The sequence below is a fragment of the Stegostoma tigrinum genome, chromosome 21 (assembly GCF_030684315.1).
Source record: "Stegostoma tigrinum isolate sSteTig4 chromosome 21, sSteTig4.hap1, whole genome shotgun sequence".
Classification (NCBI taxonomy): Eukaryota; Metazoa; Chordata; class Chondrichthyes; order Orectolobiformes; family Stegostomatidae; genus Stegostoma; species Stegostoma tigrinum.
The window spans coordinates 14,565,038-14,637,126 of record NC_081374.1 but is presented as its reverse complement, the minus strand read 5'-3'; the positions used below and the strand labels follow the sequence as shown (position 1 = coordinate 14,637,126).

The window sequence follows — 72,089 nt, the reverse complement described above, 5'->3', positions numbered from 1 at the left end:
TTACAGGTATTATGTCCATGTATAAAAAAGATTAGAAGAATACCTTGTACCATTTCTGTGTTTCTATCCAACATCTTATCAACATAGCACTAATTCTTTTCTTCCCAATGTTACCATCATTTGACTACTTATTAAAGAAGCTCACCAGTACTTTGTAAAGGGCAACTGGGGAAGGGCAATAAATGTTGGTCCAACCAGCAACTCCCACATCCCACGAGTGAATAAAGAAACCTGGGGCGGTGCAGTGGTCAGCACTGCAGCATCTCAGCACTAGGGACCCGGGTTCAATTCAATAGGGGGATGATTCTGGGTGGGATGCTCTGAGGACAGACTGTGTGGACTTGTTGGGCCAAATGGCCTGTTTCCACGCCAGGGGTTCTAAAAACTAAAAATAAGCTCAGTAGTTATATACCAGTCATTTTAAGTCCAGTGGTTAGAAAACCTCTGGAAGCAATTATTTGGGAAAAGAATTAGTAGTCACTTGGAAAAAGGTGAATTGTTCAGGAAGAGCTATCTAAAGGAGAAATCACTTGCTTGAGTTTTTTCGATGAGGTAAGAGAACGGATTGATAAGTATATTACTGTTGATGTAGTGTACATTGACTTTTAAAAAGTGTCCAACACAATGCCATGCAACAGACTTGTGAGAAAAGTTATAGGTCGTGGAGTAAAGGATATAATAGCAAGGTAAATAAAATTGGCAAGTAATGAGAAGTAGAGAGTAATGGTCACTAGATAGTTTTCAGTCTGGAGCATGGTTTGTAATGGATTTCCCCTACAGTCAGCATTGGGACCTTTGCTTTTCCTAATATTTATGTTAATGATCTAGATTTTGGTGTACACAGGAAATTTTTAAAGTTCATGGATAATGCTTGGAACCATTAACTGAAGAGGATAATGTAGACCTCCAAAATGATATAGACACATGGTCGCAGAAGGCAGATCGTTGGCAGATGAAGCTCAATGTGGAGGTGTGACATGATACATTTTGCAGGGAGAAACTTGGTCGGATAATACAATGTCGGGATCCTTAATGGGGTGCAGGATTAGAGGAATCTGGGAGTTTTTATACAATGATCGTTGCAGGGGGCAGGGCAGGTGGAGAGAGCAGGTTGCAAAATATACATTATCCTGTGTTTTATTAATGGGTGCATAGAGTACAAAGCAAGGACATTTTACAGAAGACCCTTTTCCAACCTCGCATAGAGTATTTTGTACAATTCAAGGAACTAGCAGAAAGATCTGAACATGGAGAAGATGCAAAAGAGATTTACACAAATTTACACAGGAATGAGAAACTTCTATTATGAAGATAGATTGGAGAAATTGAAATTATTCTCCTTCATTAGAAGAAGACTTAGAGGAGAGATCTGGTAGAATTTTTCAAAACCATGAGATCTCTGGATAGAGTAGATAGGGAGAAGCCACTCATAAGTGGATTATGAATGAGAAGGCACAGATTTAAGGTGATTTGCAAACATAGTAAAGGTGATGTGAGAAAAATCTTTTTCACACAGTGTTTCAAATATGGAGTGCAGTGCCTGGAAGTGTGGTAGAGACACATTCAATTGAGTCATTCAAGAGTATATTGCATGATTATTTGAACAGAAAAAATGTGAAGGGAATGGGGAGAAGACAGGAGAATGGCACTAAGTTATAGTGCACATTGGAGGACTAGTTCAGACGCAATGGGATGAATGGCCTCCTCTGGACCATAACGATTTTGTTATTGAACTGGTGCAGTTCAGTGGGGGTATACTTACAGTGCTCATAGGTAGAAAGTTCCATGCTGACATTTCGGGCCGAGACCCTTCTTCAGAAATGGGGGAGAGGAAGGGGGATCTAAAGAAGGGTCGAGGCCTGAAACATCAGCCTTCCTGCTCCTCTGATGCTGCTTGGCCTGCTGTATTCATCCAGCTCTACACCTGGTTATCTCAGATTCTCCAGCATCTGCAGTTCCTGCTATCTCATACACCAATCAGTTCCATTTATCCAAGATTCATATACATTGAGAGTGATCTCTTCTTCATGAATGCTGAGAAGCCCTCAAATAGACCAGACCACGTTATTTGACCTGTCAATTATTCTTAATTCAGGTAAATCTCAAAACTTTGTGCTGTTGCTTGGCCACCTCCTTAGGGAAGGTGATGAAATTGTTTGCCTTATTGAACAGTGCATTCTGTAACCTGCCTTATGCTGTGCAGTAGCTACAAATTGACTGACATTGCTGGTCTATTCTCTAGCAGCCCTGAATGATCCTCAAGCATCTGGTTTTAGTACCAAAGTTACATTATGATCAACAGGGAGTACTGTGCTGTTGACTCCCAATTATTGGTGCAGCAATTGGCACAGCTTAGTCACGACTGAAGTAGAGATACTGGACTCATCGCCCTCTGTGAGATTATACTAAGATCCAACTGCTTGTAAGACAGCCTTCGCCCTCTTGTGCTTGCAACTGCAGCTCTCTGATATCTTGTTTGCTACTGCTCCACCCCCTCTTCCACCCCCTCCTCCCACGCTTTTTGAAGCCCCAAAGGCAGACCCAGCAACACACCCATTTTACCACATTAAATAGCTGAAGCCCTTGAACAAAGTCATTTTCCAGAACTCGACGACAAAACATAGCCACGGAAGCCTTATAATTTGCCTCCACCCCTCTAGCAACCTGAAAGAAAACTTGCCAGTGAATTACCTGAATACAGTTGACATTGTTGCAGACTGCCTATGGACTAATGGTCGTAAGAATCACTGAGTAGACTGAAAAAAAAACCTAATCCAGTATTTCCCCCAATTTATAGAACATAGAACATAACAGCGCAGTACTTGAGTTTCATCGCATTTTCAGTTTCTCCAGCGCTTTGTTCAGACTGTTGATTGACTTGACCCAAAGGACCAATATGGCAACTCTCAAACTGCCAGGGAAGATTGGGCCAAAGGTACCTGCACCCAAAATCTGACACTACTGTCTCAAAGGTCAAGGCTGAAACTACTTAATTTTGTTTCTCAATTTTATATTAAGAAATTTGAATATTTGATGAAACTAATAAGGTGTTTTAGAAATCATTGACAAGCCAGACATTACATCTTTTATGAAGCATATTTGCATAACTGGTCTAGAAATGGCACTTGAATCTATTTGAGATATTCTTCACTTAGGGGGTTTCCAGGGGTTGGGTTACTAGTTTGCAATTTATTGGTTTCTATTCTATAGATAACGTAAAAAAGGAATTAATATCTACATCGAACATCTGAGCCACTTTTTATGAGAATTAAAGTCACCATTTTTTGAGCTATGATTTAAATGAAATATAGTTTTTTTTAAGAATTGCTATCTTGCATTCTTAAGGGCACAACCTTAATACCTTTTATCTGAACTCCAACAAAAGAATCAATAAAGTTATATTCTTATCGAAGCTGTTTATCCATATTATGGAAAACAAAAGACAGAAGGTGTGATAAAACTATGTGGGTTGGTTTATTTTGAGCTTTGGAAAATTGCCGACCATAGAATCAAGTGGAACAAGGAATGAAGTTCAAACCTGAATTCTGGTTTTTCTTCTTTTATTCTATAGTTGATTGACATTACCCACCTGTTAACTGGAGTGCCATAATTCATTCTGTTTTTAATTTGTAATTGCTAAAATATATAACAGTGATCTGATACCTTAAAGCAATTTTTGCATGTATGATTAATCCTACAAAATGGTTATTTCAATACTTTAAAACGTGTTTTCTAAAAAAAAGTTGCTGTTTGTCCCAAGCCGTATAGTGATGTTTTGTATTTATTTGAATTATACGTGGTGCTTAGCACAAACTTAATCAAATTGCCTTGATGGTAGGAGGTGGTAGAGAGTTGTTTTTCCAACTGTAGGCCTGTGACCAGCGGTGCTCCACAGGGATCGGTGCTGGATCCACTTTTTTTTCTCATTTACATAAACAATTCGATGAGAGTGTAGGAGGCATTTTTGGTAAGTTGTTGGTATAATGGACAGAGAAAAAGATTACAAAGAGGTCTTGAGCAATCGGGTCAATGTGCTGAGGAGGTGGCAGATGGAGTCTAATTTGGATAAATGTGAGGTATTGCATTTTGTTAAAACAAACAAGGGCAGGGATTATACAATTAATCATAGGCCCTAGGTGGTGTCTTAGAAAGGAGAGAACTAGGGGTTCAGATGCATTATTCTTTGAAATTTGTGTCAGAGGTAGACAGGGTGGTTAAGGAGGTATTTAGCACACATGCTCAGACCTTTGAATATAAGAGTTGGGACAGCATGTTGAAGTTGTACAGGACGTTGGTGAGGCCTCTTGGGGAATACTATGTGAAGTTCTGGTTGCCCTGCCAACGGAAGTATATGATCAAATTGGAGAGTGTTCAGAAAAGATTTACCAAGATGTTGCTGGAAATGGAGGGTTTCAGTTATAAAAATAGAATGGACAGACTGGGACTTCTATCATTGGAGCATAGGAAGTTGAGGGGTAACATTATAGAGGTTTATAAAATCATGAGGGGCATAGATAAGGTGAATAACAAGGGTCATTTCCCTCGGGTGGGTGAGTTCAAAACAAGGGAGCATATTTTTAAGGTGAGAGGAGTAAGATTTAAAAAAAGACATGCGGGGAAACTTTTTACACAGAGAATGGCGTGAATTGCCAGAAGGAATTATGGATGCATGTACAGTTACAACATTTAAAAGACATTTGGATAAGCACATGAATAGGAAAGGTTTGGAGGGACATGGGCCAAACGCAGGAAAATGGGACTAGTTTAGTTTGGGAACATTGTTGGCATGGACTAGTTGGACTGAAGTGTCTGTTTCCATGCTGTATGACACCATGACTCCGTAAAATCATCTTCATGTCATTAGCACCCAACGAGCTCAGGATTATAAATACCTTACAGCCTTTTTCTGCCTTCTCAAAATTGAAAGGAACTTTTTCATTGAAGTTTCCCTATGATAAATCATTCAAATCTAAAATCATCATTCCAACTCTCCTTCCTTACTAACTTCTCTGTTACAAGTTCATTTAAAAAGCAAAATATCCAGAAATAATGGACATCACCTGAAATGCATACAATTTGTACAGCAATCAGAGGACCATAAATATTGGATGTTAACTCCAGGTCTATTTGAGGAAACAGTTTTAAAACAATGCCTAAAATTAAAATCTGTGATCACAGTCATATTTTTTGCACAACTTAAATGTATCACATCAGTAATACTCAAGGTTTCATCATAGACACAAGGGACTGATGGCCTCAGTTTGTGCCATAACTGTTCTGTTTCTAATCCCACAAATATAATGTAATTAATTTATGACCATGGCTCATGTATGTGCAAATTAGTATCACTGTTCTCATTCAATTTAAAAGATATTTGCTTCATTCAGAAACTATTTCACTTCGCACACAAGAAAATCACTTGTCTAGAAAAGTTGGTTTAAGTGCAGCAACAATATGAGAAAGTTTAGCAATTCCAAGATTATTATTATCCTTCTATTTTCTAATTAATTTATGAACTCGAATATGCTTTGCACCACATACCACAAACACAGAGCACTTGGGCAATATGTTTTCCAAACCTTTGCATTTCCCAACCCTTAACAGCTGACATAAAATGCACAAGTGATGTTGCTGTCTTTATGGAGGGAATAATTCCTGATTGCCTGAGATTACTGGGTGTTCACTGTATGGTAAAATATGCAACTCCATGGCACTGCACAGCCATAACAATGTTGTTCACCAATTTTATAAAAATGCCCTCAATGTTTTACACATTTTCTGTTGAATCCTTTGCTATTTTTCTCATTCAAATTTGGGACTTTTCTGGTGTTAAGGCTCAACTATCCACCCAATAAACTTGCTGAGTCATTAGGCCAGCCTATTTTCTTTCACTTATACAGCTCATGTACCCAGAATGAAACTTATTAACAGGGAATTGAGGCAGGATCTTCACTGATGCCCGACAGAACTGTACAATGAATAGTGCAACAAACTGAATGGATTTTTTTTAAATCTGAATGTCTCATATATTCTCATGACTGTTTGTAGACCTCAAACATATGCTGGGTTATAATTGTAGTAATTTGCTATGTTTTTCTTAATTTGTTCATTGGCTGTGGGTATCAGAACTCAAGGCAGTATTAATTGCCCAATCTTAATTGCCTTGAGAAGGTGGTGGTGAGCTGCCTTCCTGAACCCCTGAAATCCTTGTCGGGTAGATCCAGCCACAATGCTGTTAGCAAGGAAATTCCAGAATTTCAACTGAGCGACAGTGAAGGAACAGCGATATATTTCCAGGTCAGGAAGGTGAGTGGCTCAGAGGGGAACTTGCAGTGGCAGCGATCCCAAGCATCTGTTGCCCTTGTCCTTCCAAATGTTAGAGACTGTGGGATTAGAAGGTGCTGTTGAAGGAGCCTTGGTGAATTGCTGCAGTGCATCTTGTGGATGGCACACACAGCTGGCACACGCAGCTACATGGGTGAAGAGTGTAAAGGTTGAAAGTGGTGTATGGAGTGTAACTCTGTGGGCTGCTTTGTCCTGGCTAGTGTTGATGTATTGTTGCCCACATTCCCACAATGCATCCTCGCACACAGGCTTAAGAAAACATTTTTTTGACTTGTTCAGCATCAGTTGAAAGGGAGGCATGCAAACTTGCAATTGCAATCTTTTCAGCCCACATTTCATTAAAGATGCCACCTATTAAACTGGCATCAGCATACCAAAAGGCTGAGCAAATCTGCAGCACTGATTCTAGGTAGAGTGATCCAGCTGTTTCAGTCCACACAGTACCATTGGAACATCTAAAACTCTATTTTCCCTGGAGTATTGCCAGAGGAGATGGATAAACACCAGAAATAGATGAAGGAAATTGAGACCAGAAAAAGACAACTCCTACCCTTTTGCCCATTCCTTCTATTTCGGCTGGTGACTGCATTATCCCAACGTCGGCAAAGGTCACTGCATAAGGAAGATATACCCCATCAAGGAAACCCAGTGATACGTGAAATAAACTAGTTTCTTGGAAGCCGATCAGCAACAAAGGATGAACATCGGCACCAGGTTGTTAACAGTGAAAAATGTGCAAGCAATATTCAACTATTTTGCCGTAGGCTTCATATAGATAATGACAGGAGACTTGGCAAGGATTAGACAGTTTGTGATTCACTGCTTCATTGCCAGTGCCTTGGATGCCTTGTTTCAACACGCTTGGCAATCAAGTTAAAATCAATTTCAAAAAAGTAGCAGCAGCAGAAGTAGATCTGCTGAAATATGTTTTATTCTCCTGGCACAAGATACTGTTAACTTCATTGATTGGTCACTCAAGCACCTATTGCAGGCTTCGACAGTCAAGGATGCCACTAAATCAACATCCAAATGGATTGCAAAGACCAATAAATAATTCTGTATGTGATGTACAATTTCGAGGAAGTACTGACTGCACTCCTTTTTCCAGGGAATCATAGCCTAACTCTGCTTATCCAAGTTCAGAAAAGTTAAATAGCATGGTCTGGAATGATACTGATTACCTGCTTCTGGTACAACTTCCTCAGTCAGGAATGTTGAGTGATGCATACTCAAGAGGTTGGGCTCTAATCAAGCAGGAACTTGTTGTGCTCAAACCTTGATTCCAGTGTTTGGATCAGCACAAGGTACGGCACTCTATGTTCCAAGAAATGCTGTCAGAATGGTAGAAGTGAGTGGTGTGCTAGATCCTACACAAAGTAGTTATCAAATAAAGCATAGAAACGAGGCAGGGCACAGGAGGAGAAGACGCTGGTGATATGCCAACACAAAGCTCCGCATCCACCATTAGCAGGTCACCAAGATTTACTGGATCCTAATTAAAGTTTTTTTCATTAAAATTGCATTAGACATTTTAAACACCAAATAATCAATGAAAAGAAGAAATCTTTTGCATTTATACCTTGCATTTCTGACGAGAACATTCCAAACCACTTGTTTTGTTTTTATTTCAGAGAATGTGGGCATCGTTAGCTCAGCCAGTATTTATTACTCAACTGAATTGCCTTAATAGGTGGTAGTGAGCAGCCTTCTTAAACTGCTGCAGTCCACAGGGTGTAGGTAAATACAAGGCTGTGCGGAAAGGAGTTCCAGTATTTTGATCCCAATGGCAGTAAGAGCAGAAATATGGTCCCAAGTCAAGATGGTATGTAGCTTAGAAGGGAACTTGCACAGTGGCGGTGTTTCCATGCACCAGCTGCTTTCTCAATGATGGGCCTCATGGGTTTGGTAGGTGTTGTTGAAGGAACCCATTTAGTTCTTTTGAAATGTTACCACTATTATAGCTTAGGAAGAAGCATCAATGGATTCATACTTCAAGACCTTGGTAAGAGCAAAGAGAAAAATTATCAAATTGTCAGTTTTAATGAATTTAAAATTTGGTCAAGATTCCAATCTCTTGCATCTTTCTAAGAGAATGGTGATTTAAAAATAAGTGGCCTCCCAATGAACACAGAGATGCAGAGAATTTTACCTCCAAGAGGCTCATTAGACTCTGGGATTGTCTTTCCCTGACAGCAGTGGAGGCAGGGCCTTTGAATATTTTTAAGGCTGGGTTACATAGATTCTTGACTGGCAAGTGACTCAATGAATTTAGGGATCATCAGGAGCACAATTAGATCAATACACTTTAATATTCATTGCACAGTATTATTGATGAAGGCTGGGAGTAGCTCACCTTCCTGTTCTGACGGCTTGGGTGGAGCATGCTATTGGGAAATAGAAAAAGGGGAAGGAACAAATACTATACAATACCAGATAGCTTTAAATGATATATTGCACATAATTTTATTTGGCCTTTGAAAAATATTACCGAGTTTTTCTGGTTAAACGAGCTGTGTTGTTTCCCAGTTTAGTGCACAAAAAAAAATCCACAGAAGTAAAAGTATCCGGAACAACCATTTTCACTGTCAATAGGTAAGAAATACTTTCTGACTGCTACTACATCTGGAAAAGGACACATCATCCTAATTGGACAAGACTTTAATATTTAGTTCCGTTTCCTTTTGTTTGCCGTATTGACTACTGGCTCATATTCCATTTTCCACAGTATCCCCCGACCTTAAAATGAAAGATTTAAAAGTCCAACATCCATTAATTTGCACCCCTGCTTTCTTCACACCACCGCCACTCCCCACTATGATCTTCTTAAGTTGTGACACTTGTGCTGTCATTTTTTTCCCAATATATTATTTTGACATTGGTATTAAGTACCTTCTTCACACAGAACACTCAGCTATGAAACATGAACAAGATCTTGGGTTTATTCATCAAAATTTTCAGTAGTCACAGTAGAATGAGACTTGCTGCATAATCTAAAGGCAGTCATAATTAAAAATGTCCACACATGACTTTCAACATTTATTCCAAGGAACTATATTGCTTGATTCCATCTATATAAGTCCAGTTCATATTTTGATATATCTTTGTCTCAGAGGTTTTCAGTTCTCCTTTTGTTCAAAGCTATTCTTCCTTGCTGCTAATGACTAAACTATCTTCCATCGGCTCCCCACTCCATTGCCACAGCAAGCATAATCAAATCAAATAGAATCAAAGATTAATCCAACAGAGATGGAGGTCTTTTTGGTCTATTTGGGTCTTTTGGAAGCGCAAGCTCTTCAAAAATTAAAACAATTCAACTCATCCCACATCCTTTTTCTTGCTCCTTATCTCTGCAATTGGTCCTCTTTAAGTATTCAACTAATACCTTTTTCAAAAATTGGGATGTATCTGTTTCCACCACTCTTCCAGGCAGTCCACTTCAGGAAAATGTTTTCCTTTTGCCAATTACAGGGGGTTCTGCTATAATGTGATAGTTGCATTCCTGCACAACATTGCGTTATAGAAAATCATGCTAGAGAAATAACGGGGCCAATGGGAAAAGCAGGGCTGGGCAGACCACCAAAAATTACCACTCAAAAATCACGCAAAAGCCTAACACAAGGAATAGCACAGTTTGAATAAATGTCTAATTCATATCCAATAATGAAATAAAAGTAGACGTAACACCTTATCTTGAAAAACTGTCAAGATGATTTGGTGGGGGAGAAAGTTTTGAGATTGCTGTGTTGTTAATGCAGGGACCGAGGGTCGTCATCACCATCACCATCGTCATCACCTTCAGGTGCAGTTGTGTTTGCAGGGTTAAGGTGAAAAATAATTTATCCAGAAATGGATGGCTGTGATTTACTGTCTTCGGGCTGTTTCTTGGGGTCTGATTTAAAAAAGACATCTAGTTTTTGCTGCTTTGCCTTTTTTCTTCTTTTCTGAAAAAGATGCTCATAGGGTGCCAAAAAAATCTCATTCCGTGAACTGCTACTCTGCTGCACTCTGAATTGTAATCGTTGTCCTCAAGGAGCGCAACTGCTTCTCAATTTTCCTCCGGATAGAAGACAAAACAGAAGCGGAAAGCTCTCGTGGCGCTGCATCCTGGACTCCATCTCCTTCATCTACAGCTCCCACTCTCCCTCAGTGACAAGTTGTTGTAGATCAGCTGTAGAGAGGTCTTCACGGAGGGTCTCAAGCAGCTCTTCAACATCGTCACTCTCCACTTCTTCAAACCCAACTTGCTTTGCAAGATCAACACAATGTTCTTTAATTTTTGGGAGCTCCTCCAACAGATCAAGGATTTTAACATCTTGAAAAGAATTTGGGAGAAGCTCGACCAAACTGTATGCAAACAGTCCTTACTGACATCACCCCAGGCCTCCACGATAATGTCAGTTGCATTCTTAATGTTAAATCTATTCCAAAATTGAAGAACACTGTCCTTATCACCACCACCACCACCAGCACCCCACCCCGCCCCCATGCGCCTATCCCCTCCCCCTCAACAGTGGCTGCAATCAGCCTCTTACGTGTGTACCTTAAATAATAGCTTTAACAGCTGCTGTTACACCCTGGTCTATGGGTGGAAGGAGAGAGGTTGTGTTTGGGGATAGAATTAGCACTTCGAAGTTTTCAAAAAGCTCACCAATAGTGGGAGGATGTTTTGGTGCATTTCCAAGATGAGGAGAATCTTGAAACTCAATTTTTTTTTCCTGCAATATTTTCTAAAAACATCTTCTAAAACATCAACAGTAAGCCGACCAATGGAATCACGTTACTGCTAACATAAGTTCACGTTTTAGAAATAGCATTTCTCTCTTCGTCAGTTGCACCACAGCAATTTGCATTGGCAGAATATGCATTTAAGCAGAACCCTCTGTACCTGTACTTTTTGTCCTTTAGCTCAATACAAAAATGACTACATCTATATTCCAAGTAAATGCATTTTTGATGGTATTACAGTGTGCCCTGTAATTGTTTCACTGCAGCTCGGATGCAAGGGCAGAAAATGGTGCAAATTATGTATTTGGACAAACCTTCATCCCATATCAGGCTTCACTATTTCCTGGGATGAAGGCCATATTTTATGAAGAAAGTTTGAGAAGGTTGGGCAATAACAAATTAGAACTTAGAAAAATTAATCTTATTGAAACATATAAAATTCTGAGGGAACTAGATCAAGTGAGTACTAAAAATATGTTTCCTCTTGTTTGGACAGGGAGAGATGGCAATACTATGGAAAACAGTTTAATAAATTTTTGAGATGGGAATTTGGATTTTTTTCTCACAGAAGATTGTCACTTTGTGGAATTCAGAAAACAATGGTGGCTGGGTCATTGAATTTATTCAAAACTGAGTTAGATAGCTTTTTGATAGACAAGGAAGTCAAAGATTATGGATAGCCCAAAGGAAAGTGATGTCGAGACCATAATCTGATATATCAAAATGCAGAGCATACACTTGAAGAGCTGAATAGCATTCTCCAGGACTGAAACAAAAATTGATGGAAAAACTCAGCAGGTCTGGCAGCATCAGTGGAGAGAAAGCAGAGCTAACGTCTCTGGTCCACTGACCCTTCTTCAGAACAGATTTTGTGTCCCAATTTTCAAAAAGTGTAATTCAGGTAACCTAGTTATTCATTCAACATTGTGACTAAAAAATTTTTTATTCAGAGTTGAGTTTTTAATTCTGGGCCCATGTTATGGGAAACTATTTGAGAAATGATCACAGTTAGTATATTACTCCTGAGGTATCATGCAAATTCCATGTGCTTAGCTTGACATTTTTGTTAGGCTACAATACACTTTCTTGCTTAGTTGGAAAAGGTATTCTTTTCAAAGATAAATTAACTGTGGGAGTGTAGGAATCCTCTTATTGCCAAAGGCTAATTTTGAATACAGTATTGAAAAGTGAAGTAAAGGTTTATATCTGACTGTTACAATTATCTTTACAAGATTATGTTATTTTGGGACTGTAGCTTTAAATTTAAGGTAAGTGAATAAAATATTAAAAAAAAGATAATCATGTAACCTGTTCCGGTCTACCTTACAGTAAATCTGGTTGGTTTGATTTCTCGTTATCAAAGAAAGGTTTAGATTGTTTCACTGAGAAGAAGGCACAAAGTATTCACACTCGTAAACCAAAAGGCAGTGGTCTGTGTTTGCAGCGAATAGATTCTAAGCCTCCAAAGTACGAGAAAGATGATTGTGGTAATGGGTTGTAAGCATTTGAACTGTAAAGAATCCACTTATTTAAAATTAGAAGGTGTTGAAAGCAAACATAGTAATTTAGCATTTCATCCATATACCATGGGTAATGCGTTTCCCATTGCCATGGAGAAAAGGGCAGATAAAGCACTTTTCACATTACAGGCTTCCTATATATCAATGGAACGTGTACACAAGAATTCTGCATGACCAGAAGAATCATAAAGTCATAGAGTTATCCAACACAGAAACAGACCCTTTAGATTAGATTAGATTAGATTACCTACAGTGTGGAAACAGGCCCTTCAGCCCAACCCTTTTTTTTAAATGCATGAAGTGCTTCAGATAGTGAATTACGTTGGGTGTAAATGATTTTAATTTTGCAACCATGACAGCCAATCTATATTAGCACACCCTACAAACAATAGCAACAGTGTTGCATTTTAGGATCTTAACATATCCTGAGTGCAGACATATGGGTTTGGTTCGGGTGTTCTTTTTAATCCCAGGCTGACTTTACCTGTGTAGAGACAATGAGAGTTATGTCTTTATTGTTTTATATATCTAGCACAATTGTGTATTGGATACAGAAAAGTAGGTCTATTGAGTCTACATACTTCTTTCAAAAAGTAAAACTGTTAAAATTAATTCCTAGCTCTTTCTTCGCTTCCTTGATATATTCCTGCTTTAAGCAGTCATCTCATTCTCTTTCAACACTATTGACTGTATACATAGCGCACTGCAAATCTTAACCAGTCATTGCATAAAAAGGGTTTTTCCATCTCACCTCTGGTTCTTTTGCACATAACTCTTAACCTGGTAATCAAACGTCAGCCCATTGAAAACAATTATTCCTTATATATGCTATCAAAATTCTGTGATTTTAAACACCGCTATCAATTCTCTATATAACCTTCCCTGTTCAAATGAGGACAATTTCAGTTTCCCTAGCCTATCCACAAAACCGAAATTCCTTATCCCGGAATGTAAGTTCATCTCTCCAGAGTTTTCACATTCATCCTAAAATGTGGTGTACGGGATTGTGCATTCTCCCCTTCCCCGACCGTGTCCCAAAACCAGCCCAGCTCATCCCACCTCCCTAAACATTCCTCCCACCTCAAGCACCCACCCCCCCCGGCCATCTACTACCCACTAACCTCACCCCGCCTCCTTGACCTGTCCGTCCTCCCGAGACTGACCTATCCCCTCCCTAACTTTCACCTTTACTGGCTCCTACCCCACCTCTTTGATCTGTCTTTCTCCTCTCCACCTATCTTCTATCTGCCTCCCCCAACTCCCTATTTATTTCAGAATCCCCTTCCCGTCCCCCATTTCTGAAGAAGGGTCTAGGCCCAAAACGTCAGCCTTCCTCCTCCTCTGAAGCTGCCTGGCCTGCTGTTCATCCAGCTCTACACCTTGTTACGTCAGATTTTCCAGCATCTGCGATTCCTACTATCTCTGTCTTATTAACGGCTAGTTTTCCTTTCACCTTCAAAGGTTTGTGCATGCACACATGCAGGTCACTACTTGCTCCCCTTTAAAATTAAGTCATTTAGTTTGTCTTCCTACAAAATGTGTCAGTTCACATTTTCTGCATTAAAATTCATCTGTCCTGCTTCTACCTATTCACCAGCCTGTCCACATAGGCTTTGAAATAAATTACCATCTTCCTCACTGTTTAACATATTGCAATTTTTGCAAATGTGCTCTTTGTATCACATGGGATCAATAACTATATGCTAATAGCTTGATTGCATCGTTAGTGGTTTCAGATGATGCCAGACCACATGGAGCTGGGATCTGAATGTAGTAGATTCTAGAGATGTCTTGGGCAAGATGTAAATAATTAATCAAGATTGCTAGCTTTTGCCCACATGTCTGCATATTCTCTTGTCAAGGACACCCTGCACAACACTCCTAATGCTACAACTACCCTGTACTTCAAAATCCAGATTATTAATATATGTTACAAATAACAGTGCTCCTCATCTGCACCTTTGGGCACACCACAATATACACTCACTCCAGTCTGGAAAACAAACAAAGCCCAGAACTTAATTTTGTATCTCATTGCTGTCCGTTTTATCAAAGGGCTTTCCGTTCTGTTTAACAAATCACTTTTGCAAGTTCAAACTGATTCTGTCAAATTAACCTTATCCACCCTTTTTTTTGTCTCGTCAATTTAAACAGCATCATTAAACATTCTCTAAATTAATCTCTGCTGTCTTTCCCTTATCAGTCCATGCTTGTTCATTTTCTCCCAGGTTATTATTTCTAAAAGTCTCCATCATCAATATTAAATTGATTGACCTGGCTCCTAATTGCCAGACTTGTCCTCTTGTTTCCTTTCTGCAGATAAGCATTCCTATTCTTTTAGTCCTTTGACATCAGCCTAAACCCAAGGAAGATTTAGGTTTGATATCAGCACCTTTGCAATTTTTGCTTCGCTTCCCTTAGCAATGCGAAATGCATCCCATTCAGATAAGCTGATGTAGCCACTTTCAGTACAACTACTCTTTTATCTACCAACCCTTTTATTCACGTCTTTCTCACCTTGGATCCTGACAACCTCTCACTTACTGTAGCTTTTGTAACATCCTCATCTATATTAAACACTGATGCAAAGTATGCATTTAGTACTGCAGCTACACTTTCGATCTCCACCAAAAGATCTCCATTTTAGTCCCTAAAACATTCCATCTGATAATTCTTAAACTGCCAGCGTGCCTGTGGAAGACCTTTCAGTTTGTTTTGATGTTACCACCAATCTATTCTTGTCATACCGCAGTTCTTAATACATAAGTCAAGTGTGGTTAAGAGCCAAAGGGAGGGATCCTTGCAGGTGGGGGACAATATTGAACAATTCTCAGTAAATAGGTCAAATGCAGGTAAGAACCACTTTCTCACTATTTGATGGGCAATAAAATAAACCTATTATTTCTGAACACAGACCAAAGAGAGTCTCTCTTTGATCTCTCAAGGATGTTCTCCTATTTTAGCACTGTATCATTTCTTTAATCAAAACTGTTATTTATCCTCCTTTATCCCACTCCCGTTCTTTCCTGAATACCAAATACCCAAGACGATTAAGCTTCCAATCCTCCCTCTTCAGTCAGGTCTAAGCTATTGTTAATACATTATACTTCCATGTAATTATTCACGGCTGCATCTCACCGACCTTGTTAACCACACTTCATGCAATTTTGCACATGCACTCGAAGCCAAACTTAGACACTGTTTAATCTCAATTTAATATTATTTCATTCTCTGTTACCTATATTTCATCATTCCAAAACTATTATGAGCTTGAAATTTAAATTAGTTTGAATATCCTCTGCTTTTTTAAACCTTACAATTTACTGCGAATGGAACTTTGTAGTTTAAAGAGGAATAAAGGTAAATATCAAAGCTCATGAAAAGATGGGGAATATTGATCAGCATGTGTCTGCACTGAGTTTTGTCTAGCTAAATCCTGAAAATTTGAGCAGCTGGACAATGCACTAATCAGAGACTGGGTTGTCTTAGGCATAAGAGATCCAGCTGTGACAGCATGTCTGCTGACAGAAGAGAAACATAGTCGCAGACAAACTGTTGATATGTGGAAAAGCTCTGAGTTTGTAAATCATTAAATTAAGCATATTAACTGGATAAATGATGAGGCTTGTTTTATTGTAGCCCAACAAAAACAAGAAGATAAGAAGGAAATACATCTAGAAAACCAGCAGAAAGGTCAAGACCCAAGGCCAGGATGTAAATATTACAAAGGGCAATACTTGGAGGATAAAGAAACATGTTCAACATGGGGAAAGCCATGAGCCCCATTATCATGCAAATATTTTGCTAAAAAGAATCAAAGGAAGCCATAAAGATGGCAGCTGGAAAGGTGTCATTTGGTATGTCATATCTCCACTGACTCTCCAAATGAGTAATTTATCTTAGTGCCATTCTCCTAGCATTTCCCCATAGCCCTGCACATTATTTCTAATTATTAATTAAATAATTCTCTATTTCCGTCTTGAATATCTCAATTGAATGTGCCTACACCACACTTTAGGGTAGTACATTTCAGACCCATGCCACTCAAAGTGTGTAATAGGATTTTCTCATGTTGCATTCATTCGCAGATCACTTTACATTTCTGCTGCTCACCCTTTATGAGCAGAAACAGTTTCTCCCTGGCTACTTAGTGGGGATTTCTATTGAAATTGAAAGTTTCAATCAAATTTCCCCTTGGCCTTCTCCTATCCAACGTCTCTACTCTAACTTCACAATAGAAGTTTCTTATCTCTCATCAATCTCTCCAATGTGTTCACATTCTTCTTAAGCATGCCCCCAGATACATACACAATGCTCTAGCTGAGATCTAACTCATGTCTTCTTTAATTCAGATGGTAATTCCGATCAATCATTCATAACTTTAGAATATGTTTGCATTATCTGATCTCAAGATAATAAATGGCTGTTAGAATTATGATGAAAGAAGAAGAGCATTTAATAAATTGTGAAGGGTCAGTGCTGCATCCTACATCATGAATGTCACAAACCTTTGTGAAGTGACCCAAAAATAAAGTCTTCAAAGGTACAGTTAATGTTAGATGATGGAAGGGTGCTCAACCCAAAATGATAAACTAAGGCCCGATGCAAAATCCATTCATCACAACTGAAATCTTGGACTGAGAACCCTACATTATTAGCAGCATTTCGCAGTACATCAAGAAATTGATTGATGAACAGATTCTAAAAATCGCCAGCCTTGGATGTCTGCCTGGTGAATATCACCTTGAAGATAATGAGAATGGAGACCATCGTAGCATCTTCCAAGGACAATGCAACAGTTTGATACTGGCATGTGAAGTTGGACAAAAGCAGCAGTTTTCCGACTACTTTTGATGCCATTTGGGATGTTGGGCATAACGTTTGGCATTTCTACTACTCCAGTGGAGTGATGGAGTGACCCTGCAGTGTGAGGTCAATGAGACAGAAGAAGTAGCAATTCTCATGCAGCAAGGACAAACAGTTGCATTGCATTCAGGGTACTAATACAAACTCGATGATTTTGTCCAAAAAAGGAACATTACTCCATGAATAACAAAGTGTGGAGCTGGATGAACACAGCAGGCCAAGCAGCATCGTAGGAGCACATGAACTGGGCTGGTTTTGGGATGCAGTGGGGGGAGGGGTGATTTTGAAACTTGTGAAATCCACATTGATACCAGCTCATCTCCACCTCCCTAACCTGTTCTTCCTCTCACCTATCCCCTCCCTCCTCCCACCTCAAGCCGCACCCCCATTTCCTACCTACTAACCTCATCCCACTTCCTTGACCTGTCCGTCGTCCCCAGACTGACCTATCACCCCCTAACTCCCCACCTATACTCACCTTTACTGGCTCCGTCCCCGCCTCTTTAACTTGTCTGTCTCCTCTCCACCTATCTTCTCTTCTATCCATCTTCGATCCGCCTCCCCCTCTCTCCCTATTTATTTCAGAACCCTCTCCTCGTTCCCCTTTTCTGATGAAGGGTCTAGGCCCGAAACGTCAGCTTTTGTGCTCCTGAGATGCTGCTTGGCCTGCTGTGTTCATCCAGCTCCTCACTTTGTTATCCGGATTCTCCAGTATCTGCAGTTCCCATCATCTCTGATTACTTCATGAATGATTAGATACCTGACAAACAAACAACAATAGGTTACGCACATACCATTAAAAGATCTGAAATCTTTAATGATTTGCTGTCTCAAAATCAAAAGCCTTAAACCCAGTACGTGGAACACTCCTTATTCCTCATTACCTACTGAAATTAAAAAAAATTTCCAGAAGGTCTTTTGCAAACAGACTTGTCACAGTTACTACACTCTGTAAAGATAAAGTTACGAGACTTTGTTAAAGTTACACAGTCTTACGAGACATTGGGGTGTTCTCTCATCAGAAAGCGATGTCTGTTGGTTGTTTAATCTGAGGGTCACCATTCCTCAGATGAGGGAAGATATTGAGAAGATGAGTCTTTCATGTAATCTCAGATGATGTGGAAATTGAAGCATGCTGTTGGTGTCACCAACCAGCTGTCCAGCCAACTGAACTAACCAGACCCCGCCACCCTGTTGTAATATCCAAAGCACCGCAATTTCATAACACTGCTTTCTAGTTGTCAGTCTGGTGCACTCACTTTATATTGCTCTTCAGTTAGTATACTTTCCAACATTTGGTGCTATCACATGGTGCTGACACTATACATATTTTTTACAGATTAGGAAGATTAATTAAATCAAACACAAATTGACTCATGCAGTAAAGTTAGAGATTGTAGGTGGGGACCATCTGCTTCTTTACATGAGGATACCTTGGTCCAGCCCCCAACCACAAGGTTTAATGAAGATATCAAGTTTGTTCTCAGGCTAGGGATGAGTAATTGAGCTGGAAACTCCAGAGCCCTTCACAATAGTGCAAATTTCTCAGCAGCATTTGGCCAATGTTATCTGGTCCTATAACTGAGGGTTATGATCTATTAAACAAATTTTCACAAAATAAGTTATAATAGTAGCATTTGCCTTCCTGTCTGTTTATCCATACCTACTGCAAATGAACTCTGCTCAGTATTCAAAAATACTCAGCAGTAAAAGATAACAGTTGTTTTTTTTGCTTTTGATATCTTCCCAATAATAGGTTAACCCACACCTCAATTTTCTTTTGTCATTTCTACCGGTTTCCCTTTGCCATTTTAACACTTGCTCCACCCCCGAGGTTCCTTCTTTCAGAAAGAACAACTGATGAATAGTTAAGGATTTGTTCGCCACATCAGGCATTTGAAAATTAGTTCAAAATGTGACAGACCTCTTTCAATGTATGCTGTACCAGCTCAGATAACTTGTCACTGCTGAAATTGACCACAGTTCTGGAATAAAAGTTGCTGCTGGGAAAAGAGATACTGAGCGTAAGCCACTGTAAATGATTGCTAACACTGGGGCATGCAGCTACAGGTTGAGACAGATAGTGGGAGTGTTACTTCCTTTCCCAAAGTACATAGCTGTACCCAAAAGTACAGCGTCCCAAAAATCTTAAAAGCACAATAGCTTATTGAGCAGTTTCAGTCACATTAAAATTTCAAACCCAAAACCACAAGAATGCAAACCCTTTGAGGGGGAGCAAACTGTGTACAAAATCCAGCAACCTAGGACAATAGCACAAACATAGTTGGAAACTTGAATGGTTACCATTAATAGCTAGCAAGGTTGTATACAAAATTGATAGCCAACCTACTTTGCATGAAATTCTTCTGTCTGCTATATTTGCAACAACAAGGCTATTTGTACTTTTTAAAATTAACTCATGCAGCAGCATTTTAAACTCAAACAGGTACTTTTTTGTCAATGGAAAACAAAACAATGTTTCATTGTCAAACTTGCAGAATTTGTCAATAGTTTTGCAGAACAAATGATTGAATAAATCATTCTCATGTAATTGGATGAGTCAGTCCAATCTTGGTTAGGCTACCAAAACAGATTAATAAAATGCTGGATTGAAAATTTATTGCTGCATAATTTAAATGGAGGTCATCTTTTCCTTTCATTTTATTGTCATTTTCTTTGCTACACAGTTTGATATTTTACTGGAAATATTTCCAGCTGGAAGGTTTCAAGCATACGAGTGCTAGAAACCAAACAAACTACGGATGCTGTAAACCAGGAACAAAAACTAAATTGCTGGAAAAGCTCAGCAGGTCTGGCAGCATCTGTGAAGGAAAAAACAGTTAACATTTTGGGTGCAGTGACCCTTTCTTGGTTTTTAAATGAGTGGTAGAGCTATCTGCAAGTTTGATACCAATCAAACAACTGAAATATATGTGTTACACCATTTCAAGTATTTTCCATTAGATTTCTCCTACCTATTAGCACTGAAACTACTCTGGATCTATCGCCTGCCACCCACACTGGAACAAAGAAAAAGTCTTGCATTGGCAAGTTATTTTGAAGTAAATGACACAAAGTCAGTCTACATACATCATTTCGGAATTCGTACAATACTGCAAGATACCAAATTGCACAGTACTTAAAAGAGTTTACACCTTACAAAAACAGTCAGCGCATTTTATTAGCAGAAAAATCCTCTCTTAGTTTCACAAGTAAAGTTTCCAATAAGGGTTTATCAGAACAATACAAAATAAAGTATGCTCTTCCTGTCAGATGCCGTAATCTTGGGGCTCAGTAATATTGAGTTACAATAAGAGTTGTGGAGAAAATTCAAATATGTGCAATCCTATCAAACCAAACTTGTTCACAAGAAGATACCAAAAAAAAATGAGTCAAGGGCTAAATTTGCTTCACAATTGAAGATTTTATAGCTATTGTGCTTGGAATTGGCGGTTTTAATTTGCTTTGGATAATTGTGCTTTGTTTAGTAGCAACTTTCATCAATAAATGCATCAATTTCATCTTTTGTTATTGCTAAGGTTGTAGTGCTCAATGTGCAAATAGTAAAGTTCCCATTTTAAGAAAACTATCTGTTGGATCTTAATTTTCTGTCATTCATCAACAACATTCCTTGGTTCGTTAGTTTATCGATGAGGATTCAACTGTAAACGTAAAATTATCTCGCCATTCTTCTTTATATAAATTGCAAATGTCTCCAGCTGAATTCAGTCAAATAGTTGTAAGTTCCCACTGCAATGCTCATTCCAGGAATTGATGTTGTGCTTGAGCTCTGTACAAATTTATTGGGCTGGAATGCTCCTGTTTGCAAGACAATTACTGAGTTAGATTTACTTCTTGGCAAACTTTATTTAATTTCTGCCCAAAAGAGTATGGATAGTTTCAGAGTCTCCACGTCACATGGTGTTTCTAGCCAAAGTTATTGAGTACTTCAATATCAAACATTCAAGACCAGGAAGCCCAGAATGAGGAATGTGATTGCAATAATAATTTAATAAGAACTGCTAAAAGGAAACATGAAGTTGAAATTTTTTTCTTGCATGCATCGTATGAAAGATGTAAAAAATGGACTTCGAAAAGGAACACTAATTCATACAACATGAGAAGACAGTGCTGATTGGTTGGATATCATTGGCATACCATTGTTCTCAGTCCATTGAAAAAGAGGACATGGAGACTACCAGTCTCTGCTACATTCCCTATGTCAACACCGTGAGCAATCAGAGCCTACCTGTCTGGTTGGTGAAGTAAGATTGTCAGTCAATTGCTGCTGCTACAGCTCCATGCCAATGATGACCCAATCAATCAGTACACTCTCCTCATGTTTTATAAGCAAGTGTTTGTTTTCTAAGTTGATTTTATTACATTTTGGTCCTGATGAGTGTAAGACAAAAAGCTTTGACTTTGTCTCTCATTTAGCAACGTTTGAGTTCTGTACAACGGAAAAATTACTTTCATATAATAACTGGCTGCCTTTTTAAAGTTGAAATGAAGGTAAACGCGGATTGCTCTCCCAAATAAGCATGTTTTGCCATATTTTTCTAAATTATACATGGTCTTTTCTATTAGATTGGGAAAAATACCTTTAACTCAATGGCTTATTAATTATTAGTTTCATTTACTGCTGCAAACAAAAAGATGTAAAATGTTGTCTTCAAAGAATAGCCTGTGGATGAGTTATTCTAATTAAGACAAAAAATGATGAATTCTTCTCTATCACACGATCAGAATTAGTTAAAGTCATTAGTTCAGATCATGTATTAAAGAAATCGAACTGTCTTGCTGTCTTTATTACTCCCTTCATCACGCCTACTATTTTCTTATAATTTTATCCCTTTGGATGTTGTATTTATTGGCATAGCAAAAGCTTAATTAAAAAGAAAACGAAAAGATGGGCAAGTTTGTTATTATCTCCATTCAGAATTTGGCTAATATGCTAAAATGTGACCCTGAAAAGAACAAAAGCCTTTGCAGGTAAACTGTTAGCTGAAAATTAATGGTAGCATGTTTGCCTCTGTCTTCAGAAGGCTGTAGGTTCAATTCCTCTCAACAAACTTGAGCGTAAAAATTGATTCAACACTCCACACTGAGGGCACGAAAGTGGAAAGTTGTGAGGCACTACTCCAAAGAAGTAAATTAGCCCTGGAGTCCTGATCAACATTTATGCCTGACCCAATGGAATAAAAAAAAACATATTATCTGGTATTATCACTATGCTGTCTGTGAGACCTTGCCCTGTGCTTACGCTGTCCCCCATTTCCACCATTACAACAGTGACTAAACTGCAAGCAAACACACTTCAGGACACCTGTGGAAAGTGCTCTGTAAATGCAAGTATTTCTTTGAAGTGCTCAGTAGTTCTTTATTACAGATCATCAAGAGAAACTCTTGTGGGATTTGTTCAAGATGTCACAAAGGTTATGTTCATTGTTCCCACTTATACTGGAATTGGACAAAGTATACTGATAGGGTCCAAATCTAATTGAAAGGGCAATGTGAAACTGTTATTGTCTGTATGATTCCATGGGATATGGATGTCACTGGCAAGACCAGCATTTGTTACCCATCCCTAACTGTCTTTGAAATGAGTGGCTTGCCAGGCCACTCAGAGGGCGGCTAAGAATTAAACCCCTTGCTATGAGACTTGAGGCGCATGCAGACTGAGTGAGAGTGTCAGATTTCTTTCTCGAAAAGAAATCGGTGAACCAAATAGGTTTTTACGACCTTTGATGACAGTCATCAGTGTCATTTTTACAGAAGCTAGCTTTATGTTCTCAAATTTTTTCACTAAATTTAAATTCCACCGGTAAGATTTGAACTCCTGAACCAGATTTAAGATGCTTCACTTGCCTCAGCTTCCAGAAGAGTGCTTCCCAAACCTTTTCCCATTATGACCCCAATATCAAGGCATGAATGTTACTGTGACCCCTGAGAGAAAACTACGAGAGTAGGTTGAGAAGAAGGGGTGAGGGATGAGCACAGCAGCCTGTTAGACTGTGAGGTCAGCTGTTATAGTTCAGTCAGAACACCATGGCCACCTGGGCTCAGGACCCCAACATTTCAGTTCATGACCATATGGGTGTCACTAGTGTCTCATTTTAGCAACCAATACCCTAAAGTCAACTGAATCCTAGGATAAATATCAAATGAATTACCTGATAATCACTCATGCACCACATTTAATATGGAGAAGATTGCCATTTGTGAAGATAAAGTGTCAGAGATTTAATATTCAAAGAAAATAAATGAAATACTAACAAGATTGAAAGATTTAATTGCAGTGAGTGTGTAGCTTTCACCTTATGAATCCTGATACTGCTAATTTCACAAACCACACAGAGCAATTTTCTAATTAAAGTAACAAATCCATTGGTCATGAAATCCTGCAAAGCAGGATGTGAGCCAACCCTGGTATTTTGCTGGTTAACCTGAGCATTTGCAATAAGATCTAATCACAAAGTGTTGACAAACGGGACTAGATTCATTTGGGATATCTGGTCAGCATGGATGAGTTGGACTGAAGGGTCTGTTTCTGTGCTTGTAAACGCTATGACAATATGCTCACATTATCATCTGGAATCAGTTAGGATTTTAGATAGGAACATGCGAACAAGAAATGGTTAATAAGCCCCTCAAGACGAATCTGCATTCAATGAGATCATGGCTGATCTAAGACCTAATTCCAATACCTGCCTTTGACCCATTTCCCTTCATATGTTTGGTCAACAATAATCTGTCAATTTTCATGTGTAATTTAGTAGGCAGTGTTAAGAATAATCCCATGGCATTTTATGTATATATTAGGAACAAGAGGGTAGCAAGGGAAAATGTAGACACACTTAAGAATAAAGGAGGGAGTGTAGGCCAAGAGGAAGTAGCTGAGATCCTTAATGAATAATTTACATTGGTATTCACCAAAGAAAAGTACATGAGGGCTGTTGAGGCTTGGGAAAGGTGTGTGAATACTCTTGGCAAAGTCAATATAATGATGGAGGAAGTGGTCATAGAATCATAGAATTCCTACAGCGTGGAAACCGGCCATTCAACCCATTGAGTCCATACCAATGCTTTGAAGAGCATCCCACCCAGACACACTCATCCCACCCCGTCCCTGTAGCCCTACATTTCCTGTGGCTAATCCACCCGACCTGAACACTTTTGGACAGTATTTGCAATATAGCATGACCAGTCCACCTAACCAGCACACCGTTAGACAGTGGGAGGAAACCAGAACACCTAGCGGAAACACACACAGACACGGTGAGAATGTACAAATTCCACACAGCAAATCACACAAGGCTAGAACTGAACCTGGGACCCTGGCACTATGAGGCATCAGTGCTTATCACTAAACCGCTGCGCCACCCTTGGGATAGATCCAGGGGTGTTGGGTGTCAAAATACGTTAGGGTAGATAAGTTCCCAGGGCCAGATGGGATCTATGCCAGGATTCTGTGGGCGGCAAGGGAGGAAATAGCTGAGACCTTAGCAGATATCTTTGTATTCTCTCTGGCTTCAGGAGTGGTTCCAGAGGTCTGGAGAATGGCCAGTGTTGTTCATTTGTTTAAGCAGGGAAGCAGAGATAATTGAGGTAATTACAGGCCAATGAGCCTGACATCAGTGGAGGGGAAGCTGTTGGAGAAGAGAGTGAGAGACAGGATTTAATCATGTTTGGAAGAGAATGGCTTTGGTCTTGAAAGACAGCATGGGTTTCTGTGGAAAAGGTCATCTCTCACCAACTTGACTGAGTTTTTTAAGGAAGTGGCAAGAATGATCGATGAGAGAAGGGCACGGACTTTGATAAAGTATTTGATTAGGTACATCATGGCAGGCTGGTACGAAGGTAAAGTCTCATGGGATCCAGGTGAGCTGGGTAGATGGATACAAAACTGGCTTGTTCATACAAGACAGAGGTAGTGATGGAAGGGTGCTTTTTTGAATGGAGATCAGTAACTAGTGATGTTCCGCAGAGATCAGTGCTAAGACTGTTATTGTTTGTAATATATATAAATATTCTGGAGGAAAATGTAGCTGGTCTGATTAGTAAGTTTGCGGATGATACCAGAATTGGTGGAGTTGCAGATAGTGAGGAGATTTGTCAAAGGGTACAAAGGGATATAGATAATTGATTTGGGCAAAGAAATGGCAAACATATTTTAATCCAGACAAATTGGAGGTGATGCATTTTGGAAGATCAAGTTCAGGTGTGAATTTTATGATAAAATGGCAGAACCCTTAGTAGCATTGGCAGTTGGATCAGGGCATACAGGTCCATAGATACCTGAAAGTAGCAAAAAGCCCACTGAAAGTAGAAAAGATGGTCAAGAGGGCAGACAATGCATTTGTCTTCATCAGCTAGGGCATCAAATATAAAAGTTGACAAGTTATGTTACTGTGGTATAAAACTCTAGTTAGGCCACGTCTGGAATATTGCGTGCAGTTCTGAAGAATGTGGATGTTTTGGAGACATTGAAGAGATGGGCATTGCCAGGTCTGGAGGGTTATGAGGAGAGTTTGGGTAAGCTTGGATTGTTTTCACTGGAAAGGTGGAGACTGAGGATCAACCTGATAGAAGTCCTTAAAATTATGAGAGCCATAGATAGGGTGGATAGTCAGAGGCTTTCTCTCAGAGTGGAAAGTTCGACTACAAGAGGGCACAGATTCAAGGTGAGAAGGAGAAAGTTTAGGGGAGAAGCGCAGGGAAAATTTTTCACACAGAGAGTGCTGGGTGCCTGGCAAGTGCTGCCAAAGGAGATGGTGGAAGAAGGCACATTAACAAGGTTTAAGGCGTATCTTGATAGACATGTGAACAGGAGGCAAATAGAGGAATATATACCATGCATAGGCAATAAGGATCAGGAATCTGTGCAGCCTTGGTGGGCCGAAGGATCTGTACCTGTGCTGTGCTGTAGTGTGTTATGTTATTGTTATTGTGGAGTATAAGGCTACATTTTTGGGCAAATCCACTGCAAGTTGCAGATTTGAAGTCCGTGAGTGCAAAAATTGAGAGAATTGCACCTGACTGAATGTGACAAAAATGACAATCGTGATTGCACCAAAATTCATTCCAAGTAGAAAACAATATCCACGTTTGAAACAATTGCTCACATTTCATTTCAAATTAGTTGTAAGACCCAGGAAGACATAATAACAAGTTTATTTTGCCGCATAGCTCTTCTGGTGCCTCTTAAACAGCCTGGCCTCCATGTAGGAACAGTGAGATGATGTCTGACCATTAATCAATTTTATTTTCATTTAAAACAGGGATTCTCCTATCAAAGAATTTTGCAAACTAATTAAAGGTTTTGCTCTGCTTTGCTAGATCTTGCAATTAGTTTAGAATTTTGGTGTTATGATCATGTGCCTTCACAGGCGTGACTGCGCACATGGATAACAGTGGGCTATTTCTACATACGAAACATATATTCCACATTATCAATTAATCGATCATCAACTGTCTTTTGTGGAATCAAGCTCCAAATTTCTATCACCCTTTTTTTTCTGAATTGCGTTCCTGAAAGATCCAGTTCTAATTTTTAGTTTATGCTCCCTGGCTAAGATAAAATCTTTATTTGATTATTTTAACTAAACATCTCTCACAGTTGAATTAGAAAAGAAAGCTTTAATTTATATAGCACAGTATATCAGGATATCAAAATGTCCTGCAACCAATTAATGAATTTAAAGTGCAGCAACTATTGTTAAACTTGAGTGTCAGCTTTCACCTATAAAGCACAAATACATGGACAGTGGAGTCATTTGGTTTTTATGGTCTTTCTTACGGGAGTATTGTGAATCAGGATTAGAGAAATTTTTGTCAATTTTTCTCATGAGTAGTAAATTGGGGACTTGGATGAGTTGTGCTCATTTCCAGTGGATCCTAATAGGTTGGCTTACATTTCTTCACAGTCGCAGATTTGAACTGAAGAATGTGGGAGTAAAATGTATCCCTCAATTTTTAACCTTCCATTTGTTCACAATTACCTTATTTTTATCACTTCCATTTTGATGTTTCATTTCTTTACATTATGGTATGTTTGCTAATTAAATACACTGTTGATAAATTGCTAATCAGAAGGTATTATTAAGAAGGCAATACCAAGGTTAATATTTATACTGTAAATGTAGTTGATATATTGTGTATTTATAGTTAATATACAAAAGGTTTATAAAAGAAGAACCATAGGCATTTCTATCCATTAGAGAGCAAAAATTGGTTATATATAGTTCAGAGCGCACAGTCTATAATTTATATACTAATTAAGGGCGTTATATGTGTTGTTTACTATTTGCTAAGACTGTATATGATATCGTGGAGATTGATATACAGCTTCTGAGAGCCCACATGCTTTTATATTGTACTGAGCATATGGTCTACCTGTTATAAATCATGGTTTATTTGGAGTAAAATATCCAAATTATTCAGTCATATGAAGTAAGTGACTGTAATGAAACAATTCTGGATCTTTGGCACAATTCAAATGCAATACTTCTGTCAACGTGACACATCTTATTGTGTGTTTTTTTGTTTATTTTAGCAATATGGACATCAGTGCAAAGATTGCCATTTATTACCCAATCCTAGTTGCCCTGTGAGTGTAGTGACAGCTTTGTACTTGAATTAGTTTTAATACAACTAAGTGGTTTGCAGGGCCACTGCTGAGGCTAATTAAGAATTGACAATATTTATGTTTGGACATTGATATGGCGTCTATAGTTTGATTAATCGTGGAAGTAATAGCAAATACAATGCCTAAGATGTAACTGATGACATAGATATTATTTATTCTCTAAGGGTGGATATGGTGTTATATATTTAGGGCGGATATCCTGCTAAAAATCTGACTGAGATTGAATATGTTTTAAAATGATGGTGTCTGGATGTGTTGCTTAAGATTTGTGTGTGGGTGAATATGGCATTTATAATATGGGGTTGTAGTATTTATACTTTAGCTGAAAGTAAATTTGATGTATATACTCTAAAAATGGTTACAATTGTTATACACACTCTGCAGATGGTTAAGGTACTTATGAACTGACTGAAGATTAATATGATGTTACTCTGATTGAAGGTGATGTTGATTTTTATACTTTTAAGTTAATTTTTTTTTAACCCAGCCTGTGGATAAGTATTGAGTTTACAGGCTGAGTAGAGCTTAGAACAGCATTGGTATATGCATGGGGTGGAAATGATGTTTAGGTGATGATTGACAGTGGATTGTATTGATACTCAGACCAAAGGTGAATATGTGTTTTAAAAACTTGAGAGTTATATGAAGATTGGGATCAAATAATGTGGTACTTATTCTCTGTGGAGGTCTTTGGTTGTCATACCCCAACTGATATTGTTAATACTTTGGGAATGAATTTAGCATTTATTCTCGAACTGAAAGTTTCTGTAGTCTTTAAATTATGTTTAAGGATGAGCATGATGTTCATACATTTACAGAAGTTGATCTTTTGAGAGGTGTTTCTCAGCTGAGAGTGAATAATACATGTTCTGACATACAGAAATATGCAGACATTACAACAGGGGAACAGGTCAATTAGCTCAATCAGTCTTTCTTGATTTACAGTCACAAGCAAGGGAATAGTCCCTTCATTCACCTCTCCATCATTCACCATCCAAACTTTCACAGAAAAAGTCCTGCACCATTAATGGGCATACATGTGTGTAGGTACAGCGTTCAAAATTCTCATCATTAAAAACAGGACACACTACTTCAGGGACATCCTCAATATTGCCAGTTGTCTGTATCACATTGCTTTTTACATCTAAGTGGAAACATGGAAATAGGAACCCATCAAGAAACCACTGTGAACATGTACTGTCAGATGTGGTACTTACTTTGTGCTTTCCAAGGTTGAACTATAATTCAACATCCTTACTTTAATTGTTCTTTATTCGATATGCTGTTTTAATGCATTACTGTACAATTTTCCTTCTACACATTATTTAAACTGTAAATATATCTGACAAAATAAATTCAAAATGTTTATTTTGATTTGCCATCTTCTGCTTTCTGTCTCTGAAACTTGTAGTACAAAGCAATAAACATCCAATGTTAGTGATTTGCCATGAATTATAGTTTATTGTTCCAATTGAGCATTCTATTTAGTACATTTGGTGAATAGTGATGTAGTAATTGGATCTTAGGAAAACTGCCATCTTACAGTAAGCACCAGAGAAAATGTTGAAGGATAAATCTGAACTGTAACACTTATGCTAGTTTTTATTTTAACTAAGATCTTAACTACAAAATAGATAATTTTGAGGTAGCCTTCAATGTACATTATTATATTATTGCTATTATTTGTAATTATTTTTAAATGTATGACAATTACCTATTCAAGTCTATTAAATATTTCTATAGCAAGCAATGAGGATTATGTAGCAGAACATAGCCTTAACCATTTACATGGTGCCATTTGAAAGACAATCAAAATGAAGAAATGGGATTTTTTTTATCAGAATAGTTTTTGTCAATTGAGTTTGTTTTGCTATTGAAAACTTAGTTTTTGGAATTAATCTAACAACACCATCTTTTCACTACAGCTGTGGCCAATAGATACGTGTTGACAGTACATTACACACTATTTTTTCCTTAATAATTTATTTAATCAAAAAAACTTTATCAAGGCAATCTTATATGAAACTATTCCAGTATTCACGTTCCAGGCAGCAATTTTCCTTAATTACCATAAACGCAAAGCAAATATTGCAGACAATGCAAGTCTTTTTTCTGTCATGACTTCCTGACCTTGGTTACATCACCACACCTATAAAAGGAGGCAAACTTGTGTTAGCAGTTACATTACTTGGAATTCGTTTAATTCTATTTCATAAATATTTATGATTAGGAAGCATTTTTTCTCACCCACTTCTGTTATTTTTGTTTCTTTTGATAATAACTATTTATATAAATTATTAGTGAACTAAATTGACATTGAAATGTAGCTAGCCACCCTGTAACTGATCCAAACAAGTGCTCTTCAAGTTCTTACATTCTTGACTATTGCTGAAAAAATACACATTTTGGCACTCATCAATACAACTTGCAAGAAATATGAAAGTAAAGGGAAATTTCTTGCAAATTGTCCTGATGAGTGCAAGATGAAAATCTTTGACAAATATGTATTTTTTAGCAGTACTCAAGTTCTGAACTAACCAATGACTAGTTATCACATTTTATTTGAATTAAAATAGTTAACCATCACACATAACAAACATACATTAATATTTGTTATAGTTTTTACTAATGGTTGGATCTTTGAAATAGACTTGCAGGTATAAATCCTTCTATTTTCCTTAATTCCATAAAGAAAATTATTCGAACTTTTTGACACCAATAAGACAAATCGGATGTTCAACATCTACCATAGAAAATTCTTTAATAGCTTAGGCAAGAAATAATATTTTGGTTTCATTGTCCGTACTTTTATATTCTTTAACAGCAACATAGAACTCAAATTTTACCAAATGTTTAACTGATGAAAAACAGAGTTAATTAAAATCAGGCTTAAAATAAATCCATAATTTCACAAAAATGCAATTCTTTATTTTAGAATCATAACATGCAAAACACATTTGACACTGAATGATAGAAACAGACCAAGTTAATAATTAGAAATCAACCCTGTTATTTGCAATTTAATTTCTTATTGACTAAATTATTTTGATATTTCACTTCAAACAAATTAAATAAATATCAAAATCAAACAAAACAAATATTTTTTTAAAATTTGTTTTCTGCACATTACAATTTAAATGCATAATTTGAGTATTAATTCAAAGAATATCTTCTCCATTATAAATATAAAAGTATTAAAAGTACCATGTTAACATTCATAAATTTCTAGTAGAAACAAAAATACAAATTCCTCTTGAAGACTATAATAAAACTGTACAAAATGTTCTGTAAACTTTCTCGCAAGTAAATGTCATTCTTAAGCATTGTTGTACGGCAATACAATCTAATGAAATCAGCGTACTGTATATTTTGTGCTTATTGTTGGTGGTGCCTGCACCTTTCTCCTGATGTTTGCATTTGTGTCAAATACTTAAATACATTACAAATGAGTGAAATTTATCTTCTGTGCTTTTAACCATTAAGTACAGACAGTAAATGAATAGAACCAGAATTTTTCTGAGCTGTCTTCAGCAAACCAGTCAAATTTTATAAGATTGTGGTTTACTTTATTCAGTATACATTTTCTTAGAATTACACATGATGCTCGTTTAACTATATTTGAACATTTGTAAGCATATAGGAATTCCCCTCAAAAGACTTAACTCTCAGTCTGCACAGTAATAACAAAAAGGGCTCATCATTTCTCTAACTATACAAAATGAATGCATTTATTTTTACCAAAGTAGCAACTGCAAGAAAAAAATACAATTTTTGCACTTTTCATGAGCAACAGCATGGATTGAGTAATTACCCCTACCACCAACTCTGTGCTCCATTGAAACAAGCGACTGCATCACACACTAAGAGGGGAAAACATGTAATTAAAAAGCAGTATCATTTGGAGGTAGGCATTCAGGTCATACTGGACTTCAAGATGTCACAACGTTATAGAGGGAAAAATAAGTTATTAAAACAAGAGAAATACTTGGAAATGGACATGACCTCCATTTTAGAATGTACTCAACAAGTTGGATCAATCTGTGTCTTTTGTCAGCTTTGTTGGATTTTCCTTTTTTAATCATTTATGGTATGTGAGCATCCTTGGCTGGGCCTGCATTTAACACCTTTCCCAAGTTGCCCTTCAGAGCCATTTCATTTGCAAAGAAAAGCATACACCAGCGTTATACAGGAAATAAATAGAAGCTACATTTTGGAGGTCATGCCTGCAGGTCTGACTTTCAAGCAAACTTGCAGGGAAATGATGAACTTGGTATCCCAGTGTGCAACCATCTGGCTAGTGCAGAAAAGAAGGATACAGAAATCAGACACCACTCTCATCGAGCACAACGCAGTATGAAGGGCCCACATGCCACGCACCTCTGCTCAGTCCCTTCCCCCGCCCCCCCTCCGCTGGCACGTGCGCGGGTATCGAAAGGCGGTGACGTTAACATCGTGCTCATTGGCCGGCGGCGGCAGGACGGCGATTGTGATGTCATCCAGGGGGGCGGGGCAGAGGTGGGGAACACTGGGCGGGGATTGGGCGGGAGCCGCGCGATGGAACGTCGGGGTTGCTCCGGTGAAGGCTGCGCGCTGGATACACAGCCGGAGTATCAATCAAGTCGACAGGATCCCGCGCAGGCGCTGCTCGGGTTCCTCTCCCTTTCCCTCTCTCTCTGGTGCTGGCTGTTGTCGCATACAGAGGGAGCCCCAGTGCATCAAGAGGCAGACGAAGCTCATTCGCCAGAACAGTCATATCAGCAACACATACACATACACACATATAGACAGACATGGAGCTCCTCTGCATGGAAAATGCCCCTAGAATCCATCGAGCTTTCCCGGACCCTACCCTCCTCGCTGACCATCGAGTCCTGCAAAACCTGCTGCACACTGAAGACAGATACATCCCCAGGACTTCTTATTTCAAATGTGTACAGAAAGAAATCGAACCCCACATGAGAAAAATGGTTGCATTTTGGATGCTAGAGGTAAAAAAACATTTTAAGGCAAAGAAAAATAGGCGAGCATTCTTCAAGATGCAGTATTATTCATGCCTGCCTGTCTCAGGAGCATTTGCAAAAGTATTTGGGCTGGGAATCTGTGTCGGTGTCACCTACTTAATTTTATCTTTAAAAAATTTTTTTCAAAGAAGCTATTTATAAATGTTGCCTCTGAAAAAGCATATTGGGGGAAAAAGGTGTCGCTTTTGTACTAACTGCGTGCAAGTTTAACAAGCTTTCTTTCCCACCCCCGATTGCAGAGAACTTCTTGGAATCGAATGCAAAATTGTGCTTATTTTTTAAAATATTTTCTCTCGCAAAATTTATAAAGAACTGATGATGGCTGATAAACAACATGCTGTCGCCATGTTGACTCGACTTCAAAAAAAAACTTTTTCTTGCGTTTCTGTGTTGGGTTCATCAAAAGTCGCTTTGGCTTTATTAATAAGAGAGTCAGTAACTGCAGGGTTATTAATGGGTGTTTAAGATGTTGCACTTTTTATTCTCCGTCTCACAAGTTGTCCTTTGCACTGAGTCCGCTGGATCTTAACTCCTGGACTCTTAATGGTTGGTGCAGAGAGCGAGTTAGACCACCCAAAATTCTTGCATTATACCTTAAATTTCGTCCGTCCAGCAAAACAGTTTGTTGTCAGTTCCTGACCCCAATTAAACTTCAGGATTTTTTGTTTATTTACATGTAAAAATTATCGCTGGCGGCGCAACTGTCTAATTTTCCCGATTTTTTGAAACTTTACTGCGAACAAAAGGTAACTCTGCTGGCAGCCACGCGATATTTTTTATTTAATTTAATTTTAATATTTTAGAAAATCCACAGTCGTCGGGGGCAGAAAGAGGCTGTCGCCCAGAAATGTTAAATCTTGTAAAAAGCGATTTTTGAGCAGAAACTTGGCGTGTAGGAAAGGTCGGAAAAGGGTAGTGTTTTTGACTTGTTTTGCAAATTGCTGGGGCTGTCGGTTCAGTTTGCAGTACTTTAAAGAAAATGCGTGCGATCTGTAATGATTTTGTCTTTTATGATCGAATGGATATTTGGGCTGATCTCCCCTACTTCTCGCCGTTTTTTGCCCCATTCTAGGTATGCGAAGAGCAAAAATGCGAAGAGGAAGTCTTTCTGTTGGCTATGAATTATCTGGATAGATTTTTATCTTCGGTTCCCACTCGAAAATGTCACCTCCAGCTGCTAGGGGCAGTCTGCATGTTCTTAGCATCAAAACTGAAAGAGACGATCCCCCTGACAGCTGAGAAACTCTGCATTTACACAGACAATTCAATCACCCCAGAAGACCTCCTGGTAAATTCACCAATATTTGAGCAATTTGACGCGTTTTGTTTTGTACTTTTTTTTCAAAGAAAAAAGAAAATCTATTGCAGAGCCTTCCTGGGAACGACATGGTCAAAGACGATTATTTTGTAATTCTATTTCATATTTTAATTTTACAAAAAAAATCTTTATGCTCAGGTGCGCAGGAAACTTCACATCCAAGGTAGAAAGTTTCCGACCCCCCGTAAATTGAACCATTTGTGCTGGCGGTGGCTGCAGTTATTGATCAGAATTCAACCCAGGCTCTCACTTATGACTAAGCGTTTGGCGCCCTCTGGTGCAAATTTGCAAAGCCCACCCTAGTTGTACCGAGGTGCTTTCAAATAAAAGTACAGCGATACTAATTTTGCAACCAGTAATTCTTTCCAGTTTGTCCTTTGTTGAGATGTTAGCAATGCAAACATAGCAACAAAAGGTGTAGTATATGCATTGGAGTTTGGACTGCATATTTATGTTTTATAACCATTTTATAATGTGTAACAATTCATCGTAATAAGGATGAAAATTGTTTAAGATATGTCCAGTGTTGTGAACTTTGAGCTGATCAAAGTTTGCGTGCCGACAAATCTGCATTTGCAGGGCTTGAGTTTTACTTCAGGTTCTTATTAGTGATTGTACGAACCACTCTATTTCTTTTCTGGGGCATTTGACGTTTGCAAATTTACATTTTTAAGAAATTGATGGGGTAGCACGCTGTTAAGTCACCGGGCTACACCCGCCACCTGTGTGATTCATCGGGGATAGATGCGGTTGATAGCCTGTTGCATCTGGCTGTGTATAATGCACTACTATGGTAACTGGGTCAGCAGGACCACACAGATACAGTTTCCTCATATTGCATCCTGCAGTTGTGGTGGTTGTCACCATTTTTCTTCTTGTTTCCCTTTAGAGTCTCGCCCCCTTTTTTTAAAATCTCTGTTGCCTTCACACCAGAGCTATTCCTCTGACAGTCTACAGGTCATTCTCAGCCAATTTATAATGGCACAATTCATGTTAATGCTTCAATAAGTTTTCAACCCCAATGCTTCTTACACCAGAAGTTAAACCAAGTTAGAATTAGAAACCAGGAAGAAATGTGCGTTGCTGGATGCTAAAACAGATGTCAGCTGGTGGACCTCCTAATTGCATGAAATGCAAAATTCTGTTTCCAATGCCAAATATCTCAAGATTGCAGTTAGCTGCACGCATGCTGAGCTTTAAGTGTTAATGTAGAGCTTGGCCAAGATGTGATGCTGGATCCTGTGTCAGAGATAAGTGAATAGCAGCTTCTTTCCTTGGACTCCTATCAAAATTCTACACATTTTCAAATTAGAGTGGCAGCTGCTAACTGTGGACCTTCTTATCATCTTCCATGCACTGCTCTTACTGCCATTTATCCATTTTACCCTAGTCTGAGAGCAAAGTAAATTGAGGTAGTTGGCAAACAGAGCAGAGGTGGTGGGAGTCAAAACATTTTTGTGCAGGATTGTAGTTAAGTTATGGAATTCACTGCTGAGGATGGTGGAAACCAGTTCATTCGTAGCCTTTGAAAGTAATGAGGTAAAACTCAAAGGAGACATTAAAGGGATACAGGGAAAAAAGTTAGGGAGTGGAATTAACTGAATTGCTGTTGAAAAGAACCAGCACAGAATGGATGGGCTGAATGCCCAGCATCTCTGTGCTGTAACTCTAATTCTATGTAGATGCTGCCTTGCTGATATACAAGAATAAACAGAAAAAAGACAAGGTCAGACTGTTACTGGATGGGATGCTAAGTAATATGGAATAAATTGAGCTTAGTTGGCTTCTTACCTCTAACGTGGGAGGAAATCATCTATTTTTCTCCATTTCTGATCACAATCCACTGGGAGTGAATTTTGCTTGAGAGCTCCCTAATTCTAGTTCTGTTGTTCAGTTTACTGCTGATAATATTGCAGGATTTGTATGATGACGGTTAACTTTGGAGTGGTAAATTGTTTCCCAACAATACCTAAGTTGGGAATCATGGCCTCAGTTTCCATTCACACTCTTCTCAGTCATTGCTGTTCCTTGGGATGCTGATTTGGATCATTTCCAATCGTAAGAGCACTTTGAAAGTCTGAAGTCCACATTCTCACCCCGGGCTGCAAGAATGAGAATGATCCAATTTTGTTTTCTCTTTGTAACTTTTTTCCTCATTTCACTGGGGACTCTGAACAGCGCACTCTTCCTAGACAGTTGCCAATATTACTTTGCAAACAGCTGCTAAAGGGTGTGCAAGAACTCATTGCCTTACTCACAACTGAATTTTTGTTTCTTTGTTTTGAGGAAGCAATTTTCTCCATGACTGAGCAAATTCTGAAGAACTGAGAGTTGTAAACTGGAGGTATAAAGTTTTTTTTGGTCACCCTATAGTGTGTGTATATAGTTCTTCGAATCAGTATTAGTTAATTTTAAAGTATTGACCCACACTCGTCTCCATAATGTGTAAAGGCTATTAAAGGCATTGGTCGTGATGCAAAAAAAATTAATGAGTCATCAGAATTGAGAGAATACTGCTATGACAAAGCATTTACAGAGTTGAGTGTCTTTTCTGTACAAAAGAGATAGTTGAGGAAGGTGATCTCACAGAAGTCTGAAGCATATGAAAGCGTTTGATAGGGTACATGTAGAGAAGATATTATCGCATGAGAGAAACCCAAGATTCGGTTTCATAGCTAAAAGGTGGTCATTTGTAAGTTCGATAGAAAATTCAGAAAAAATGTCTTGACTTGGGAGAATAGCTAGAACGACGAATTAAGTACTATGATTAGTTGAAGTGAATAGGAAAAATGGATTTATGGGAAGTGGAATAAATTGGAGGTGAAAGAAGTAGTGTTGTGCTGATTGGCTTAGATGATGGCTAATGAGAGGTATGTACAGAGTATAAGCAGCAACATGGACCGGTTGATCCAAATGATCTTTTCCTGAGGCTTACCTTCTGCATTGTTCGATTGTAGAAGTACTTGCAGATGATGAGAGAGACATCTTGTGGTTAAGCTAAGGCACTGCCTGCCATCAGGAGTTACAGTCATCATTGGGTACTATCTCTTCCTTTTAGATCTCTGAGGAAATAGGAGCAGGAACTTGTATTTACGTAAAGGGTTGTGGGTGTGGCATGTGAGGTCGAATAATTTTAAATCAACACTGATTGGAATGGGTTTTATGGGTTAATCCTGATCTAAATTTAAAATTAATGAGCACAGGAATTTCAGTTCCAATTTTCTTTTTGTAAAGAATCAAATTCTAGTGACAAAGTCAATAAAATATTCTCAAGTGTTAACATTAACTTGTGATCAAGGTGCATTTTAGAGACTTGAACCCATCATCTGAAGCCCTTACTGTTGTCTTGAGGAATTATTTTGGGTCAGACCAATGCTGCTTAGGTATCCATAATGGCCCCCATAGACATAATCTGAGAAGACCCAAGTGTTATCTTGGTGTTTTTAATCAGCATGCATATCTCAGTTATAAAGGTTCTGTGATATAGCAGGGAGGCCATTCACCTATTGAATCCATGTCATATCCCTGCTTCGTATCTCAGTCAATCCAGTCCCACCTGTGTATCTCTGCAGCCTCCACACTTATTTATCTCAATGAGCTATCCAATTTCCTTCTGAAAATGTTGATCCTTTCTGCTTCTACCACTCTTGTAGGCAGACAGCTCCAAATATTCCAATATCATAAAATACGTGATACTTTCATTTATGCCACTTGTGTTTGTTGTGTGGAAATTTGCTACACTTCAAAAGTACTTGATTAGTTGCAAATAATTTGGTACATACTGAGTTTGTGAAGCACCCTGCAAATGCAAGTTTAGTTTCTTACCTAATTCTACATTCAGCATGGCTCTACATTTGTAGAATTCAGCTTGAATAGAAACTGAATTACTTACTCCTACTTTTAGCTTAGAATTATTGTCCAATATGTTCTTCCACATTCTCCCAGTACAAGTACCACCCATTCAAACTTCTATTGGTATACGTTTTTTCAAAAACATCACTGTTCTTTAGTTACTTAGAACAGTAATAACTGATGGGAAAGTTTGTATAATTGCTCCATAATGTATGCAGGAACGACAAGCGTGTCTAAACCAATTTTTATTTGCCAGGTTTTATTCACACTCACTTTTCTTCACTTTCAGTTCTGTGCCCATGTTTATGATGAAATATACTCATGTAAGTCTGTCAACTTGCATTTTGCTCTTTGAATTCACAAATTCTCTCATACTTTGCAAAAACTCATCTGCCATTTCTCAGTAACTGAAATTTCTAACGCCCAAAGTTTAAACTTTTTTTAATAAAATGCACATTTTGGAACAATATGATTAAACTCATCATTTGAATGATCTTGTGTCTTTTATTTTGTTTTTGTCTATCCCAATAGCCAGGGCTTGAATTAAGTTATTTTTGTCCAGAGCTGTAAACTGCAATTGGAGATTGCTGCTGGAGGATGTTCAGTTGTGCCTTGTTCTCAGAATGCTCCAGTGTCAGTTAATTGAATTTTTTTGAGTTTATAACATTCCCTGTTCAAACTCTTCTGGGAAATACACAAAAAAAATTCAAGGACAAGTTTCAAAACCTTCACTGAAGTTAAAATTGTTTTGTTTTCTAATGAGAGAGCTATATGTGAGAGAGGAGACATAAATTAAGTAGCATGAAAAGTTCTGTCATGGGGTGGGGAGGGGAGTCACTTATTTGACTTTTTAAGCCAGCTAATTCAGATGCATGCAAATTGTTGGCAAATAGAACAGTTTACTGCTAGTAGTTTATAACTGTGAAATGTAGGAACAAGAAGAGGCTATTTCATCCCTCAGCGTTTTCATCATTCATTGAGATTATGGTGGATCATTGATTCAGATGTCTAGCTCCTACGAGAGGGATTTGGTGAGTGGAGCTGAGGCATGAGTAAAGATGTGTATTTCTTTTCCAACTTGGTTCCTTTTTTTTGGAAAGCAAAGACTTTAACGTCTCTCTTTGAAAGCAACAAGACACAATGATGGGAGGCAACTAGGTTGGTTGCGGCTTTTGATCCTTCATTCATGCTCAGTAGGAGAACAAGACGTCACATGAAGATAAATGGGTGAGGTAGGTAGCTCCAAAGGGTGGAAGCAAGTGAGATGGTGTTGGGAAAGGTGCTTGTACAGACCCACAACTGGAGGAGCTAAAGGACATAACCTGAGGAAGCAGGGGCAAGTGAGAGAAAGTGCAATAGGTGTACAGAGCAAGGCAGACCGGTTTCTTGCGTCACTGGATTTTTGATTGTTTTGAGAAAAAGCAAGTTGGGTCTTGGACTAAGCAAAAAGAAGGCTTCAAATCATAATGTTGAACAAGGTGGGTGGCACCCTGAGTGCAGTAGGATTGAGAGGTGCTGGAGCCGTCCATGTTCTTGCAGCCTCTGGCCCATTTGCAGCCTTTTAGTTGTTGGCTCCCTTCAGCATTGCACCTTGCAATATCACCCATCTGAAAGGAAATAGGAATCACAAAGGGGCAAAATGAAATATGTAGGAGGAGGGTTTCCTTTCTTTAAAAAAAGGAACTGAAAAACAGCAGTACAAAGACATCAGGAGCCAGTAAGACTGCAGATTCTCCATCTTACCATGGGAAGCCAACTAGCACGTTAAAATGCTGCACACTTTCTCTAATTTTAGGATTTTAAAATATTTTTATATCTCACCATTTACAAATAGAAGCTGGTTATGTAAGCATTTAGTGTCATTTTGAAGGCTTTTTAAAATTAATTTATATTAAGCAATTTAAATGTGTCAGCAAGTTTAGTGCAAGAATTTGAATAATCAGTTAGCGGAATTAAGAAATGTTGAATTAAAAGTGGCAGTGTTGCTCTGTAAACCCTTAACCACTCCCTAGTGAAATGGATTGTTCCCTGCTTTTGATTTGCCCAGCCTACCCCATTCAAACACCGAATTGCTGAGCCTTTCCAGGGTTAGACTGAATTTTTAACCGCACCTGTCTGCTTTATTGCCCTGTTGATTTTGTTTCCTAACCTGCCAGCATCTCGGCTGCATATCTATCTTGTCTCCCTTCCAAATCCCAAATTCTGTCGTGGGGTTGTGGTGCAGGTGGGGAAGAGAGGTCAGTTATTGTCACTGATGCAGCAGAAAGACTTTGTGTGATACTCAACAGACATTAGAAGGGATGACCAAAAGCGTCTGTGTTGGGTAGGTCTTTACAAGGACACAGAGGTGGGATGCTTTTGCATGAAGTGAGACTAGGGAAGTTGATAGCGCAGCTGCTATTGGTGAATCACAGACATGAGGGGTTATATGGGTCTCGGTTCCAGAAGTGTTCACAGGGGTCTCTGGCGGCACAGTCCTAGTGTCCCTACCTCCGAGCTAGGAGCTTTTGGTTCAGCCTCAGCTGCTCCAAAGGTGTATCAAAGCATCTGCAAACAGGTTGATTCAGACATATCCAGAAGAATTCAGAAAATGGAAAGGTACACCATGGAGGGGTTCAAATTTGAGACAAAACAATAGTGAGAGTCTTGGGAAGAGTGTGAAAGCAAATGATGACTTGGCTTGTGACAGGATAGAGGTGGCAGAGCTTTGGACGAGCTGAAGTTTACTGCTCCTTTTGCTGGATAGGAGTCCACGCTAGGAGGAGTAATCCTAGTCTGATTTGAAAAAAGTACCTGTCAGCTTTGGTGCATATTAACTCTGAGGTAGGTAATGATTTGAGAGACACGTAAACAAATTTTTGTAATAAGTTTAAGGAGTGGGCCGGAATTAAGGGAATGGAAGCTCACCCCAGAACAAACAAGACATCGATATTTCAAACATTCCTGTTCAACCTATAATGGTTAGCAGTGAGAGAGAACCAAATTCCATTCAGCACGCTTCATGATTTCTCTAAGTTCTTGATAGCCAAGAATGTGCTTTTGAAGTGTTGTCACTGTTGTAAGAAAAACAGCAGCCAATTTTTAAGCACCAAGTCCCAGAAATAGCAAAAAGTAACTGTTTAGTCTGTTATGGTGTTAGTTAAAAGAATAGTCATTGAGAGTGTATGTATTGTGGCAAGAGCTAAAGATGCTGCCTTTAGTCTTCAAAGATAGCTGTAGAAGGTTATGCCCCACCCAGGACTGCTTGTCTAAAATCCGATCTTGATGGTGCAGAGTGTGTGGAGAGTTCAAGTTGTAGGGCAGAAACTTTGGCATGTGGAAGCTGAGAGATCACAGAAAAAAGACCGACCACTTTTAACAGTGTGAGTGAGATGCACAAAAACAGACAGATGGTGCTCATAGATCATACGAGGGACAGATGGATGCAGCAGATTATAAACAGTTGTGCAAGAAGGTGCATGTTGAAGGGAGATGATGGCATTGATTTGAGAATGACGGGAAATAGGTGCAGAAGCACTAGGAAATGTCAACACAATGTGAATAACTTAGGTTAAAAATACAACTTGTGTATCAAGCTGCAAACTTCTAAAACTTGTGAATCTTCAGCACAAATGCAATTTTGGTACAGGAAAAAAAACGTAGATGCTTTGCAGAAGCGTCATTATTTACTGAATTTGCTCACAGACTAAGCCAGTAGTCCATTTTGGGAATTTTGTAAAGCAGGAGTTTCATGAAACTGGGAGAGAAGTGGGGGGGAAAAAACTCTGGAATAGCTTTCTTTCTCAAAAAGTGCAGTGTCTGAATTTAAATCAGATATAGCACTCATGCTATGGTCTCGCCTTTCATGGGTGTTTGTAACTGCCTTCCTGCTTGTCGAGAATAGAACATGCAAACATGTATTCAACACCTCGTATGTAAACTGCATCTTAAAGCAATGTTTAGTTAACTTGGTGAGTATCATCATATACGGCTGAACGTATTTCTAGTATCCAGCCTGCAGGAGCTTTGAGATACAAGCTGACTTCCACAGCACTTATTCCAAGATAAGGTTCTATATCAAAGCATGTCCTTCCTCCTTCGTTTTGTTTCCTCACTGAATTCTTGCTTTTTAAAAAAATATAAATAGACATAGCAGTGTTGTAAACAATTTGCAAGCAATTTGAAATCTGTTTTCTGGTAAGTATGCAAGGAACGGACTCTCGCTTTGTGTGCATTTAGTGCCTGGGAAAACTGCCACGCTCTGCACAGACCGATAATGATGGCATTTCAGTTCCTTGAAGCAGAGTTTGCTTTCTGTGTTATAAAGTTGCATTTGTTCTCAAGACACTTAGTGGGGATGATCTGGCAGAGGCTTGACTCCTCCATCTGCCCAATGAAGTGAAAGTGCACCATGGTGAATGCATTCTGACTGTGCAAAGTATTTGGAAATGCGAGTCCTGGTCCAGTGTATGATTTATTGCTGGTCAGCTGGTGCTTTTGGTATAAACTCCTTAACCTCTGGTATTCTATCAATCTTAACGATCCTTGTTTCTCCTTTAGCCTGATGAGCACTGTCCTGTGGAGTATCTTGGAATATTTTCCTTTGTGAAAAGAGCTGTAATAAATGCATTCAGAGATAGTAGGAACTGCAGGTGCTGGAGAATCTGAGACAACAAGGTGTGGAGCTGGATGAACACAGCAGGCCAAGCAGCATCAGAGGAGCAGGAAAGCTGATGTTTCAGGCCTAGACTGTTCTTCAGAAATGAAGAAGGTTTTCTGAAGAATGGTCTAGGCCCGAAATGTCAGCTTTCCTGCTCCTCTGATGCTGCTTGGCCTGCTGTGTTCATCCAGTTCTACACCTCGTTAACTCTGTAGTAAATGCAACCTGTTTTCGTCCAGTTGCTGCCCAAGGTTTGACTAATTTTACTTTCTGGAGACTGAATAGTTTGGGTATCAGTAATATGAACTAATGCAGCCATTGTTGATCTCCCTTTTCTGCGAGAGTAGAATTTGCGTAAAGCATTTGCTCTTTTATGGATGGCATGCAAGCAATCATTAGCATCTTAATCATTTTACAATTCTGTTGGCTGACCAGAGTGAAACTTGACAGACTGTTAGCTTTAACTGTTCACCATTTGCCTTCAAGGAGAAACCGAACGAATTGGCTTTTTGTATCATTGCTGCTATGTTGTGCTCCTTTTCCCATAACTTGGCGGATTATAATTTGTTGACTTTGGAAATTCTTCTTGATAATTTAAATTTAAATTAAATTTATTGGCAGACTTGCCTCTTATTGGCATTTAGTCTAGAAAATAATTGCAGAAATGCAGCAAATGTATTCTGATTCACTAGTGGAGTATTCTGTGCAAGTTCAGTAGCGAAAGCTTTTGTTTTGTTCCAATACTGAAATGGGTGCCATTTCTAGAGCACAGCACATTGTGTAATACAGGTGAATTATTTACTCCTTTGCCTTCAGTTTTTCTCACTACCCTGTAGTTTTTACATCCCAGTCATAAAATGTTGTGTCTGCAGATGCCAGCAATCCTTGTGGATACTGGTTTTGTATCCACAGACTGATGAGAAATGTCAGCACTGTTCTATTCTATTCACGTGTTTGACTTAATTAAAATTCTTGCCTATTAATTGTTAGTACAGGTGCTCGGTTCCTGTGTGGTCTGACACAATCCAGCAGCGTGGCTCCACACGAGTCACTGCTGTGATTCAATTGGTCCCATGAGACATCAGAGTGCTGATAGTAAAGGCAAGGTCATAGTACAAACCAAGGCTTCTTGCTAACTGTTAGTGACAAAAAAGTAATCCTGTCTGGGTATTCATGTGGTGAAAATAAACTTGCCTTGTGGTGTAGGGTATCCTGTATGAATGCTAACATGGGATTATCACTTTAAATTCACTGACAGGCATCCAGTCTATCTGTCTGCTCTAGCGGAGTGGACAACACTTAAAAGGAATCCCTGGGTGCCCTGAGGAACACTTATGATGCATACATGTAAGGTGTGGCTGCACTTCGATATACACTAGGCTAAGTGTAGGCAGCAGTTTTTCTTAAGTATTTTCGGGAAGTGAAATCGTTGTACCAGGTGGTTCGTCACCTTCTCGAGGATAGCTGCGGAGGGGTAACAAATGCTGTTTGTCCTTGCCAACAAGGGTTGGATTGCCATGAATTAACTTAGAGAAAACTGACCCACCTCACTGAATTAAAGGCCATGCAAACTGCAGAAGAACAAACAACTTGTACATGCAACTCAGAATCAGAGCAGGTTTTAAAAAGTTGACTGCATTTGTGAAAGGAAAGGATCAAAGCAAGAATTACAGGGCGCCATCTGATTGATGCATCAGAACATATTTAAAATTTTCACACACCATTGTGTGTGCATGAGCCCAATAAGGGAAAATGTGAAATATAATTTCTTCTGTTCTAATGACCTTGGAACACATCATCCCTCAGATTCTTCTATGGATGTTGCAGCATCACAGAGGACTTCTCTCAACAGATGATCTGCTCAAGTCCAGATGAATTCCATTTGATGTTGGTAACTTCATCCCATTCGTTTTGAAGTATACATCTTTTCATTCTCCAAGAGAGTTACCACGCTGAAGAAAATGCCATGTCATTTGTATATAAGATCTTCATTCCTTTCATCGTGTGAATTATGCAGTGTTGTAATTCCCAATTTGCACTGCGTTTTGTTGCCCATTGCAGTGCATCTCATGTTCCAGAAAAAGTTCTTTCAACTTTGGGCTGTGCAGGGGTGGCCAAGGAGACTTTGTAATTTGTGCAATTTTTCCTGTTTCCTGAATGAAAGAACTATATCAGTGAAAGTGAAAAGCACGTTATTGAGAGTTCACAACGAATTTCGCTTTCAGAGTTTATGCCCGAGTCTTTGTCAGCTGGACTCAATGTAGACTTCGGTCTCTTCTGTGCTACCTTTTCTTCTGGAAAGAGCACCAATGTGGGAGCAACACCCATTTCTATGTAGTGTGCTGCCAGCATTTTCCTTTGACAAGGAACTGACTTGCATATAACTAACGTGGATTTGCTGGCAGTTAATGTTGCCACTCCCTGATCTTTGTGTATCTTAAAACATCGCCTGAACTGCCTTTCTCAATTTGTTTGTCTTTCATCCATTGTACAGTTTTCCACAGTATCTTGCTGCAAATGCTGTTCTTTGAGCCCTATCTTCTTCTTCCCTCTGTCAGTCTCCCTGATCTTCTGTCCCTTAGTTTTTTACTTTCTGGATCTGAATCAGTTAGCCTATGTTTAACCCTGTCCTTGTCTTGCGGTGCCTCCTCTCCTTCCTTTTATGTACCTTTAATTTAGATCCTCTCTGAAGGGTCTAAGCCCGAAACGTCAGCTTTTGTGCTCCTGAGATGCTGCTGGGCCTGCTGTGTTCATCCAGCCTCACATATTATTATCGTCATTGTATCACTGTCTCCTTTGGCTTCTAATCATGTTGACATCTCTACCACTCAAACAGATTTCCCCTTTTAAGGGTGGCTGAAACAAACACAGTGCCACAGTGTGCATCAGAAGATAACAGTGTAAATGGCAGTTCAGAGCATATGCAAATGGATCATATTGGCCAGACATGGGAATAGAGCTGGGTTTTCTAAACTTGGACTACGATGGGAAGAAATGACAGTGGGAGGTGGGATGGCTCTTTTTATTTTCTTTAACATGCATTGGTCTTTGGGTAGAAAGGTTTGCTGATCAAGTCATTCCCTGGTCTGCTATCTGGGAGCTATATAGCAAGAAGAAAAGTGTCTGTCGAGTGGTTATATTGGAAGACAAGATCAGATTGAGAGATTTTTGAATGGTCAAATCGGGTCCGAGGTTTGGGAAGGCTTTCAGTTTGACAAATTAAAATAAAAATAGCATGGCAGTAGTTACCCTGGGCAGCAGTTTCCATGAAGCGGAGATAATTGGAACTGCAGATGCTGGAGAATCCAAGATAACAAAGTGTGAAGCTGGATGAACACAGCAGGCCAACCAGCATCTCTGATGAAGGTCTCAGCCCGAAACGTCAGCTTTTGTGCTCCTGAGACTCTCTTAGTGAAGACATTTGAGAAATTAGCAAGGTCGGCTGCCTGACTTTTGTGTTGTGAGGACTAAGGTGTAGGTATGGATAGCTTAGCTTAGCTTATCGTACTAGTCTTCAGAGCATTCCTGTTGGATAAGCATTTAGTGAGGATGCAAGATGTCATATGAGGCATGTCTAAATCCTGGAGCAGGAAATAATTAAATGTTCTGGCATAAAATCAGTGCAGTTACGAGACTCTCCTTTATATAAAAAGAAAACCCATCTGTACAGAACTTTCAGCAATTGTCTAATAGTTTTTGGCTATCTTTTCTCTTCCTCAGGATTGGGAGATAGTTGTCCTTGGGAAACTGAAGTGGGATCTCTCAGCCGTAACTCCAAATGATTTTATTGAACATATCCTGGGAAAGCTGGCTTTTCCAGTGGACAAGTTGGAGCTTGTTAAGAAACACACTCAAACATTCATTGCCATGTGTGCAACAGGTATTTACTGTTTCACTTTTCTTTAAAATAAAATAAAGGAAATTTACTTCATAAATACAAAGGTTGAGAGCTACTTGTCATTTAAGAGCAGAAGCAATTAATTGTTAGGGGAGGTTATTTCCATGTTTGCATTGTGGACTAAAGTTGCAAATCCTCATAAGTTTGTTACAATTCTAAAATAGAATGATAAATTAACAGTATTACTGGAAGGAGAAAAAGTGCTAACTCTGTATTGTTCTTTGCCTACATTACTAACCTGGGAGGATATCCACCAGAGTGATAGTCATGCCATCTCTAGCAACCGTGTCTTTTTCCAGTTCATTTCCTAATCTTTGCATGAAGTAATTGTAAAGGTGCTCACTGGAGTAAAACTGCTGTGTAGTTTCCAGACTTCCCTTAAGTTGATGTTGGCTTTAATGTATAGGAGGTGTGAGAGCAGATAGACACCATACTGCCTGAAGATCTTATACAGTCAAGAGCGTTGAGCAGTCAACCTTTGCTGATATCCACTATCAGCTTCTGGGAAATGTGTAAAAATGGCTTGCAATAACTTGCTGCTTTCCCTTCCATGCAACAAAAGCATGTCCTCTGTAATTAGCTCAGTTCCCTTCTCCCCAGTAATCTAGTTGAATTTTATCATGTGTCACTTCTTTCTGTGCTCTACCACATATATGTGGGGATGCAGCCAGTTAAAGCTTGTTTGAGCAATCACAAGCCATTAATTACAGACTACATTTGACAGGAAGTCAGATTTTAACTTCGTTTGTTACTGGTGTGGGCTATACGACACATAATTTAACACATTCCAAATACAGAAGCAAACTCAACTTCCACCCAACCCTGCCCCTGCCCCTGCCATTTGTAAATGATTCCACTTTGCCTCTGTCTCTCCTTAGTAAGGGAAATAGAACTTTTTTTAAAAAAAGAATGAAGCCCAAGCAATATAGGGATTTAGTGGACCTCACATAAGTCAGACTGAGGAAGCGAAATCCTGGATTTAGATGGTGGTAATACGTTTTCAATTTCAGGAAGTGTTTAAGCAGTAATAACTCCTGAAATGAAGTCTCTGCCACCTGGTTCACTTTGAGCTCAGCTGATTGGGTTTAAGCCCTGATGTCAGAGCTGGATGCAGTCTTGTTTGACATGATAGTGTCGCTGTGAAAGATGAAGATGTACAGATATTGAACTCTGGGCTTGTCTTCCAGTTCCAGTGGATGTCAGGGATTCTGTGAAAATGTTTGAAAAGAATGGCTTGTTCTGGGCACTGCTCTCATTTTTAGCCTCTGAAATTTTGCTCTCTATACAGTGTAAGTTGACGGTACACAAATGTTTGTGGAATAACTACAAGTCGAGGCTTGTATCTCAATTACTTTAATGAGGCAAGTCAGGTTTTAGAAAATCGTACAATTTTCTTGTATCTGTTTCAGATTTTAATTTTGCCATGTATCCACCTTCGATGATAGCAACAGGAAGCATTTCAGCAGCAATCCGTGGGCTAGGCATCCCATGCCATACCCTTTCAGACGAGTCTTTGACAGAGCTGCTGGCCAAGATTACCTGCACAGAACTGGTGAGTTTGGAGCAGAGTATCGTAAGAGGTGCAGAACTAAAGAATTAACAGACTGTCTAGTTTTCTGTTGACCCATGAGCTGAGTGAAGAAAGTAGGACTAACTTGTCAACAAATATCATACTTTCCTATTTTCTTTTCATAAAAAAAAACTCACTGCCTTTAAGTTTGAAGGTAATCCAGGTAATAGTTCATCAAACTCTTACAGTTACATGAAGGAAGTTGTAGGTAATATTCTAAACCTGCTCACTGCTGGATGCTGTGCTTGTTATTTAAAGTATTGAGGATGACAAATCAAGGCACTCATTTCCAACCCCACCCCCTGAAATAAACTGTTGCAGAACAGACATCAAAATATTGCCTTTTTTAAAATAATTTGCATTTATACAGTACCTTCTTAATTTATTAAAACATCTCATGGTCCGGTCCATCCGCATTACCAAATACATTAGGACACTTGAGCCATGTGAAGATACTAGGACAGTTGACTAACAACTTGGCCAAAGTGTTATGTTGTAAGGACAGTAATAATGGGAATTAATAAATGTGCTTAAGTTAATTATACTTTGTGGTTTCCGTTTTTTTGTTAAGTGAAAACCTTATTTCCCAATTTGTTAAATCCCTCCATAATTCTCATTGAACGTTAGTTTTCCAGTTGTTACCTGAGATGTCTTAGGCCCGGAACAGTCACTTGCAGGTGGTACTTTTTGAATCATTATACGCAATGCTTTCAATTTGTATCTGGAAAAGTGGCTGAGCCAGTTCCCTCTAGAGCATTTTATGTTGACACTAATCATGTAAGCATTTCACTTGATAACAACGTGTGGAGCTGGATTAACACAGGTGGCCAAGCAGTATCTCAGGAGCACAAAAGCTGACGGTTTGGGTCTAGACCCTTCATCAGAGCATTTCACTTGAGTTGGGTTTCAATTTTGTATATAAATGGGGTCAGTTCTAAAGTTAGATTTTGTGCCCTGCTTTCTTCTATCAAGAGTAGATTTTAGTGTCAACTATTGATCCTATTAACAGTAGCATTCTTCTCCTCAGCAAAGTCCCACTAAAAGCATGGTGATGCTGACCAAAGAACTGACTGTATTAATTGAGGGGTAATGCATGTCATTGCTCATTGAATAATCCCATGGGACCTTTTCTATGTCCATTTGAGAGATCAGATGATGGCTTTAGTTTGGCACCTCATCCAGAAGACCGTATTTTCGGTAGTACAGCATTCCCTCAGTGTTGCATTCGAACATCGGCCTTTGTTTTGTGCTCGTGGTTCCATACTGACACTTTGAGTTGCTTGGTTAGTGTAGTTGACAACGGCCTTTTAAAGTTTATGCAGATCAGTCTCCGAGAACAACTTGGAATGCTGAACTGATGTACAATGCTGACAATTCAACCAAGCCTGAAAGGGAGTTCGCTTTTGACATCTGGAATGCTCCGGTGAAATGTTTGCTAAAAGGGTTGGTGTTACCAAGTTTGAATCATGAACCAGTTCTCAAGGTGTCTGTTCGTAAAATGCCTAATTTTGTGTTAAAGCAGTTTGCACGTTAAGTCACCATGTATTCAATGATGTTTGGGGCATTGCAGCTGATCAGCATTATGGGTTATTGAGGCACAGCTCCGTTGGAACATCAGTTTTGGCAGTGTGAGTCGTTAAATCAAAGATTTATGGATCAATGGATATCTTTTGTCCTTTGTTTGGCTTGGCTGGCTGTTTTAATGTTGGGGTCCATTCCATCGGTGTTGCCAGTCCATTGTTTCAAGTGTTACCAGAGCCCTTGTAGATCCTGTTACATTAGAGGGTGTCCTCACTAATAACATGCTTACCTGAGGAACATGTACCTGCTCAACACTGGGTAACAATCCCGACTTTCGGATTCTGAGCCATTCCTGTCCACAAACCGTGCGCGTGCACCCCCCCCCCCCCCCCCCCCAAACTCCCCCTTTCTTTCTGCAGAAACCCATTTATGACCTGTTCCTAGAACCCAGCAAACTCAACATGGGCTGCAGGTTGATCTGGGAAGCTGCCTGGTCTGCATTAAACTCAGTGTCTCAGCATCTCTCAAGTGGTGCATTTACCCGCTAAGCCATTGGGGGAGGCAAGTACCGGATATATCCAGCTATTCAGTGCCCTCCTCTGTGACATGCTTTGGAAATCAGATTGCCTCAGCAACAATTGCCTATTTAGTGATGCCTCATGCAAATTAGGATAAAGAAGAGGTCACTGTTACACTGTCAAGAGTGATGCGTTGCTTTGTTGCATAAAGAGTATCAGACCTCGAATCCCATGGTTAGGGATAGTTTTACGTGCAAATAAATAAGTCCCTTCAGTATAGGAAGCAATGAATATATGTTCTCTGGATAAGTACATTTTGCACAGAAGTGTACTGATGCTGTTTTTGCATGTCCTTTAAACTGGTTGCTTTTATTGCATCTCCCTTTGTGATTTATTTTATATAATAGAAGTGAACTAAGGGGCGGGGGGGAGGAATGCGGGTGTCGATTGGGAAGGAATAAGAACTAGCCAAGCTGTTAGCTGGATAGGCTGTTCAGAGTCTAGTTTCCTGCCTCTCCTTTGATCCTGGTAATTGGAACCAATTATGGTGTGACTGGCCCCAAAGGCCCTTGTTCTGCTATTCATTCTACAGCAGAAAGACTGGGATGAGTTTACTACAGTGTATTATTCTCGTTCTTTGATCTTGCTTTCTGTCAAGCACTCAATACCACTGCTCCGCAGCAGTGTTACCTGCACTCCAGCTGGCTTTATTTTTTTTTCCAAGAGTTGTTGTTCCCTTCGGTTTTCAACTGCTTTCCTCCTTGACAGCTGTTGAAGATAGAAAAAAAAGCTGCTCTTTGAGGGATGTGCTTCAGCATTGTGGATTGGAAATGCTGGAGCGAGTGGTGCATAATAGATGGCAATAGGTGAAAGGAATCTGGCTACTTCTAAAGTTACGACAACCACATAGATGCAGACAAAACCAATAGCATACGTATTTGTACACTGCCTTGTGGGGCATTCTGGTTGAAAGAGAACAGATGGGAGGCTGCATTCATCTCTTTAGAGGAGTGTAGTATCTGACAAAATATCAAGGTGATTAACTAGTGTGGGTGTTCTTTCCTTCAAAGACTTACAAAAATTAAAACATATTACTGTAATAAGACTTCAGCGTATGCTGTTGTACAATCCCTGAATCTGTATTAAAAGGATCTGGTGGAATGAATTAGTTCTGTATGAAAGATGTGCTTTGCATTTTTACAAAAAGCAGTCTTAGTTATTGTGGGTGCTTTCCTTTATTTAAAAAAAGTGATTTTTTTTATTCTATGGATATAATCATTGAGGATGTGGACTCTTTAACACTTCACTTTGTTGTATAACTTTTAGGATTGGCAAATGCAATTACCAATGTTTCCATTGGTGCAGAAGGTGAGAATTCTTAGTAATGACGTAGTGGAGGTACTATTTTAGTTCACCACTTCCTCTGCAATTTGAACCTCGAAGCATTTCTTTTAAATTCCTAGTGAGAATAGACCGCCCTCTTTTTTTTTCAAAAATCTCTCACTAGTGAGACAAAAGTGTGCTCCACTTCAATCATTCTAAATTGTTGCTACAGCAACACAGCACCTGACTACAGTCCCAAGTCGATCTATACAAGTTTCTACGTTGTGTGTTGGGCTTTCTATTTGTTGTGGACCAGACCAAACCCCCTTGGGACTCAGTACACCTCTTAAATCCCCTAGTATTGTCACATCCTTCCCTTTGCCTTTTAGAATGGCCACCAGGTGATTGGGCTTGGAATGTTTCTTCTAGATTGATACACCTTTCAAAGCCCTTGCTTTCCTTGGGGAGTGAAGGAGGGGGGTCAGTTCTCGGGTTGCAGTGAGCACTTGGCGATTGCTATGTGAAGATATCACTATGTTGCTGATGAACCTGCACCTTACCATTGCATTATCCACAGTGGAATTGTTAACTGTATTTAAAGCTGCCGTAAAGGCTAAAGAGAGAACTCAGCAAAATGCATTAGCAGCTCAAAGACTGGAAAAGGGGTAGCCCTAGATTTGATTATTTTTGTGTGCACATCAAGAAATTTTCTTCACTTTGGAATAAAATGGTTATTTTTTGTAACGGAGCCTGGACAATTTAAATTGCAGGTGAATGTTCTATTTAGACACAAGTTTCTGCTGGTTTATACAAGGTAGAAAAACTTCATTCTCTATTCTGGAATGCCCCACCTTTACTGTTCGATGCTTAATGGAATAACTGAAAGTTAAGAGTCCATTGTTAGTAATTGAAAGTAGTGTTTGGTTAGCCTGTTTTGCATGAAAGCAGTGCTGTGCCAAAGATCATATGTTCCACGTTAACACTTATGCATCCATTTTATCAGAGATGCCACCCATTTCTGGGTTGTGTGCGCCATTTCAGGAGCAGCTGAGTTTTGGTCCAATTGTTTTTTTGATGAAAATCTCATTATTGCTATTGCTTGTTTGGGTCTAGCATGAAAATTAGCTTCACTAGTCTCCATCTAGTTCTTGACAGTTAGGATGGATCCCTAAGTGCAGTTCCACAAATTAACACAACATTGGTTTATCCCAATAATGAAGACCACACAAATGGTTAAAATGTCGAAAGGAACTGCGCTTCTGACATGGTCTGAAGCCAGCAATGGAGCACAGCATCAAAGGACCCAGTGAATGGGCTTTGGGGCGAATTGGAAGTGCCTCGTTTTAAAACCTTTAGAATAGCCACAGCACAAGGGGAGGTCACTTAGTCAATTGTATCCAGTTTGACTCTGCATGAGCAACCCATCTAATCCCACTCGCCTGCCTTTTCTCTGTTGTCCTGCAAATTTTTTCTCTCAAAGATAATTTGGCAATTTCCTTTTGAAAGCCCTGTTTGAATCTGCGTCCGCTGTGCACTTGGGCAGTGCATTCCAGATCCAAACCACTCTATGTAAGAGGTAATGCTGTCATGTCAATGTTGCTTTATTTGACAAATTGACATCTTCTGGTTTTTGATCCCTCCATAATAGAAACCATTTCTTCCTGATTATGCTGTTCAGACCCCTCATGATTTCGAGTACTCTGCACTCCTGATTTGAGAATCGTTCCTCATGGAACTAAAGCCCCAATTATTGTCCTTTTGTTTTATTAAGGTGTATTCAGTTTATCTTGAGCTTTTAATAATGATCTGTTTGCACTTCAGTACATTGTACTAATAATGAATTATAGAGCTCTGTTAGGACAGGAACACAATGTTCCCTTGTTGTTTGCAAGAATGTTGCCTGCTGCATTGTAAAGTGACTATTACTCCTCCCTTGGGTCAGCTCGGAGTTCGGGTAATGGAGTTGTTTCACTGGTAGAGGGGAATGTATATTGTTAGAGGACCCACACCGTGTTAGAGCGGTGAGGCAAAAGGGCCCCTTTGTCAAATTTAAATTGACAATCTTTTACAGAGGTCAGGTTTGTGGTGTAGTATGTCAGCTGGTCCTATTAATAAAAGACTTGCCTTTCTACTTTCTCCTAAGTATTCACTTATTTGGTCCTTGACTGTCACCTAGGGAAGGGCATTTCCATGTGATTGGAAAGAAGTGTTCCTTTGCATTAAGAAAGACCTCCATTCTGGATTTCTGCACTGCCTGAATCTGGCATGTTAGCTGAAGTTGGCCCTGATGTATACCACCTCACCTTCGGAAGCCCAGAGCAGAAATTGAGGATTGCGCTGCTCCACCGTTTTCTGCCTGGGTCAGTTAAAATAGTGTGTCTAAATTTCCAATGTAAGTGGCGTGAAGAGGAGTGCAAGGTTTGAATATTATTCCATAGGCACAAATAAATATCCAAGAGTAAAGTCTTAAGGAGTTAAAGCAGCAAATGAGCAGAATCTATACAACAGATCCCATCTGTAGATTTCCTCTTGTGGTGATTGTGCAGTTTAGATTGGATTAGATTCCCTACAGTGTGGAAACAGGCCTTTCGGCCCAACAAGTCCACACTATCCCTTGAACCATCCCACCCAGACCCATCCCCCTATAACCCACACACCCTGAACACTATGGACAATTTAGCATGGCCGATCCACCGAGCCTGCACATCTTTGGACTGTGGGAGGAAACCGGAGCTCCCAGAGGAAACCCACGCAGACACGGGGAGAATGTGCAAACTCTGTATAAATTTCACACTCTCTACAGTAGCAGTTATGAAGGAACTATGTACAAATTGTTCACCTAGTTTGTATGCCGGCTGAGTTAACTCAAGAGTTTAAACTTGTTCAGTGACCACTGTAGCCACCTACTCCTAGCTTAAAAGGTCACCTACTCTTGTTATGTATGTTCCTACAAATTGATATGGTTCACAGCACTGTAGTGTACTGAAACTGGGGAAATTTGGTTGATCTCTCCGACTAATTCAGTAACCTTTGCTGGGAATATGTTTCTGTAGTTGGTAAATGCTTTTGAGAAATCAAAACACTCACCGAATTTTTGAGTGACTTGCTTGCATACTGCTGTCAAACGTACGTGGGAACCAAATGGGGAAATTTGTGGTTAGGCACATCACTCTCTAGATCAGCAAAAGCTGATACTCCTTCTGTTACATGGTTTTAGATTGTTCTGTTTAACTCTTAATTGAATACCATCCTCCTCTATAGAGTGGAGTGTGGGAGAGACACGACAATAACTAATTTTAATAGTGGACTTCTTGTAGAAAAATGTCCCAGGGAACTTCACAGGAACATTTTGAACAAATCTGTTATTGGAGAGGAAAAGAGTCCTAAAGAAGGCGCAAAAGAATTAGGAAGGGCATTCATGAGCTAAGATTTGGAAGGTGCTGAAGATAAAGCCAACAGTGGCGAAGAAAACGATTGGAAATATGCACAAAAACTAGATTTGGAGGAGCACTAAATTCTTGGAAGGCAATTGGGCAGCAAAGATTAGAGACAGGTGAGGCCATTTGAAAAGTTGAACTAGGTTTACCAGGATGGAAGGGTCTTCTGTAGGATGAAAGTGTCAGATCTGAGAGAGGAGAGGGAGGAAGACGGAGAGATTAAAACCTTTTACAATGCCAGCTGACCTGTCCAAGGTGGATGCTCATTTGTAGGGTCCAGGTCAAAAAGAGGTGAATGAAGAAATGGGAAACTGTCCGTGATCATGTTTCAAACCCGATGTCGCGAAGGCTTCGTTGCTGCTATAGGGTTGATGTGTATTTAATCCGGACAAAATGCTTTGATCCCAAATTTTTTGTTTCTTTGTTCACTCAGCTTGATCGCACACACGTGGATGAAACTACTGCATCCAATGAGAGAATCAAGGCTCATTCCTCATTTAAGGGATGAGGTGATTTGCACATGTGGATGGAAGTATCAGGAAAATTTTAGATAAACCCCACCCCTTACATGAAGGACAAGGGCCAGTGCAAGTGAAACTTAACTAGGATAGTAATCTGTTCTATTCTCAACTTGTGTTCTATCATGTAGGTGCTCACCCATCTCAGCTTCTCCCAGTGAAGAGCACAATGTCCACACCTGAAGCATGAATTGCCTGCTTTAAGTATTTACATTATCAGTAGTTTTCACTGCACTTTAAGTATTCCCGGTTTGTCTAATTTTAAACACTGACATTGCAGCTAGACCTGAGGCGTTAGTAATTCATCAACAGAAGTTCACTTCTGAACTGGATTTGTCTGTTGGCACTGTGTGTTTTGGAACACTTTAGTCTGTGTGAAGTGGGCAATCAAATCTAGTTACACATTGTCTCACTTCAAAGATAAAAGATAATTGATTTTGAATAACTTTATAACAGTGAAATTTCAGTTTGATTTTGGGATTTCTAACTTCTTATTGGGACAAGGAGGAATTCAGACAGAAAACACGAATTTTAGATACTTGCCCTTTCAATCAGTCATAAAAAGATTAAATGCTGCCGTAAGTACCATGGCGACATTTTAATGAGAAGAAAGTCTCGCACTTAAGTAGCAATTTTCCCACCCTCAGGATATCCTAAAGACCCTTCGGCCTTTTCCGAAATTATACTTTATTCATAAAATTTACAAACAAAAATGTTACAAAGACAGTTCAACTTGAAAACTGCAGTATTTGCAGTAAATCCAACGTGTTCCACTCTATTCAATTGTAACTGTCTTAATATTTACAAAGTACGTTCCGTGTCAGATATTCAACCTGAGGGCAAAACATTTCACATTGGAATTAAATGTCATATATATGGAGTTCTTCATTCAACATGTTTCACTCTGTGGTGCCCACTTTCAGTACTTCGATTTATAACACTTTTTTTGTAAGGCTAACTTCCTGAGGGGTTCTGTAATTTCTAGTCCCTCCGTCGACTACGGCAGAAGTGTTTTTGGCAGCAACCTTGCTGCCATCTTCATGGAAGCCACCCCAAGATTTAGTGTGTTCCTCAGCACATAGTCGCAAAACTTTGGAATGTGCTAATCTGAAATTCTGCTAAGGACAGCTCCTTGCGTTAGAAAACCAGTAAGTCTTGGGCAGACCAAAGAATGTCACTCATCACATTGGGTCTTCCGGGAGTAGTTAGTTTGGCTCTGTATGCATCCGTGTGAATAGCTGCAGAGCACAAAACACTGTGTTAGAGTTTGTCAGGATGCACCTTGACAAGAGGTACTGCATCTCTGTCCACGCCTTTGCAAAGGCATGCTTCACAAGGAGGTGGACAACAACCTCTTTACAGCCACTGAAATACTGTTGAAATGTTGTTCCTGTTGTCTTGTAGCAAACTTTTTACAGATAAATAAAAAGCATTTTGTTTTTTTTTTGGAGAAGATTTGTACCTCGGGTTGTAGGTGAGGCGGTAGACTTGCCTGCTGAGCTGGTGTGTTTGGTTGCAAATGTTCTGTCACCCTGCTAGGTAATGTCATCACCGCGCCTCCGGTGAAGTGTTGGTGTTCCGTCCTGCTTGTTATTGATATGCCTCGGTTTGCTGGGATGGTTGGTATTATTTCCAGTTCTGAGTTTGTGGTTTGTATATCCCAGTCTGGGACAACACATCCGTAACAGCACGAGCCAAAAAGAGACATGCCAGGGAATTCCTGGATGCCTGGCATTCCAACTGGAGCTCCATCAATAAACACATTGAAACATAAAAACCACTGAAAAACGGAATCAGAAGTAATGTCAACCACCCCAGCCAACCGAGGCATATAAATAGCAAGTGGTACAGAACACCAACACTTCACTGGGGGCACACTGACTATGTTACCTAGCAGGGTGACGAAACCCACCGGCTCGGCGAGCAAATCTACAGCCTCAAATAAAAGCAAAATACTGTGAATTCTGGAAATCTGAAATAAAAACAAAAAGTGCCAGAGAAACTCAGCAGGTCTGGCAGTATCTGTAGAGAGAAGCCGAGTTAACGTTCTAAGTGTAGTATGACTCTTCAGACCTGTTCCCCAAAAAACGTGTTAATTGACACATTAACTCATTCTCCACAGGTGCTGCCAGACTTTGTTTCCCTTGCACTTATGTTTTCATTTCAAACTTTACAGTCAGTTTGTGCGCAGAAAGCACCCACCAAACAATGTGATAATGACCAACTTAATGCATTCAGTAATGTGAGTCAAGGGATAGATATTGGAAGAGCACATTGAAGGAACTAGTCTATTAGTCTGTCACCTTGCTCTCGCCAGCTCAGTGAGACTGATCTATCTGAGTTTTATTTTCTTTGATGTATGCATGATCTCATTTACCTGTTCATTTAATGTCACTGTTTTTTATACCAGGACTGCCTGAAGGCTTGCCAAGAACAGATTGAAGCTGCCCTGGCAGAGAGCTTAAAACAGTCTCAGCAACAGCAAGAGCAAAACATGTCCTCTAAAACTGTACATGAACCAGACCAAATCAGCACTCCTACAGACGTAAGGGATGTCAACCTGTGATCATCCACACGCAGTTTGTGAGGAAACTGCAACTCCATCTAATGCTCTTTTAGTACTACTTAATGCCATTTGATAGAAGAAAAGACATTCATTTATCGTACATACAAAAAAGACCCTAATTCTGTACATCATGTAGGGTGAAAACACTGAAAGGCACCCTTGAAATTACGTGAAACATAACGGTGATTATCATCTTGTGAAATTCTTCCACCCTACAGCTGAAACCTTGATTGTGATTTGTTGACAAGCCAACATGAATATAGCTCCAAATTGAAAGGTTGGCAGATTATGATAAATATTCAGGGGTCTGGTTTCTAAATTTTATTTTTTAGTGCCTTCCCAAAAACATTGCTCAAAGTGTGCTAGGTACTTGTTTTTAAAGCCATTATTTGACTTTTAACTTATTGGTACTAGTCAAAGTTTGATAACATCCAGCATATTTCTCTCTCCCTCTCTCTCCCTCTGAGACAAAAAGCAAAAGTTAATGGACAAATGAAGATTGTCTCTAAACTGGAGTTCATCCCTTGATTTTTTTTTAAAAGTGCTATTTTTATACCTGTTGCCTGAAAGAAAAAACTTAAAACTAACATGGACTTTCATTTAATGAGGCGATCACTCAGCATCATATCATTCACTATATTTAAATCAGTATTGGTATTTTGCTTAATGGAGACAATCTGATAAATGGGACATTTCTAGTTTATGTTGTAATGACCCATTTAACAGACTTTGACTGTTTTGCACAGTGTAGGAGAGAATTCTATACTATATAGATTAGCACACCTTATTTGTTCTATAGGAATCTCTCATTTGGGACATTTTGCTTGACATTGTGATGTACCAGTATCAGGCTTCAATTCTGCTTTGCACAGTGATGTACGAGGATCTAATTGTATATAATATATTTAAAATAGGGCTGTAACAGGAAACTAGATTTGTTTCTCCAAGTGGGCATGAAATTGAAAACTGAGGCAATAGGGATAATGTTGGTTCAAATTCTTTATTCAAAATGTTTCTGCTGGAAGTTTTGAAACTGGTGCAGCCCTTATTTAAAAATATATATATATATTATATATGCTTGCACACATGCATATAAATGGAGTGCTGGTTTCTTGATAGTAGAATATGTACCAACTGCTTTATATCTAATGAAATATATTTAGTTACCTTTACACGACATTACAGACATGAGAAATGTTGGCAAATAAACAAAGGGCATCGGAGAGGGCTGTGAAGTCCTCGACAATCTTTACATACTTCTCAAAGTTTTACAGTTCAAATATCATTTAAAATCTATTTTAAAACTTAATTATTGTAAAGATTACAGTAGACTTGTCAATACTTGTTTTGAAGCAGACCCACCCACATTATTATGGTAACATCACTTATGCTGAGTTGTTAAAACATTAGCTTGACAATGGGGTGCACATAGCCACAATTTTTTTTCTCTGTAGATCAAGAATTACTCAGTGCAATTTTTCATCTACAGTGATGTTCTAGGAAGTGTTAGTTGGGACAGAGATTATTTAGCCATTTGCAAATGGTAATACCAACCTGTGTCAAGCCCTCTGAGGAGGAGAGCGGAGGATGAATGAGGGACATAGGGTTGTATATTGCAGATGAATTGATGAAATTTGTTGAACCGCACCCTCAAGAATTGCCTGCATTCTAGTAAGCAAACAAAGCTACGATGCCGCATCATGAAAAGAACAAACTCTGTGAAGCCTCACTTGCTTAATGAGTAGACATGGGTTAGCTCAGAGTTAATAATGTACTTGAATATTCCTGTAGATAAACGCACTAAATAGTGTAGGCGCAGTTGCAGCGTAGTGGCCAAAGGGTGTGTAGCAGCTAATTACCTGCAGTTCAGCTTTGAGTGATTTCTACCTTGTATAAATATGTCAAGTGAAAGGACAAGTACTGGTCAGCGCAAGTCACATCAAGCCATTCCTGATGAAATTCCCCTCCTCATTTTTGGAGGCAGTTGTATGCTTTGCGTATTTAGCCGTTTGCAGGAGATTATTGATGAGCAGGAGTGGGATGCAGTTCCACTGTACATTGTTTATAGATAATTATTTCAATTTGTATATTAAAGCTAATTTGCATTTCCGATCATCAGAAGTACAGTACATAAAATTAATTTAGATGTGCGCATGTATGTGTGTAGCAGTATGAAAAAACACAAATCTAATAGGCCAGGATCAGTTGCTCAAGAATAGAGTCCCCTTGAGACAAAAATCTTTGGATTGTTTTTCGTGACTGGTTACGTTTGTGGAGCCGATAGTAGTATCATAGAATTTGGCAGCTAAAGGAGGCAGCCATTAGCCCAACAATTTGCATTTATATGTAACCCCTTGGACAGAAAAATATCCAAAATCAATTCACATAAGTACAAGGTAAAATTGGGTTTGTGTAGCCTGCAGAAGAGCTGCCTGCCATTTCCTTAAGTTTTTCTTCAAATGATTACCTAAATTGCTATTCAAAATGTACTGATTCTGTTTCCATTATATATTTTTTGTTGGTAGAATTCTAAACAAACTTCTACAAAAGAAATCCTAACCTTTTCTATTTTGGAAACTAAGCTTTTAGCTTCTGCCCCCTTACTGACTGAGCAACTAGTGAAAATGTTTTTGTTTTATTGAACAACCTCCAGATTTGACCTTCGTAGCTATCCTTTTAACAAGCTTTTTTACTGTAGGGATCCCAGAATGGACGCAGTATACACCAAGGAAGTTGTGTGCCTTGATGTTCTTAAGTGATATGAGACAGTGATGAGCAAGTTTGGCATTTTTTAGTTTCATCTGATCTTTTCTGCGCTAGTTTTAAGCAATGCCTTTGAGGTTTCTGGCCATTACCTACTGTAGTATCTTATCTGGAGGTATAGTTTGACAATGCTGAACTCTACTTTAGAAAGCATATGATGCTTGGATAAAATGTTCCAGACTCAACAAAACATTTAAGTGTTTGTTAGTCATTGATCACAGTAATGATTTATATTTAATGATTTGGTATCTTTTATTTTTCCTAATTCTGCTTTGTAATTACACATTCTTTGTTTGCTCAATTAGTAAAAGTTCTTGTTTGCCAATTTTTAATTGTGAGCGCTGCAATATTTGCTCATCATGTAGGTGATCCATAGTTTCCCAAAGAACAACAGAGGTTTTAACAGGAGAATTGAAGTACCTTCTTGCTTTTGTCGTGCATACAGCCAGATATTAACTGAGAGTTTAAGGGCCTGTGTTACCATGGAAAATTATCTTTCAGCAGAAACTAGATTGTGTGAAATTGCTTATACTAACATTTAATCCACTTGATTCTTAATTGTATCCCTTTAACTCCTTCATCCTCCACATTCCAAACAATTATTCAAAGAGCAGGCAAAGTAGGATGTTGTATCTCTTCTGAATTATACTTGTACAATGTCTGAATATTTCCTCCTGCTACAAGCTGCATGTAAGGATGGATTTTTATTTCTATCCTACTGATATTCCTGTTTTACATGAAACTTTTGCTTTTGAAAAAAGGTGCAGTCCCTTTTTAAAGGAACTATATGCGATAAACTTAAAAATTAATGTTGCCTCCCTCCTCTGTAGGTGCCATTTTTATTAGATAATTGTTTCAAATGGGTTGTGCACCTGCTGCGGTGACAGCCAAGATGATGAGCCTGTCATTTCTTATCCTGTTGCATGCTGCTTCAGAAATTGTTTTGGATCCAAGTTGAATGGAAAAGATGGTGTATTCTCTCCATGGCAGAGACGGTAAAGTTGCAGCCCTACATCGGCTACATGGCAGCTCGTTTTAAGTTGTTGAGCTATGTTCAAATAACCTGTGATTGGAAATATTAGATTTGTCAGCTTGTCACCATTAAGATGCTACTTTTAACCAGTGCAATCTATTGCTTGCCTGGTTTCTGTATTTGGGTAGTACAGTGTGTGATTTTGAATGTGCTTGTGGCACTGGAACCTTTCCCCCCTGACACCCGTCTCTGCTCAATGTGTACTCAAAAATGTAATGTTGGCAAACTGTCTCAGAAGCAGTAGTGCATTTTAATCCGTCTGTTCTGTGAAGATTGCGTATGTTCTGGGTGGGGGGGCGGGCGGAGTTAATCGCTCATATTTTGATAGCTTTGACTGGTGTCAAATGCTATCAATTCTAGATAGATTGATCAAACAACAGTCCAGGTCTGCTGAGTGACCTAAGTTTTCTGATTTACAGTAAAAACGTTAGCAAATTAGACAGCAATGTGGAAGCTCTTCAGTAATTTTCAGACATTTTAGCCGTTATCTGGTTAATTTCTCAAGGCAATTGACCAGTCAGTTGCCCTGTTGGTTTGAAATTTAAACATAACTAGGCAGTTAGCTGCCAGTCATCATCTGACTGGTACATTCTCTGTGACAATGCCTCTACTGATCAGGAGTCCACTTGCCAACCAGTCAGCACTTTGCTACAACATAAATGCCATTTTACCTTAATGTTAATTTCTTTTAATTACCCTGATCAGTGCAAAATGAAAAGGTTCAACAAAGCTTTGTTTTTCCTCAGCAATGCTGAAATATTTGTGCCATACCAAACTTGTCAGACACAAATGATGAAATGCAAAGGGGACAAAGCTGATGGTTTCACAATTTCTGAGGCCCATGCATTTTCAATTTTTAAAAAAAAAGTCATGTATTTCTTCATTTTTTTCTTTTCAATTTTGGAGCACTTTTATTATGTTATCTTTACTATTGCATACGTAGTGTATTGTTCTGTTTGTGAAGTGGGTTGTTGACATCAAAAAAAAACTTGAAGCTGATTTTAAAAAGTGGTAATTTAAGGAATACTATCAAAATTCAGCAACTAAAGCAATCTCTGGCTCATGACATTGGAACCTGTGACCTTGCCTGCAGGAGGCCAAGTTTGAACAATCTGAACAAGTTTAACAGAATAAGATTTTTTTTTCCTTTTTTTTTGCGCTGCTAAAAGGGCCAATGTTTTACATTTTTTAGTTGTTGTTAATAAATCTTGCTGCTATGATTATTTTATATACAGGATTGTACAAACAGCTGAAAGTATCTGTTGGTTCAAGAGACAGTGAAATGTCTATCTTGGTCTCTCAAGGATATAGTTTAAACCTATTAAAATTGCCATACTTAAATTATCAAACCTGTTGTGTTTTCAAAATGATGTTGAATGCTGCAGTAGTTTTCAGAAGAGGAAGATCAGTAGTGTCTGTACAGTAAGACCTTGAGGTAGATCTATAATTATCTTTGGTGTTCTCAATATGGTAAATGTTGATATAACTCCCACATTCATTAATTATTGGTGAGAGGGCATATGGTCTGTATTGAACACAGTTTCTGATGTGCTGTTCCTTGCATATGTTTGAAGGTCCGAGATCAACTAGAACTAGTCCAGTTGGTTATGTATCGTTGTCTTAGGTGATTTTTTTAGAAGTCACAACTTTTGTTTTGCTGCTTATGTTAAAAACACAAAAGTGGAATGGAATTATATAAGAATATTAATTCAAATACTTATGTAAATTTGACTTCATGCAGTTGCCTTTGCTATCTGCAGATGTTCCACTTACAGTATCTCAGGTTACTAAACAGTCTCTATGGTACCCCACCTGCTCTTTGCAAGTTTTTAAAGATCACAATTACATAATGCTGTAAATCTTGTCTAAAGCCCTTTCTTGGGACAGGAATCGGCGCAGGTGTTTTCTTGGTAAGATAAGGAATATGACTAACGGTTTGTGGGCATCTGTTTGGTAGAGTGTTTTTCCACATTTGGAGCCACCAGTTTCATTATGCAGGTACGCTTTAATGTTAAAATTTTTGTGAACTATCAAAAATATCCTGAACATATTACAGCAAGCTTTGCAGATGGTTTCTTTTAAGACTGTATAGAGTGAATTCCTACCACAGCATAAAAAGTGTCGTCGTGTAAGTTTAGGGAAGATTACAATGCTTTGTAAGTGAAAACAGATTGAAAGATAACAGGTCCAAAAATGACACCACCTTAACCAAAGTTCTTAGCAAATGGTTGGATGGTTCTTGAAGCTGGAATTGTGTGTTTAGAAGTAACGTTCTCATACCATTTCACTGACTCTTAGATAAACCAAAAGCTTTGATCAATTGCTGTGGAATGACAATTGTTCAGAATTAATTTATATAACTCTGACTTGTGTTTCTGAACATTGAGAAAATAAATGTTAGTGATTTGAACTTTTGGTTTTTGAAAATACTTAAAAGTCCACTATAATGTTTTCCATGGATGCTTGCATCATGTGTCTGTAAGTTGTTGTGCATTATGTAGGTAAAACGTCCAGTTGATAAACCCTTCGTTGGTGGAACTGAACAAAGTTAGTCGAGGGTTAAGGTACTGGTGGCAATAGGGTTATTTTAATGGTTTGCTTCTGCCATATTTCCCGCTGTGGGGAAAAATGACTAGCATTCCTGTTCTCACTTGCTCCTGCTGAGAAATGCCACATGCATTGGGTTGGGTGAGAATAGAATTGAGCTCAGCTGTGGCATCCTTCCCTTCATTAAATACTTTGCTAACACTTGTTGCCAAATTGTGTAAATAAAAGGATACATAGTTGGATAAGGCATAAGAAGGTGGTTGATACTTGTGGAAACCTGGTCGTATGAGAGTCAATGGTATAAAATTGAGGGTGGGATTAGATTAAGTCTTAATGAATATTCCCTTATTTTTGTTATCACTTTGTCATCCAATGAGCCACCTTTAAAATTTGAGTTGTTTTAGTTGAGTAGTAACTGTGTAACTGAAATGAAACCTGAATAATCATCCAGTTTACAATATACTACCAAAAGAGGACACTGCATGTGCTGTGCTTACATTAAGTAGTATCTGGCATATTTTATGATTTCGGTGTGTAAGCATCATCGCATTTCGTAATATTTTTGCTATTTTTAACAGTACATTATCTGATTAGCATTAAGAAGTCTGTTTTGGGTATACATAGCAGAATATTTTGAGTCATGTCATTAAATACTATGGTCTAATTCTTTATCACAGTACCATGCAAGAATAAATTACTTTTTTTTTTCCACTGCTTGTCAAAACTTGAAAGCACAAGAAGCAGTGTGCCAAAATGGTTTTACAAGTTGTGACAAAAGGAAATTATACAATAGTTAACAGGAGGACGATAATAATTGTAGCTTCAAGTTATGGCAGTGAGTGCTTGAAAGTAGTTACGCCTGGAATTTAATCTGCCTATTGTGTATTCTTGAATATAAAGCTGGAAATTCATTTCCCTCTTTATGATGTGACCAATAGGGATGGTCATCTTATCTGTGGGTTGTATCTACCTTTTAGCTTCAGCGGAATGCGTCTGAAGACCAAATGCAGCACCATACCAATGCCTCCCTAATCGTAGGCCTTGTCTACCCTTTGTTTGGCTGGCTTTCCCAGCACTGAGGCATTTCACTCATGACTTAACCGCTTAATCCAAGATGGCAACAAAAGTGGTATTGTTGAAGCAGGAGACAAATTTACAGCTTGTGAGAGTCTTTCCAATAAAATTCCAGAGCTACAGAATTGAAGCAATAACTTAAGAGAAAGGACAGAAACATATTTGTGGACACCAGACAAAAAAGTATGAATTTTGGTGCAGAGACATTTTGTGATACAAGGAAGTTGGAGTTTTATAGTGTTTTTGTTTGTGTATTGACTTATTCTCCAAGTATACGTGGCCATCCTAATGTAAATGCCTTAAATGTGTTATTATCACTGCAGTAACTTCCTCTCCTTTGTAATCTTAAACACTTATTACAATCACATGTAAGTCTAGAAAGCTACAGCAAAAAACATGATGAATTTAAGTAAGTTGCAATTAAAGTCTGACAGTGGCTGTCCAACCAGTACAGGAGTTAAAAGAATGCATGTATCAGTTCTGTCTGCCTAGGGCAGCTTAGATGAGTTTAATTAATATACCACCAAGCTGTTAGGTGGACGTATGGCAGACCACAGATACAACCCAAACAACCTGCTACAAGAGAGCCTCCTTTAGCAGATCATAGACTAACTTCTGCAACAATAATAAAGCAACTTAACCAGAATCACCAGATTTATCATCTTGACTAAAGGAGGGTTTCTGTATGTAGCAGGACTGGGGCAAGCTAGAGCAGAAACAAAGTGTGAATATTTGAAATTTTCTTCTTTTAAAATAGTTTAATTATTACTTAAGATTATCTATGGGAAAATATACTCAGTAACTTTATGCAGGACTGAAGCATTAATATTACATTGACAGTGCCAGCCAACTGCATGATCAGGGCCTCTGCATTCAGCAGAGAAAAAAAATGGTCTGCTGCATTAAGCGAAATTTGACTAGATTTGGTTGTAATGCCCATAGTAAATTGCCTCCTGACAGGAGCATTTTTAATCGTACATTCCATAAGTTGTGAAGTAGGCAGACTATCCCATGACATTAGCCAATGAGCTGGGTTTTTTTGGTTGAGAAGGCAGGAAGGCAACTGTTCCCTCAGCCAACCAGCAGTTTGGCTCTGCAAATTCCAGTGCAAGGAGTCCATTGTTAGACCCATCTGAAAGTTTTCTTGTCAACCCACAGCAACTGCTGATCCCACCCTCAGATATTAATTTGATTGGCTGCTTATCTGGCAAGGAGTAGGGTGGGGACAGTTAAAATTACACCACCACAGGCACTCTGGGCTTTTAACATGAAATGTACACACTTCACGGAGATAGAATTCTATTAAAATCTCCTTCAAGATCATCTTGTTCTCTGCTCTGATGATGGTTTCTAATATATACTGTATCTAACCTGAGAAGAGGTTAGGCGCAGTTCTCCGCATAAGCGTTAAGCAATGGAAAGAATAAATATTCTGGGGTACCATTAAAAAATTGCTGAATCTATATTGCAAAATTGTTGATTTTAAGTCCTGTGTTGCAGCAGTGTCATTTCAAACACAAGATGTAGTTTAATTCTAATTGCCATTTGCCACCCTGAATGAGAAACGCATTGTGTGCTGGGGGTTTGACGGGCCATTATGTTATTGTCTCAAAATTTTGATTTATGTATGTGTTTAGACTTTGTTCTTCGCTGTGAAAGTTTTGTTTTAGACCTGTTGCCTCCAAGTACAGCAACGCTTTTGTGAACATTTCATTCTTGTGGCACTTTGAACAATGCAATGAATAAGAAACAATGTATTTTCCCAGTGAATTGGGGCTCCATAATTGTTCATTAGTCAAATGTTTGTTGCCGAACTATCTGAAGTGACAGCTTTATCTAACCTGGGTATTGAGCAGTGTGAGGCCTTTCTTCTTAAGTAAGTAGTTTAATGAAGGTCATTGAAGTGCCAAATGGCTTGAAATGCTTCCTCCTATTGCTGATTTAGCAATGGAAACATTTCAGGAGGTAAAGCAGAATTGAGAGAGGCTATCAAATTCGTCAGACTATAGAGAACGCATTGGGTATGAACTCTTTAATTGCTAATTCTCCCTCGTGTTTATAGCAATGGTGTGTGATAAAGATCTTAACTCTGTTTTTAATTTTTCATTCATTTAGTTTTATGTTTGATTTAATTTTTGACACTGTCATGGTTATAATGCTTCAGTCCTTTATTCATATTTTGTCACCTATACTCAAATGAAAAAATGTATTTTTTGTTCATTATCGAATGCTTTAGGTTTTTATGAATACCACATCTTTGAGTAAGATTTTGCTTTGTTCTCTTCACAGTGTTATCTTCATAACTAGATTTTTTAATTACCAAAAATCTGGTTGCTGATTGGGTATGCAAATCAAAACGAAATCTGCAGAGAGGAAAAAGATTTTTTGACTTAGAGGCCTGTTGCTATTTTTGATGTTGTAGTGTCCCAATTTGGTTACATCAGAGCCCTTTCTTAAGTTGTTCGGCTTGGCTGCATCACAGATAAGGGTGTTAAGCCATCAGTTTCACAATTCTTTCTCTGCAGTAGTCCCCCTAGGTTGTGGACATGTATGCAAAATTTCTGTTTCTGCACAAATGTGCGTGTTAAATCCTTTCCAAGACTAGAATCTAGTTAACATTCCCATCTCACCACCTAAAGTCTGGAAACTACCAAGTGATTTTGCCAAAATGCTTATTGCACTCCTGTGAAATAACTCTTCCTACTGAAGAAATCAATTTTATTTTAAATGTAACATTCATACAATATCCTCTTGTTAATTTCAATTTGAAATTTTCTCCTGTTACCAGAGGTAATGGGTATATTTTGAAGAGTTGGCGTTTATTTGGCTTTCAACTAACATTGATAAACCTAAAGATGTAATCAAAGCTCGAGCAAAATACTGTGAAGAGTTGAATATGTGCTCATGTCCCTAGTTGACTGCATGATTCCAATGTATGATCTTTTTGAGACATAGGCAGTGGCGCTGAACAATAAATGCAGTTTTTCCAAACTGAGTGTGTGCTGGTATTTTGTTTCGATTTTGAAACTGATTGTTTAAGAAACTGAAGTGAGACATCAGGTCACTCATCGCTTCACACTTTATAGACTTGGGTTTCAGTCAAGGTGTCTCTTCACTGCATTACACCTCCCACGCATCTCTGGATACATACATCCGTAATACATCAGGTTCAGTATACTTAGTACTAAGTATGTGCCTATTTTTCAACAATGTGGCTTAAGCCAGACTGCAAACAGATTTCAACAAGTAATACCCTTCATAGAAGGAAGAATTGCAAACACTGGTTGGTTCAATAGAACATCAAAACACAGAAGGAAGCTGAGCACAGTATTTCATTGGTAGCTTAGATTTGCACACTGGCATTGACCAAATCAACCATTTAATCAACAACACACTGAATTTGAAACAAACCTGAGCATGAATAAATTAACCTCAGTTAAGAGGCTTATGCATTCAATATAGATTTGGATAAGACCAATAGTGAGCATTACAGTTTAATTTTTAATTAAAATGGAAGTTATTTTTAAATTTCTGGGAGATAATTTATGCAATGTTTACCTTTTAATCAACATGTCTTGTTACACTGTGCTTATATATATAAAATATATATATAAAATACATGCAGAAGTATTCTGCTATTGAGAGTGCAATTCTTAATTACTGTATGCAACCTGTCACTAAAGCATCATCCTGCCATTTTAATGATAAGCATGTAACATAATGGTATCAGAAGATTTTAAACCATGAAGCCAAAAATGGACTGTTGTGGAAATATGAGTTGTAGTATAGCATGCAGTTTTGTTTGAGGGTCCAAAACCTTGCCACTTTTTCACTTAATGTGTCACATTAGAGCTATTCTCGCCTATGAAAGCAAGCTGGAAAGCCAATTCTCGATCATCATAACCGTACTCTTCATAAAGAACACTCGTGCCAATAATAACTCACGCACTTTCCTCTGCTGGGGCAGGTTTCCTCCTTATGGCATAGCAATGAAGATCTGTAACTCAAGGGATCAATGTAAAATTGAAATGATATCTATTTCTAAGTTGGCTGATGCATTGATGTCCAAATGTATTCACTACCTTACACTACAAGTGAAGTGCCTTTTTCACTCTGCTTAGATATTACTTGAAGTGCTCGTGATTTTAGTATATCTTGTGAGTAATAGAATTTTACGCCAAGCCAACTTTGTCATTCAGGAATTCCATGAGACTTCAAAATTCCTCAACTCCAAAGTGGGACAGCAACTGCAAAACAGTGCAATGTATTCATTGTCAAACCAAGACATTTAAGTTTTACAAAGAAGCCATATTATTAAACTCAAGTTTCAGTGATTAAGGTATTGTGATGTCCCTATTTGTCAAAATGAGTGCAGAAGCTTCGGGAGGGATGAATAATTAAAAGAGACAATTTGGTATTCTGTATTGCTGGCCTTTAATTTAGAAAAACTTACCATCTCTCCCAACTCATGCTTGTAGGAACTGCAGATGCTGGAGAATCTAAGATAACAAGCTATGGAGCTGGATGAACGCAGCAGGCCAAGCAGTAACAGAGGAGCAAGAAGGTTGAAATTTCGGGCCTAGAACCTTCCTCAGAAAAATTTTTCTGAAGAGGGGTCTAGGCCCGAAACATCAGCCTTCCGGCTCCTCTGATACTGTTTGACCTGCTGTGTTCATCCATCTCTACACCTTGTTATCTAAACATGAGTTAGGTATAGGATTAGGCCATTAGGGTCTTGGCCCCTGGTCAGCTATTTCATAAGATTCTGGCTGTATGTGGTCTCAACTCCATTTTCCTAACTCTGCTTTCACTTTTTGATTCCTGTGTGAGTGAAGGGCCTCCTTTTGCTGAGCACTTAAAAATACTTATTCATCCTGTCTCCGTTGCTTTTAAAGGAAGGGAGTTCCACAGACTCTCAACTCTTGGATTGGGGTGGGGGGGGTGGGGGGGTGTAGGAGAAAACAAATCATAAATGGGACACCTCCTAACTCGTGAACTACAACCCCTTTGGTACTAGTCCCTCCAGCGAGGGGAAAGACTTTCAGCATCTGCCATGTCAATACCCCCCACTAATATTTTTATTAAAATCACCTCTCATTCTTCCAAACCCCAAAGGATACAGACTCAATCTGCACAACGTTTCCTCAAAGTAAATCCTGTCAGCACGGGGATCAGTCAACTCGGCCTTCTCTGAACTGATAATGTAAGCATGACCTTTTCTAATCAGAAAATAAGAACACCAAAACTCTAGATGAAGTTTCATTGATACTCTATATAACTGTGAAATATCCCTACTTTTCTATCACGTTTCCCATTATAATGTACCACTGCTTCACAGATAAAACTGAATACTAAGTCAAAGGACAGAATGGGTGAACTTACAGCATGGGTTGGTACCTGGGATTTCAATGTTGTGGCCATTTCAGAAACATGGATAGAGCAGGGACAGGAATGGTTGTTGCATGTTCCAGGGCTTAGATGTTTCAGTAAGATCAGGGAAGGTGGTAAAAGAGGTGGAGCTGTGGCATTGTTAGTCAAGGACAGTATTACAGTAGCAGAAATGATGAGGACTCATCTGCTGAGGTTAGAAACAGGAAAGGAGGTCACCCTGTTGAAAATTTTCTACAGGCTTCTGAAAAGTTCCAGAGATGTAGAGGAAAGGATTGCAAAGATGTTTCTGGATAGGAGCGAAAGTAACAGGGTAGTTGTTACGGGGGACTTTAACTTTTCAAATATTGACTGGAGATGCTATACTACATTAGATGGGTCAGTTTTTGTTCAACGTGTGCAGGAGGGTTTCCTGACATACAATGCAGATAGGCCAACAAGACGTGAGGCCACATTGGATTTGGTACCAGGTAATGAACCACGCTGGTGTTAGAATTGGAGGTAGATGAGCACTTTAGTGATAGTGACCACAGTTCAGTTCTGTTTACTTTAGTGATGGAAAGGGATAGGTACATACCACAGGGCAAGAGTTATAACTGGGGAAAGGCAATTATGAGGTGATTAGGCAAGATTTAGGATGCATTGGATGTGGAAGGAAACTGTAGGGGCTGGGCACAATTGAAATGTAGAGCTTGTTCAAGGAACAGCTACTGCGTGCCCTTGATAAGTGTGCACCTGTCAGGCAGGGAGGAAGTGATTGAGCGAGGAAATGTGGTTTACTAAAGAAGTTGAATCTCTTGCCAAGAGGAAGAAGGAGGCTTATGTAACGATGAGGTGTGATGGCTCAGTTAGGGTGCTTGAGAGTTACAAGTTAGCCAGGAAGGCCAGGAGAGAGCTAAGAAGAGCCAGGAGGGGACGTGAGAAGTCTTTGGCAGGTACAATCAAGGAAAACCCTAAAGCTTTCTATAGGTATGTCAGAAACAGAAGAATGACTAGAGT

At 38.9% G+C, this 72,089-nt stretch overlaps 1 protein-coding gene across 1 annotated transcript; it reads left to right on the top strand.

Moving 5' to 3' along the window:
- Nucleotides 1-32,719: 32,719 nt before the first annotated feature.
- ccnd3 (cyclin D3) lies at nt 32,720-68,693 on the top strand. Its single transcript, XM_048553130.2, has 5 exons — nt 32,720-33,092; nt 34,198-34,413; nt 46,655-46,814; nt 48,242-48,384; nt 58,130-68,693. Exons 1-5 carry the CDS (start codon nt 32,895-32,897, stop codon nt 58,283-58,285), a joined length of 873 nt encoding a protein of 290 aa, XP_048409087.1. The 5' UTR covers nt 32,720-32,894; the 3' UTR covers nt 58,286-68,693.
- Nucleotides 68,694-72,089: the final 3,396 nt, after the last annotated feature.

Excerpts from the sequence above, each read along its gene's own strand:
- ccnd3 (XM_048553130.2), top strand. The coding sequence starts at position 32,895 with ATGGAGCTCCTCTGCATGGAAAATGCCCCTAGAATCCATCGAGCTTTC. Across the intron at positions 33,093-34,197 it reads TTGCATTTTGGATGCTAGAG|GTATGCGAAGAGCAAAAATG; the intron begins GTAAAAAAACAT and ends GCCCCATTCTAG. Across the intron at positions 46,815-48,241 it reads CATTGCCATGTGTGCAACAG|ATTTTAATTTTGCCATGTAT; the intron begins GTATTTACTGTT and ends TATCTGTTTCAG.